At 51.7% G+C, this 66,050-nt stretch overlaps 1 protein-coding gene across 2 annotated transcripts; it reads left to right on the top strand.

Moving 5' to 3' along the window:
• Window positions 1–8,488: 8,488 nt before the first annotated feature.
• On the top strand, window positions 8,489–64,897 carry PCDH19 (protocadherin 19). Of its 2 annotated transcripts, none has more exons than XM_040090513.1 (5): window positions 8,489–10,629; window positions 13,613–13,940; window positions 36,337–36,395; window positions 40,053–40,222; window positions 63,666–64,897. In XM_040090513.1, exons 1-5 carry the CDS (start codon window positions 8,489–8,491, stop codon window positions 64,253–64,255), a joined length of 3,288 nt encoding a protein of 1,095 aa, XP_039946447.1. In that variant the 3' UTR covers window positions 64,256–64,897. The 2 variants fall into 2 exon arrangements, with proteins under 2 accessions (XP_039946447.1, XP_039946446.1); XM_040090512.1 differs by having other exon boundaries at window positions 40,050–40,222.
• Window positions 64,898–66,050: the final 1,153 nt, after the last annotated feature.

Genomic DNA, 66,050 nt, shown 5'->3' with positions numbered 1-66,050 from the left:
GTGTAGCCATTTCAAGAGGACATAATTACAGCAATTGTTAGGCATTTTTCTAGCTTTTTCTGCCTTCTCTCACAGGTAATGTTACGTGACGAATCACTTTCGCTGACATCCTCAGCTCAGCTCAAACACCGCTGCTCTCCTGGCTGTGCTGCCGTGCAAGGATGTCAGGCTCACTGCAGACAATGCAGGTGGGGAGCCATAGCGTGTGAATCTCAGTTTGATGGGTGAAAATGACCCATGTGGCAATGCCTGGGGAGAGCTGGGGTTTTGATGGGTGCGTTCTGCATCTTCCCTGCATCTGCAGTTGCAGAAGTGGCAGGGGATGCTGGAGAGGAGGGAAGCGCACTGGGACTGGTGCCTGGGCTGCCAGTTGCTGGGTGTGGGATGCGGGCACGCAGCATTGAAATGCCAAAGGCAAAAGCAGCGAGGAACCGGAGCCAGGTTCCCTGATGTGGGCACCTTGGTGGGATGGAGCTGGAGCCTGGTCTCAGCCCCGCGGCTGCTTCTCAGCTGGTGCTGGATCTCCATCGGCAGCTCTGGAGCCAGGACAAATTGCACCAGCTGAGGAATGCTGCCGAAATCCCCCAGCTGACGCTCAGTGCTGCAGCAGGAGGCTGTATATCCCAGAAATGTAACCTGCCTGTTGGCGTGCTGGGAAGGAGGCTTGTGGCTCAGGGGTAAAGGCAGATGAATGTTTGGGAGCTGTCAACATTCTGCCAATGCCAGGTGGCTAGTTTGTGCTGGAGAATGGAAGAATTGCAGTGTCTCTGACCCCTTGCATGGAGTCAGCAGCAGACCAAGTAGTGTGCAGGAGTAAAGGGGGAGAAAAGTCGAGAGGGAAATGCAGAACAAGTGATTTAGCTCTGTTCATGAGTGTTTTGAAAGATGGGATGGGTGTTGCTGGAGCGGCTGTGCGGAGTTGGCTGAGCTCGATGTGTTATCTGTTCAGACTCGAGACACTGCACTGCTCTGTTTCACTAAATCACTGTCTTTCCCCAGGTGTCTTTATTCCCCGACCTTCACAATCTGTTTGTCCATGCGGGGACCTGGAGACTGAATTAAGATGTGCTGCTTGTAAGCAGGGTAGAAAGAGCAGCGATTGTCCCATCACCTGGGATAACCTTCACCAGCAGGCGGATCTCCTGCAGAGGGAGGTTTGGCTGCCTCTTAATTCATCCGTAGCATCGGTGCCTTGTAAAGCCCGGGGCCGTCTGTTCCTCCCGTGAGCGGGGACAGCGGGCAGGGTCTGTGCCCAGCAGGGTCCGTGCCCAGCAGGGTCTGTACCGCGGGCAGGTGGCCAAACCCGTGTGCAGACCATGAGCTGCTCCCCGGCTCGCCTCCTGCACACATCCTAGTCTCCTTGTGCTTCATTTTCTACCCTCCCTCCTCTCTCCTCCTCGCTTTTAATCTTTGCTTAACTTGTTGTGCAGGCAATTGCAGGGCATTTAGCCCACGGTGATGTGTGTTTGGGGCCTGAGCTGGAAATACGGCTCATTACCTGGAGTGGGGAATATTAAGCACTTTTCTCTGTTGGCCATTTGATCACAAGGTTATCCTGTTTGATGGTTTTATACCCTGGAATTGATTGCATGGGAAATATTTAGCCAGCATGGCTGGAATGTGTGTCTCCCCACAGGCTGCCAGGTGCAGGTGAGCTACTGCACTGTGGGGAGCCACTCAGGGGGTGATCAGCAGCCCTCTTCAGACCTTCAGGTCATCTTTTCTTGCAAGATATGGGATTAAATCAAGCAAGCTGCTCAGCTTTTTGGTGTGATCCTGCAGCAGCCAGCGGGACACAGCGCAGTGAGGTGGGGAAAAAGGCTGCATCACTTACTGCAGCCCCCTGAATCAGGCAGCATTTTTCGCTTCCTGTCTCAGGTCCAGGGAGACCTTAGAGCCCCTTGCGGTACCTAAAGGGGCTACAGGAGAGCTGGAGAGGGATTTGAACAAGGGCATGGAATGACAGAGCGAGGGGAAATGGCTTCACACTGACAGAGGATAGATTTAGGTTAGATATTAGAAAGAAATTCTTCCCCGTGACAGTGGGGAGGCCCTGGCACAGGTTGCCCAGAGAAGCCATGGATACCCCATATCTGTGAGTGCTCAAGGACAGCCTGGACAGGGTTTGGAGCACCCTGGGATAGTGGGAGGTGTCCCTGGCTGTGGGGAGGTTTGGAACTAGATGATTCTTCAGGTCCCTTCCAACCCACACCATTCTGTGATGCTGGCTGCCCTTGTCTTGCTCTTGCCCCGTGCAGGCTGGTGAGAGGCAGCTGCCTCCCAGCTCCTTGCTGTGCCCTGTGCTGCTTTTGTTCACACAGGATGTGCCTTCCTGGCTCCTCAGGTACCTTCAGAAAGCACCATCCGATTATTTCTCCCCTTTCCCCATGATTTGCTGCCAGGCAGGCTGTGTAAATTGGGAGTGGGTCCAGCGGGCTTCCTCTGGACTGACACCAGTGTTGGAGCAGAGAATTAGCCCTGCACCTGTCACTTTTTTAATATAGGTTTTAAATCTGATTATGACTGCCTGTCTGGCTCTGCATTATGTGCTTCATGATTATTCAGCATTATGTAATCTTTGATAAAAGATGCTGCATCAGTAAAAGTGATTTAAACTATTGAGTGATAGGAGTTTATCGAATTCCTCAGAGTGATGTTGTCCTCTCTTTGGCACTTTAACCTCTTCAGTGGAAGGAGTGTGCCAGACACTGCCCTTGCTAACAGCCAGGAAACCCTGCTGACTTGGGTGGAATTGCAAGAGTACAAATGAAGTTAGATTTCAGCTTAGAAAGACAGTTTTTTATAGTCTGAAGGCTCAATATTTTACAGCAGCAGCCTCTTATCTGCATTATGTGCAAACTGCTAACAGAGTTACACAGACAGATGTCTGCAAGTCCTGCAGATGCTCAATAAAGTTTGGCTCTCAGAGGGCCGATGGGCAGAGCTGCCCAGGATCTCCTTACTCTAAACCCTTTGAGAATGGGCACTGAATTCCTGTGAGATGAAAGGGGAAAAAAGTGTTTAAATCTAAGCTGAATACTTTGTCTTGTTTTCCAAACAACCCTCCTAAATGTAAAAACTTGCATTTTTCCCCGTTTAGGGCTTCCCTTTCTCATCACACAGTAGATGTTTCATGGCTGAATGGTCTAGGAATTTTGCTCTGAGTTTTCCTATTTCTTCATTTCCTTTTTCTATGCTACAGGTTTTTTATTTTTCTACTTCACTGTGATATTAGAAACATTTCTAGGGGAAGAAAAACCACAAACCTAAACTGTAACTCCTGACACCAGATACTTTGAAAAGCTTTCAAGTTGCACAGAACTGGATGAGCAAAGAAAGGAAAAAATAAACCTACATCATTTATTTTATTCACCTAGTAGCTAAAAGAAAAAGGTGCTAGAAAGGGGAAAAACAACACTTCAGAACTGAGAAACTAAAAGAAAGGTTCTGAAAAATTAAAAAGATAAAGTTCCTCTTTGATGTTTAAAACAAATTTCAAAATTTCAAACTATTTCTTGCGTGCTCTCTCCGGTTCTGCAGAGAACTGGGGTGCTGAGGCGTGGCATTGCTCCCCCCTGGCTCCAGCAGAGGATGAGTGGGGGCTTGGGTCCCACCAGCAGGGACCTGAGGGAGCCTTGGCTAGGGAGGGGTTCAGAGCAGGCACTGAACCCCACAGCCCAGCCTTCTCTGCAGCCCCACAGCCCAGGAGAGGCAGGGAGGCGAGCGGGAGCTGCTCAGGTATCTGTGAGCAAGGGCCAGTCCCCTGCTTGTCCTTTTCCCTCATCCCTGCACCAGGAATGTTTAATAAAACCCCTGGGCTTGCCAGCCTACTGGTACCATAGTTCTAAATATACATGTTTCAGATTCTGAGATTTAGTTTTTGACAGGGATGAGAGACAGCTATAAATGCTGGGCTGGGGAGGAGTGATCACATTAGTGCTCAAACAAAGTGGTGCAAGCTGCACCACTTGCTTATAATTCAAGGCTTTCCTTACTCTGCAGCGTGGGCAGATCAGGATCTCTGTTCCGTGCTGCCGAGACCCAGCAAAGAGGTGAGGGGAGTGACAGGTCGTGGTGCCATCCTGCTCCTCAGCCTCCTCCCCACCCCAGCCTGATGCTCCAAGGGGGATGATGCAGCTCCCCAGCAGCAGCATGAGGTGCTGCTACAAAATGGGCTTGCAGGGGGTTTGGCCAAGGGGAACGTGGGGACCACCATGTCACCAGCTCCCTCCCTCCCAGCCAGGCCACCTGGCAGTGATGCTGAGGGCATCACCAGGTGCATTGCAACAGGAGTGCTGGGCTTTGGATAAGCTAATTGTGTTGCAAGGAGCGGAGCGAAGCTTTTAGATTTCAGAGCCAACGTGTGGCATCTTTATTAATGTGCCTACTTGAGTTCCCTGGGACGAGATGTTTTCTCCTTACCCTGGCCATCCATCTGAACTGATAATAGGACTATTAATCCATTTTGTTGACAGCACGCACAGACCTCCAGTGAGGCAGGAGATGGGGAAGAGGTGGGGCTGCAATCGATGCTTGTTTTGTTCCAAAGGGATCCCGTCACAGCCTCTGACAAACTGAGCAGCGGCTGGAGGTGAACAGATGGAGTGTTAGCCAAGGTTACACGTGATGTGCAGCTGGCCAGCTGTGGCCTGGCTTCTCCTTGGTCAGCTGGAGAGCAACCTGCAGAAAAGCACTGAGGGAAGGGATGTTCTACAGAAGCCAGACCTGGAGACCTTGCGCTCCAGGGCACGTCACACTGCTCTACGCTCAGCAACCTCATATCAGTTATCGACCCACTCCTAATCCCCCTTCATACCCATAGAGAGGTGAAGTTTCTCTGATTTCAGAGCCTTTTCAGCCCTGTTTGGCTATGAGGTGACTGGCACAGCATCCATTGTGTCAGTGCTTTCCTGTACAGCACCAGAAATACGTTTATGCAGTAAATTAAAAAATGCAGGTCTTTTTATAGGTGTGATCCATAAAGAAATATTTCAGTGGAAAAAGATCTGGGAAATGAGGTGCATCCCTGCCTAGCTCTTGCTCCTCCACAACAGCCCCTGCCAGTAGCTGATCCCAGGTGCCTTTATATTCGGACTGATCCTGTCTGGTTTTAAATATCTCAAGCCACAGAACTTTTTCCCTCCAGGGAACCATGTCACAGCCTCATAATTTTCCCTGTCAGCAGAGGGGATTTTTTCCCCTGTGACATTCAACCTAAATGCTCCATTTCTTCATTTCCTGTCATTCCTTCTGGTGGTGCCCCTTGTACTCTATTAAATAATTCCCCCCCCCCCCCCCCCTATTTACTCCAACCAGATCTGTAAGGCTCTTAGTTTGTCTCCCCACGGACAGCTCTTAACCAAGCAATATATATATTTAAGCCTTTTAATCTTCTTTCAGAAGTCAGTCTCTCCCGTGCCTTTGATCATTTGTGTGGCTTCCCTCTGAGCTGCCGCCAACCCGTCTGTGCCGAGGGAGCGCCGTGCTGGGGCTCCAGCCGCACCTGAGCCCCGCAGCGCGTCCCTGCCGCCCTCGGATGTGCGGGACCCAAGCGCCGGGAGCTGATCCGTCCCCGCTGCCCGCATGCACAGCATCCTCCCGCGTCCCCCTTGCTGACCCCTGGCCCCAGGGCTTTCTCTGCGGCGTTGCTCTGGGTCTTGGCTTGGCTTGTCGCGGCTCAGCCATCGCTGCCGGTCCTGCTGTCGCTCCTTTGCGTCCCAGCCGCGCTCACTCACATCTGTCCAAGACACAGCTCCTTTCGCCGCTTCCTGCCCATATTTCTAATCTCACTAGGCCCTTTTTGTGTTAATTTTCTACGCTTGCTGGAGCTCACAGCACCTCCCAGTATAGCATCATCTGCCAAATTCATTAATGTGTAGTTTACTCCTCTTTCCAGGTCATTAATGAGGGTATTAAATGAGAGCAGCCCTAACCTAGATCCCTGCAGTACCCCATAAACACCTCCCCCTGCTTCTAATTACCCTTTGTTTATGATCCCTCAGCCAGGTTTTCAATCCACATGGCACAGTTCAAGTCATCAGAATTAATTTTTTTCACGGAAGACTTCGACAGGGCTTTGCCCCCTCGTGCCGTCCCCACCTGCCACCCCTCCATGTCCCACTGCCACTCCCCCGCGGGTCACGGTGACCTGCGCTGCTGCTTTCCGGAGAGGAGAAGGAACACCTGGCAACAGCTTTTTCCTCTGCCGGCTTTTGTCCCGCTGCTCCAGGACACGGCGGCGGAAACGGAGGGGCCCCGAGTGCCTCCGGTGTCCTGCGGGAAGGAGGGGGCTGCCCTCGGCTGTCCCTGGGTATTGCGTCCCTCCCTGGACGGGTAGCATCTTACGGGGGGGTGTCCGCGGCGGGATGCGGTGCTGGGGGCTGGAGGCAATGGGGGGACGCTGTCCGGGACGGCTGCCGCTGGAGAGGGGGGTATCCCCGGACAGAGGCTGTGGTGCGGGATGGCATCACGGGGATGGTGTCTCTGAACGGGATGCTGTCCCAGGCACGGTGATCGTGGATGGAGGCTGTTCCTGGCGGCCGGCGGTATCCCGGTCACTCTCCAGGGGCTCTCCCAGCCGTGTGGGGATCGTGGCCGGGCCCCACCTGTCGAGGAGCCCATCCCGGGGCGGGTGTCCTCGTGTCCCGGCGTCCCCATGTCCCGGTGTCTCCATGTCCGGTCTCCCTGTGCCCTCATGTCCTGGTGCCGCCATGTCCCGGTGTCCCGGTGTGCCCGTGTACCCATGTCCTCGTGCCCCCATGTCCGGGGTCCCGGTGTCCCCGTGTCCCGGTACCCCCATGTCGCGGTGTCCCCATGTCTCAGTGCCCCATGTAGCGGGGTCCCGGGGTTCCCGTGTCCCGGGGTTCCCGTGTCCCGGTATCAACCATGTCCCGGTGTCCCCCTGTCCCGCTGTCCCTATGTTCCCATGGTCCCGGTGTCCCGGGGCCGCTGTGCGCGGGCCGGGCCGGTGCGGCGCCCCGCGCGGCCGCGAGATGGCGCCGTTGTGCCTGGTAAGGCGCTGCGGGGCCCGACGGCGCGGCCGGGCCGGGCGGGGCACGAGCGGGGCAGGAGCGGGGCAGGGACGGGGCAGGAGCGGGGCAGGAGCGGGGCAGGGACGGGCCAGGGACGGGCCGGGCCGAGCTGGGCCCGGCGGGGCAAGGACGGGCGGGGCGGGAAGGAGCGGGCCGGGCCGGACCGGGCCACACCGGGCCGTGGTCGCGGGACACGGCACCGCCGAGGCGTCAGTTCCCGATGCCAACCACCCAATGGGAGCGGTTCCGCGGCAGATGCGCCGAACCTCCGCCCCGCTGCCCCCTCCGCCGCTACCGACCGGCGGGCTGCAGGGGCGGTTTGCCGACGGCCGCGCCGGCCCCGGTCCCTCTTTAACCCCGGGGAGGGGAACGGAGTGTTGGGAGGACCCGCCGGGGCCGCTCCGCCTCCCCCTCCCGTTGACGCCTTCCCCGGGCCCCTGCGCAGAGCTCCCGGGACCCTGCGTGGGGCGCGCGGGAGACCGGAGGTAATGCACGGGCACACGCCCCCGGGAAGGCTGTGTGTCATGGTTACACGGTACCGCTATGGGCTCTCCACGGATCAGCACCGTGCACCGAGCGCGGCGGGGCTCCAGACTCCCGGGGCCGCCCAACGCCCCCGTGCCCCTCGCCGGCTCCCGGGAACACTGCCGGGCAGGGCGGGGTCCCCCTGCCCCAGAGGGTTCAGTCCCTACTGGACGGACTTGGTGCGCTCCGCGAGGATTCGCCACCGCCCCGTGCGCACCCGCTAAGGAAACCGCCAGTGACCGCGGCCGCGGAGCCAAAACACCGCCGCGTCCGCGGCTCACCGGGCAGCGGCAGGGGCTGAGCGGCGCGGGGCAGCAGGGGGAGCAGGGACAGCAGGGACAGCGGGCTGCCGGCTCGGCCCGCGGCAGCGGCTCGGTCCCGTCCCATCCCGCTCCGCTCCCCTCCGCGCCCGCTCCGCTCCCGTCCGCGCCGCCCCGCGGGCCCCGCCCCGGCCCCGCCCCCCGGCCCGCGGCGCTATCCCATTGGCGGCGGCGCGGCGCGGCGGTCACGCCCCACGAGCGCCCATTGGCCGCGGCTCGGCGCCGCCCGCCCACGCGCCGCCCAGCCCCCGCGCCGCCCGCCGGCGCTCCGGACTGCGGGCAGTGGCGTGCGGCCGCCGCAGCGAGCGCCGGCGGCAGCGGGCTCGGCGCGCCTCGGCAGCGCACGGCTCGGCTCCTCGCTCCTCGCTTCGCTGCCGCTCGGCTCAGCGCGCCGCTTTCTGCTCCCGCACCCGCTCGCCATGCCCCGGCCCTTCCGCGGCGCCGCCGGCACGGAGCTCCTGAGCGGACGGCGTTGGCGTGTACGCGGGGGACCGCGGCTCCGGTGCCCGCAGCAGCCCGCCCGCCGCCGGGGCAGCCCGGCGGGCGCTGCCCGCATGAGCGCGGCGGGCCCCTGAGGCGCTCGGCCGGCGGCCGTCGGGGCGCGGCGCGGCCATGGGGGCTCTCCCGGCGCTGCTGGGGGCCGCCTTGCTGTGGGCCGGCGCCGGCGCCCTCGTCAACCTCAAGTATTCGGTGGAAGAGGAGCAGCGGGCCGGCACGGTGATCGCCAACGTCGCCAAGGACGCCCGGGACGCCGGTTTCGTGCTGGACCCCCGGCAGCCCGCCGCCTTCCGGGTGGTCTCCAACTCGGCCCCCCACTTGGTGGACATCAGCCCGGGGTCCGGGCTGCTGGTGACCAAGCAGAAGATCGACAGGGACCTGCTATGCCGGCAGAGCCCCAAGTGTGTCATCTCGCTGGAGGTGATGTCCAGCTCCATGGAGATCTGCGTGATCAAGCTGGAGATCAAGGACCTAAATGACAATGCACCCAGCTTCCCCACCGACCAAATCGAGCTGGAGATCTCAGAGACGGCCAGCCCTGGCACTCGGGTGCCACTGGAGAGTGCCTATGACCCGGACTCGGGCAGCTTTGGTGTGCAGAGCTATGAGATCACCCCCAATGACCTCTTTGGGCTGGAGACCAAGACACGGGGTGACGGGTCCCGTTTTGCCGAGCTGGTGGTGGAGAAGAGCCTGGACCGTGAGACCCAGTCCCACTACAGCTACGTGATCACGGCGCTGGATGGTGGTGACCCGCCCAACTTTGGCACAGTGGAGCTCAGCATCCGCGTCATCGACTCCAACGACAACAACCCGCTCTTTGAGGAGCCAGCCTACACTGTCAGCGTGCCTGAAAATGCCCCGCCGGGGACGCCAGTCATCCGCCTCAATGCCTCTGACCCGGACGAGGGCACCAACGGCCAGGTCCTCTACTCCTTCCACAGCTACGTCTCTGAGCGGGCCCGAGAGCTCTTCCAAATTGACCCCCAGAGTGGCCTCATCACGGTGAGCGGTGCCATCGACTATGAGGAGGGTCACGTCTATGAGCTGGACGTGCAGGCCAAGGACTTGGGGCCTAACTCCATCCCTGCCCATTGCAAAGTGACCATTAGTGTCCAGGACGCCAACGACAACCCGCCCCTCATCAACCTGCTCTCTGTCAACAGCGAGCTGGTGGAGGTGAGCGAGAACGCCCCGCCGGGGTACGTCATCGCCCTGGTGCGGGTCTCAGATCGCGACTCCGGGGCCAACGGGCGGGTGCAGTGCAAGCTCCTGGGCAACGTGCCTTTCCGACTCCAGGAGTATGAGAGCTTCTCCACCATCCTGGTGGACGGGCGGCTGGACCGGGAGCAGAGGGACCAGTACAACCTCACCATCCAGGCTAGGGATAATGGAATCCCTTCCCTGCAGGCCACCAAGTCCTTCACCGTCAAGATCACCGATGAGAATGACAACCACCCCCACTTCTCCAAGCCCTATTACCAAGTCATCGTGCAGGAGAATAACACCCCAGGGGCCTACCTCCTCTCGGTCTCGGCCAGAGACCCTGACCTGGGCCTCAATGGCAGCGTGTCCTACCAGATCGTGCCCTCCCAAGTCAGGGACATGCCTGTTTTCACCTATGTCTCCATCAACCCCAACTCTGGAGATATCTATGCTTTGAGGTCCTTCAATCATGAACAGACCAAGGCCTTTGAGTTCAAGGTCTTGGCAAAAGATGGGGGTAATCCCTCTCTGCAGAGCAATGCCACTGTCAGGGTGATCGTCCTGGATGTCAACGACAACACGCCCGTGATCACGGCCCCGCCGCTGGTCAATGGGACGGCGGAGGTGTACATCCCCAGGAACGCGGGCGTTGGCTACTTGGTCACGGTGGTCAAGGCAGATGACTATGATGAGGGTGAAAATGGCAGACTTTCCTATGAAATGGTGGAAGGAGACAGAGGATTTTTTGAGATCGACCAGGTCAATGGAGAGATAAGGACCACCAGAGCCTTTGGGGAGAATGCCAAAACAGCCTATGAGCTCATTGTGGTGGCTCACGACCATGGGAAAACATCCCTCTCGGCTTCTGCCTTGATTTTGATATACCTGTCTCCGGCCCTGGATGCCCAGGAGTCCATAGGATCTGTTAACCTCTCCTTGATTTTCATTATCGCCCTGGGGTCTATTGCAGCCATTCTTTTTGTCACCATGATCTTTGTGGCAGTCAAGTGCAAAAGGGATAACAAGGAAATCAGGACCTACAACTGCAGGTAAAGATACCTTTGTTTATGTGCACCTGCGGGTCTGCTTTGATTTTTGCCATCGCGGCTACTTTTGCATTCGCTGCCGTATACTTGGGAGTGGTGAGGAGGGGGTGGATTTGCCTTAGGAACAAAAAGTGAGGTTCCTTGTCCCCTGTAAGAAAATTTCCTGCGGAGCTTTAAGGAATTGCTCTCTGCGAGGAGAGCGGAGCAAACGCATCGACCTAATCGCGCGGCTCGAGCAATCTGTTGCAGCATCCCTGATTCTCCCGTGCTCCGTCACCAAAAAAAAAAAAAGCGGGCAGAGCGGTTTTACCGGGGCACGGCTGTCTCCCCCGTCCCCAGCACATCTCCCCGGGCTGGCGATGGGGGCAAAGCCCCGCCGCCGCCGCAGCATCCCCGCAGCAGACGGTGCGGGCGGCGCGGTGGCATCCCTAAAGCCCGGCTGGCCCTTCAAAGGAGCTATTGTGTGCCCTCTGCGGCTCCTGGCCGCGGCCAGCCGCGGGGACAAGCCGCGGGGAAGAGCGGCGAGCCCCGGGAGCGCCGGGCAGGGCTGGCTGGGCTGCGGGACGCGGGGCCGCGGAGGGTTTTGGCATCGCCCTGTCCCTCTGCCCTGGCTGGGGTGGGTGCTGCGGGGTCCGAAATGCCGGGGGGGAGGTCAGCCCCGCGCCTGGGAGCCGCTGAAAAGGCCGGCCGGGGAAATCCAGCCCCCCTGAATATGTAACAGCCCGGCGATTATTGTCTCTCTTTTACTATTCTCTGTGTTACACAAGTTAGGAGACAAATGCTAACCACACATGAATATCAATCAGATGCCATAAAAGAGCAGCTGCAATGCCTCATAAATGGTTTAATCCTGTTACCGGTGAAATAGCCATGACTTCTCCATTCCTTCGGCACCGAGTCGTTTTCGGAGAGGAGGGATGGAAATTAATTTTGCTGTACCTTGGAAACGCGCGCTGGCCCCCGGCAATTCAGCGGCGCGGGGGGATGTGCGGTCTTTAAAGTTTTTATTTGCGCGGAAATAATGCCGGAGAGTCGGGGCATTGTACCCCGTTTTCGCAGCGTTAAAGTGCGTTTATAAGCCCTTTTGCTCGATGGGGGAAAAATCATCTGCAAATAAAGGTCGGTCTGTGCTGTATTATGGGATGCCTAGCTTCAAGTGAAAGCTCGTAGACCAGATTTCTTGCCAGCTCGGCCCATTAAAAGAGGATAGGACCTGAATGGATAAAAATCGTGTTGTGGTGGTGCCCCTAACAGCCTCTCACATACGTATAAGCCCCGGGTTTTGCTGTGACGGCTTAGGGATTAATGAAGTGCGGTTTAATTAAATAATTGGTCAATAGAGAAAGGACAGCAAAATGAATGCCTGCGGGAAATAATTGGGCTCTCGCATTGCCAAACTTAAACATTTAGGTAAACAAAACAATTAAAGCTTCATCAAGCATTGTTAGACGAGTCAGCGGCATATAGATTGTTGGCACAACAGAAATCCCTGCCTTGCTCTGATTTATTTGCACACTCAGGGGGGTGCTCGGGCTGTTATCAGTGTGTGTCTGAGCAGGAGTCAGCTGCAGAGGTGGGGAAGCACCAGGCAGCCTCAGCAGCAGCACCGACCGTGGGGCACCCTCTCCCCACGCCTCTAGGCTTCGCAGTGCCTTGTTTCAGAGATTCTTCACAAGAGCTGCTGGAGAGTCTTCAAAAAACGTGTTAATTTATGAGGCACATATGAGGGCTGTTCGACATAGTGGCATTTTCATGCTCAGGCAATTAGCTTTCTGGAACAAGAATATTTGCCCAAGATTTGCCTTTCCAGACAAACTGTATTATTTATTCATCCCATTATTTCTGTTGCAGCTATTGGATTTTTTTTTTTTTTCTTTTTTTTTTTTTTTAATGCTGCTATCATAACAAGAAGAGGAGCAAAATCCTGACTTTCAAACGTCTATTTCTGACTGTGCATAGCATTTGATGTGCTTCCCGAGGAAATACCAAGCCACCCAGTGCTGTGCATGTACAAATTCATGGCAGGGACTGTTGTGGTGCTCGCTGTGGGAAGATGAGCCACAGTCACTCTGAGCCGAGCAGACTCAACTAATGCAAGGTGCAAATAATTTGTCATTATTTGCTTGAGTGGTAATTTGCAGTAACTTTTTTCCTCTGGTGTTTTGCAGGAGGCAAACAAGGCACTTCATCAGTTGATTCTTTTGGCAGGTGGGAAGCAGAGAGGGAAAGAAAGGCGGAGAAAAACAAGCTTGCAGTGTAATAAAAAGGTCAAAAGGGATCACTTTTTTCTTTGCAAAACACACGGTTGTTGTTCTCTGATTTCTAGACGGTGAAAACATTTCCCAGCAGAAGGGGATGTGCGTGTCAGGGTGAGGGAGAAATGGAATTCAGTTGGAGAAAAGATCAGGTATGATCAGGAGACAGTCAAAATACCAGTGATTTAGATAAAGCATTAATAAACAAACAGCCTTTGGAGTGTGAGAGGATTGAGCTTGCCAGCTAGGACTGCTTCTGGGTCTGCTTTATTTACTGCTATGGAAAATGAACTGGGGAAAAAAATCTGCTATTCGTTTTGAATTTTCATTATGGGGACCAAATTAAATCACTTTAAAAATCCTTATTATGCATGGAAATGAATGCAGGTACCCTTTTCAGTTCATGGATTTTAACATCTCCATTTTTCTCTTCTGCAGGCTGGACTTTACTTCTAGTAGTTAAATATCACCAATTACATACACTAGATCAAAACAGAAGCGTTCTTCCTTCCCTTTTTTTTTTTTCCTTACATATTTGACCTGAAAACGTTATACATATGAAAATAAGCTAAAGGCCGTGTCGTGCCACCAGACCCAAGCCGTGACGTAACGTGCATGACTAAGAGGCCTACATGGAGATGGGGGCCAAGCCCTCTGGGCTTCTGCCTGTGTATTTAGCGGGGCAGGGTTTAGGATGCTCTCAGCTTCTCATTTTCCCCTCTGTCCCCCAGAATCGCGGAGTACTCCTACGGGCACCAGAAGAAATCAAGCAAGAAGAAGAAAATCAGCAAGAACGACATCCGCCTGGTACCGCGGGACGTGGAGGAGACGGATAAAATGAACGTTGTGAGCTGCTCCTCTCTCACCTCCTCCCTCAACTACTTCGACTACCACCAGCAGACCCTGCCGCTGGGCTGCCGCCGCTCCGAGAGCACCTTCCTCAACGTGGAGAGCCAGAACAACAGGAACGCCGGCTCCAACCACATCTACCACCACACCTTCACGGGGCAGAGCCCCCAGCAGCCCGACCTCATCATCAACGGGATGCCGCTGCCGGAGGTGAGTGCGGGAGCGGCTGTGCCCGCGGGCCCCGCGTCCGTGCTGCCGAAGTGGGCTGTGGAGCTGGCGCTGCTGGCCTCCCTGTGCTGGACAGAGTGCACTGGGGTGCTTTGGGCGTGCTGGGCACGCCGGGGGCAGGCAGTGATGGAGCATGGGCAGGGGCAGCAGCCGGCACTCACCTGAGGGCTCCGGGGCAGCCCTGACCTGTGGCCGTGGGGGGATGTTTCACCCCCAGAAGCTGCGGAGAGCCTCAGAAGCGCCCAGGTGGGTTTGGGCCAGGCCAGGCTGTGTCCAGGTGTCCGGGAAGCTGGAGGTGGCTGCTTTGCCAGTGGATTCTGAGTGTGGCCATGCTCGATGGAGAAGACACCTGTCTTCACAGGAGTGTTTTTTTAAAAGGTTGTTGGAAGGGATGTTGGTGGCTGTTCCTCTGGAGGCAGCTGGCTGTCCTGGGGCTGCAGGCAGTGCAGGGTGCCCCGTTGTGACCACCTGCACTCCGGGCCCGGTGCTGTCCCTTCACTGTGCAGGACCCTGGCTGGCACAGGAGAGATGTGTGGTACCTGCTGAAGGCAGGGAAAGGGACCACTCTGATCCACACCGTCCTCATCAGTTTCTTCGAATTCTTTGGCTTTCCTGTACATCACAGGCATCATTTAATGTTGCTTGTTTGTCTCTCTTTGAATTATTGTTTGGTTTTAAGCAAAACAATCAAAGGTTTGTCATGTTTCCTGCTTTGAACAGAATAACAAAGCTGAAAAAGCAGCTGAAATATTTATGGCTCACTCTGTTTTGTCTTCAATGTGTTGGTGTAAATGCAAAGTGCTGCTGCTGAAGGCAGTGGAGCTGCTTCAGATTCATCCTGGTGCTGCAGGGAGCCGAGCCTGGCCCTCTGCAGGGTGCTGGAGAGGGCTGGGGGCCTGGTCCTGCTGTGGTTGTGTTGGCAGAATGCTCACTGGACCCTGGTGCTGGACTTCCACTGAGACAGAACCAGCTCTGGGAGGCCGTGTACCAGTGTTGGCCCGTGCGAGTGACCATTGCTGTTGGTGTGCTGTGGGCAGTGGTTCCTGAGGAATTCCTGTCTTCCTGGAGCAGTGTCTTTTGGAGAGGATTCTGGGGTGCATCTCTGGCTGGTGTCCTACTATGGGCACTGGAGCAGTGGAACATCCTGTCAGCCTGGGACTCACTGCCACCAGTCACAGAATCCCTCACGTGTTGGCGTTATCCAGAAGCGCATGCTGGCAGTAGGAGGTCTCAGGTGCCAGGGAGGATGGAAGGACCATCAGGAACATCATAACTCGGCTGATAAAGTTAACAGGCAGCTGCATGCAGAAGGCAGTGCTGCCTGTGCTTCTCTTTGGTACAACAGCTGGGCTGGGGTCTCATGGAATGTGCTCTCCAGAGGTGTCCCTGCCTTGTTCACCCTCTTGTCAGGGAGACTGGGTGCTTGTTTCTCCCTGTGGCTCCAGCTCGCCCCGTTTTCCCATCACTTGTGCAGGTGAGCTGCACTGTGAAGAGCAGGTAGCTTGCCTGGAGAAGGGAGTTTGTCTCTTGTAGTGAGTGGCTGGAGTGTCAGTGGAGTGTTTTCCCCTGGCAGGGGGGGCCACAGGCAGCTGGCCAGTCCTGTGAAGGGACCGGCAGCTCTCATGTGAGAGAAACGTCCTGGCAGAGATCTGCTTGCTCTCTGGAGGTGCTTTTGGACAAAAGGGCAAGGTCAGGGTATGGGGTGGAGAAATCCCAACTGGAAGCTGTTTGGAAGTTTACTTAAGGGTGGGAATGTTGATGTCTTTTGGCAGGACCCCAGTGTTAAGCCTCCAGCTGTTACAAGCGAAGCTGTCTTGCTGGTGGTGTGGGTTCTGTTGGCTTCTAAAAATCCCAGTGACCCCTGAGGGTGAGTTGGTTCATTGGTGCTGGAGTGACAGCCCTGTCCTGGCACAGAGGGTGACACAGAAGCTCCACAGAAGTTGTTTCCTGGGAGGAGCGTGGCAGCCCTGTAGCCCCGGCAGCCCGTGTGATGCTGTGGCTGTGCAGGGTGCTATTGGCACACCTCTGGGTGGTGAGGATTGAATAAACACAGTTCCTGCCCAGGGCCTACAGAGCCAAACCATTCCCTGCAGTGCTTCCAGTGGTACCTTGTCTGGGCTGGTTTGAATCGCTTCCAGCGATGAAGCCGCCGTTGTTTCCCCGGGGAGGCTTTATGAGGTGTCAGCATCGGGAAGATATCATTGCTGCTCCACCTAGGAGTGACTTTTCCTGATGGGAAGGCAAAGCATGGGCTGATAGCAGATAAAACACGAGGTAAATGTGTCTCTGGCAGTGTCACTTGGCATATGATGGTTGTGGCTGGGGGTAAGTGATTGCCTCTGCAGACACGCCGCCCCAGCAGCGGTGGGTTTGTGATGTAGCTGGTCTTTAACGTGAGCCTCGTTTACTTTAGCAGTCGGGAGCCTTGAAATAAAAGTCCCCAAGGATGGCTTGTTTGTGGAGCTTCAAGAAATGTTTCTTCTAGTTTGATGGCAGGTCTCGGGGCTGGAAATAATTGGGTTTGTTGGTGCTCCTCATCTTTCCCTGGCGATCTGGGAAGGATTAAAGAGCGGTGTCCGTGGGGGCTGCAGCCCCACTCTGAGTGTGCAAAAGAAGCTTGAGACCACCCTTACGAAGCTTTTCCCTTTGGGTGTGGCTGGGCTTGGCTGTCAGCTCTGCCTGTGCCAGGGTGCAGCTGCCAGTGGAGCATCGGGGGCAGTGGGGATGTCCCGGGGAGTTGTGGCCCTGCTGGGAATCAGTGGGGTCCCGTGGGTGCCAGGGTGCTGCTCGGGGAGCCTGTCCACAGCCTCTCAGCATCCTTGTGGCTGCAGGCAGCGGTGGCAGAAAGCGTTAGTGAGCAGCTCTGGTGATTGTGGCTGACAGCGGGAGGCTTGGCCCCCGTTAGTGTTTGGATTTGTTTTGCAGCAGGGAGAGTGGGACATGCTGGAGCTGCAAGGGCATTGCTGCTCAGAGGCTTGGCTGCTGCCGAGAGCTCTTTTTTATCTTCCTTCTGAGCTGGAGGAGAAGTCAGCTTTGAAACCAAAAAGGGCTTGTTGTCAGGTTTTTGCGTGTGTATTGCTGGGAGTTGTACCAGGAGATTAAAAATCAAAATTAATAGGAGCCATTAGGCAGCTTCCTTGATAAAAATGCGTGTTGCATTGGGGTGGTGTGGAAACTGGTCTGAATGCCGAGCCTTTTAGGATCCAAGGGACATGACTTGAATGTAGAGTAGCCACCCTTGGGTAGCACTTGCATGCTTGGATTTTGACTTGATGGTTTAAAAAGTAAGCAGTACGTGTGTGATGGCTGTGTCTGTGCTTCAGAGGCGGTTTTACATCCCAGATTTGCACCGCTTTGGGAGGTGATGTTCGTTTGCTGCTCCGGGATGGGAAACACTCTGTCCCCAGGTCTCTCCTGGGGACACTGTGGTGGCCAGTCCAGTGCAGGACCGGCACGCGAGCAGCCAGGAGGTGTGACCTGGCAGTGGGGGAGCCCTCGTTGAGATGTCCCAGGGCGGAATTAGCGCGGAGCTTCTCGACCCACTCTCTCTGGGGGTCCGGCACGGCTCCGTGGTGGCAGTGTTGGGAAGTGGCAGCCCTGACGTTGCCCTGTAAAGCAGAGTGTGGATCAGGCGTGGTCCTGCCCTGGTGCTGCTTTGGTAGGGCTCGCTGCAGAGGAAGGTGAAGGTGGAGCAGCCTCTGATCCAACGGGACCCGAGTCCTCTGGGGACCCACACACCCCACAGCTCCCAGAGCCGTGGCCATCAGCCGCTTCCTGAGCTGATGGCCACCATCAGTAAGATGGGGAATTACTGGTTTTAGTGATAATCCAGGCCTAATCCCCCAACCTTGATACACTCCCGCGTAATCCTCACTCACTCTGATTTAGTTGGGGCTCCTCGTGGCTGCAGGGATTATTTGAGGGAGCAACAGTTGCAGGATAAGGCCCCGTTGGTTTCAGATGTGCTTTGTACTACCTGGAAAGCGTTCTCCTCACTGTGGGAAATGGTTTTCTAAGCACAATAGAGCAATTTTCGTTTCAGGCAGCACCGGCAGCTTTTGCTCTGGCTATCTGGCGGTGTTAACTAAAGCACATTTCTACAACACACAAAGATTTTTGTTTTGTAAGAAATGAAATCAGCGTGGCTGTTTCTCTTTCTCTGTCATTTCTCTACTTGTCAATTCTTTCTTCCCCTCCAGCTTATCCTCCTCTTCTCCGCTAGCCTTAAAAAGCCCCCAAAGTGTCTGTTATAATCACATTTTGTGTGTTACAACCAGAATGAATGTACTCACTTTAATATGCTGGGTTTGAGGAAATCAGTTTCTGTCTGGTATAACAGACAATTTGTTATAAACCATGCCATTTAGAAGTGAAGGGCCTTGCTTTAGTGCAGCGCTGGGGAAACGTTGTGATATATAATTGGAAGGGATTTGGCTTGCTTCTGAGTAATACTGCGTATAGAGCTGGGGAAAAGGGAAAAAAAAAGGAGATGATTTCCAACCCGGAGAAAGTTTGCTGTGTTGAGGCAGGCTGGGGCTGACGAAATGAGGATTATTTTCAGGAGCGGTAATAATTAAAGCATTGTCAGAGATGATGTTCCACTGGTGGCAAGGCTGACTTCGCAGGCAGCGTTGCCAGTCTTGTTTTCTCCTTGGGAGGTCACTGTAACTCAGCACTTTTTTGTGCCTGCGACGTGATGCGCACCGCGACGGGTAAGCGCAGGTCAGGGCTCTGCTCCTGCCTGCCCGTGCCTGAGCACCCCTGCCTGGGAGCCAGCCCCAGCCTTTATCCTGCACAGCCCCCCAAACGGGAGTGATGCTCCCAGCTCTAGGCATCCACCCGTTATCCCCTCCCTGGGGCTGGCTCCTGGCCCCTGCCTGAGCAGCCAGCATCACTCTGCATGGCCAGGTGCCAGAGCTGCTGGGCTGGGGACCCCCAAACCTCCCTCCAGGTCTGCTGCCCCTGCTCACTCCAAATCCCAGCAGATCTCTCAGCTTAACTACTCGCAAAGTGTTCTGTGTATCGCTGTAGGTTCCCTGACCCCTCTGAGCGTCGGAGGCTGACATTATGGAAATCAGCAGCTCTCTATTCCACTCTGAGGTCAGCCTAACCAAATTATACATCTCCTAACGTAATCGCTCCAAGCTGTTTTGTGGAGAAATTCGCTTGAGTACCTTGCAACAGAGATAAATACGCCAGCTCCCATTCATGTTTAACCACGCCACGCTCCCTGGGTCTTAGGGAGCCCTTAGTTCAACACTCCTTGGCTTTTCTAAGACCCTCAGATAATTTGGGTTGGGAAAGGCACGTAAGGTGGAGTTCAACCAAGAGGTGAGCATTGCCAAGTCCCCCAGTAAACAACACTTGTTTTGTTTTGGTGATCTGGGGCTGCCGCCCCATCCTGGCAGCTCTTTGGGCTTTCCAAGGGTTTTCTAGCCCATGGTAGGGTCCAGGTCAGGAGGGATTTGCTCCAAGGGTCCATGGAGGATTAGAGCTGGTGTGGCAGTAGCTGCTTGTATTTAACGCAAGACCTGAGTGGTCTTATAGGTATGATCATATTGATATATATTACATACTGTATGTTATATCTTGTATTTGTGATACCCTACATAGAATCACAGAATCATTTAGGTTGGGGAAGACCTCTAAGATTGCCAGGTTGAGGCATAAACCTAACGCTGCCATGTTCACACTCGTATCCGTACGCATACAAAAAGTGTGTATGGAATTATTACATATTGCACCTAATTATGTGAGTATATAATATGTCATATAATCAGATACATCTCATTTGGTTTTATGCTACTGCTTTGGGTTTTATGGTTCACTTTTACTGGAAGCGGAGAGGCTCCTCTTGTTTTCATAGAATCATAGAATGGTTTGGGTTGGTAGGTTCCTTAAATATTTCCTCTTGGAAAATTTGAATTTCTGATGCATATTTCTAAAGCATAACTTGTGAAATCTATAAAAAAAGCTTTCACAACTATATTTACGTGGCAGATAAGAATTTTCTCTTAAATTAGGAAAGATTTCTAGTAAGTTTTTTTTTTAAAATTTATTTCATCGGAAGGATAGTCTTGCGTGGTACTTTATGGGCTTTCTTACAGCAGTATCCGAGTGAATTTGTGCTGTATCGAGTGATTTGAGCTCTGTGGTTTCTCCCTCTCGTTTCCTTTACATATAGCACATGCTCGTGCAGAGGCATCACTGAGGCCAGGAGCAGCAGCCTTTGAATAACCTTTTGTGCATCTGCTTGGCTGGGTGGAAGAGCTGTATTTTCCAGCTGCCATTTCCTGAAGTCCCTCCTGAGGGCTTCGAGCCAGAGAAGCTCCTCAGCCAGGTGCCCTTCCACATCCTTGGGCTTCTGCCCTCGCTGACTCTGCCCTGCTCGGGTCTTTCCTAGATTCCCATCAACCAGTGAGGGCAGAGCCATTGAGCCCTGCCTGCTTCCATCCCCAGGCTCTCCAGGAAGTAGCCCTCCACCGCTCCCGGGAGCCCTCTCTCTTGACCTCTTGCCAGCTCTGGCAGCAGCTCCTGCTCTTGTGTGGGAGCTCAGATGGGTGGGGGCCCCAGCCCTGCCCACTCCAGCCCTCTCCTTCCAGGCTGTTTGTGGGGCTGGCATGGCCTTGCTTCAATAAATTATTAGATATTGTTCCCAGTAGAGGCTATAGTTGAGTTCCAGTCATTTTCTGTTAATTAAAATACAGGCTGGTCTTATTTGTAGCATAAATAGTTGTAATCTATGTGCTTATAAGTGCAATTATAATTCAAATTACAGCGTGCTCTGAATTGGCGATGGGTGGGGCGTTGTGCAGGCAGCTCTGCCCTGGCAGGGCTGTGTTGGGGCTTGGGGCACCCCGCAGTTCCAGTGCCCACTGTCCCCAGGAGAGCATCGCCCAGGGCTGTGCAAAGGGACGCTGAGGCTGTTGGCAGCTCTCAATTTCACTGTTCCTGCTGGGCCAGAGCTCGTCCCTGGCACCTGTTTGAGGGTTTGCTGGAGAGGTGTGCTGGCTTGAAGGCAAAACCAGTGAGAGACTCCAAGTCAGAAAAAACAATTTAATAGAAGAGAAAAAAGGTAAAATAGAGTAAAATAAAACACATGCAATGGTACAAAAGATCACTGACAGAGTCAGAATACAACCTGGCACCGTGGTGGTAGCAGTCCAGATGAAGCGGTCTTGTTGAAGCAGTGTTCCCGCAGAAAGGTCTGGTAGCTCTTGTCCTCTGGGAATCCAGTGGGTAAGGCTGCCTGTGCTGTCCCAAATCCCAGATTGTATCCAGGTGGGAATGCCTGGCTCCTCCCCCTGGGCAGAGCACCTCACAATGTGCTGATATAATTTTATCAGCCTTGCAATGGGTCCTTGATTGCCCATTAAACAGAGACAGCTCCTGGAGGGAGTTATCTGTGAGTCATGCAGCAGGGCACTGATGGGCCATTGACAGGAGAGAGTCTGGAGGGAGGGGGCAAGGGAAACACTGCCCAACCTAGCTTCAACAGCTCATGGAGATGGTGATAGAATACAGACTGTGAGCACATCTTACATTGTAACCTAGGACAAGAGGACAGCACGTCACTGCTGTGGGGTCTCCCTCCAGTTCCTTGTCTAAATTTGGAGGGAAGTGGTGGCTCATGTCGGCTGGACAAGTGATTAGTGCTGAGCCTCAAAGTGTCTTCCTGTTTAACATGGAATCACAGTGAGTTCTCCTAGGTGTGGTGAAGGCTGTGGTGCAGCAGGCAGGCGTGTGACAGGTATTGCGCTTCCTGCTCCCTCCGATGGAACTCTGAGCGCCCCTGGGTCACGGCGGCTCCGCTGGCACCCAGGACATGTCGGTGAGAAACCCTGTCGGTCACAGCCTGTTCGGTCCTCATCTGGAGGTCCTCATCGCACACCCTGCTCAGATTTGGGTGTGAATCCTTCATGTTTCTCATGGGGATCTGGAGCTTGTCTGATTATACCATCGTTTGTAATGGCAGGTGTATGCCACAGGGCAGGTTTTAAAATTCCCGTGTTGGTGGATTGCATTAACCCATCCTAAGTCAGGTATGTAAAATTCCATTAAAGCGAAACCCCTCTGGCATTTTCTCACCCGTGCTGGAGCTCTGCAGGCTATGCTAATGCAGTGTGTTTGCTCATCTATTAGAAGGATGATGGCTTTAAAATAATAACATTTATCTTTGGCAGCAGACCTACAATAGTGCACACCGAGTACAATTTTGTGAAAGGCTCTGCAGATGTTGCCTCATTCAATCTGGGTCAAAAAGAGTGCTTAGAATCAAAAAGGTTAGAAAGAGATCAAATAATTCTGTGGTTTTATTGCTGAATAATGTACTTGGAAAATATCATTCACCGTTATTAGACTAAGTGAGTACAGAAAACATAAGACTCAATAGTCATTTCTCAGTATTGGCTGATTTTACTGTTTTTATAATGTAGCTAAATTCCCTGTTATTGATTCTAGCATCGATTATCGATCTGGAAATGTAAATGTAAGCGATGGCGGGAGCACATGGAAGTTGGACAGATAGGGAATTAGGCTTCCTCTTCCCTGCAGTGCCTGGTGCTGCGGCAGACTGGTGCTGGTTTTGGGGAGCTGTCAGGGTTTCGGGAGCTGTTTTCACAAGTGAAGATGAAAAAACAGGAAAACACCCATTATGTGTGTTCTTTTCCATGCCTGAGAGCTTGTGTAAACTTGCTGAGACAAACCCAGATGGGCTGGGACGTCGGCACCAGGATGGGGCTCGGAGCCCGCGCCTGCGCCTCTGTCACCTGCTCCCTCCTGGACTTTTCATATTCAGATTCACATCTGGATGCTCTGGCAGGGACCCAGCTTAGGCGGCGTTCAGCAAGCAAATCCTCAGGGCTGTTAGCTCAGATACAGCACCCGAACCTGTCTGCCCCGTGAAACGCTTCTCAGGGGCTGTGAGCGGCTCCTCTGCCCCCTTGTTCACCTCCAGAGTGGCTGTGTGAAGGGGCAGAACCACGCTCGGGCTGAGAGCTCTCCCTGTAGGACAACGAATTATGGGGATTGGGTCAGCGGGAGAGCAAAGCTGTGTCCCTTCTGGGTTGTGTCCCGTGGTGAGACCCTGGACCAGAGCTGGCAGTGTCGCTGTGGGAGCCACAGGGCTCCTGCCGGGCTGGGGCTTGCTCAGCCACACGATGGTTCCTTTGTTTGGGAAAAAAAAAGTAGATTAATTTTGGAATATGTTCATCTCTTGTTCTCTGCACTTAGTTGTTGTCAGCATTAATATGCCATTAACACATGCTCATTAGGAGGAGAATGATTGTACCCTGCAGAGTATGGGGGAAACCTTCATTAGGCACTAACATATTGAACTGAGCTGCAGACTTCACTTGGGAAAACAGGGGAATGTTCTGCTAGGCATCAGGTTTCCCTAATTCCTCCTTTTGGTCTGTTAAAAGCACCTCATCTTCTGGCACATACTTTTGGCTACAAATGGGGAGGATGTGCAGGTGAGCCTGGGCTCACCAGTCGTCCTGGAGTAACAGATGCGGTTCTGTGGAGTAGAGATGGTCCTGTAGAAAGTCCAGTGGTGGTGAGATGGGTCCGGTCTTCCTCTGGGAATTTAGTGGAAAACCCGGATCCCTTGTGTCCTTCATTCCCAGTTTTTATCCAGCTGGGAATGGCTCTGCCCAGGCTCAGGGTCCAGCTCTGAGATCCTTCTGGGACCCCAAATCCATCCTTCCCCAGATCTCAGACTTCCTCACCAGCGCTTATTTTGCCATGCAGAGAGGACACAAACCCGTGTCCGCCCTCCCAAGGGCTCTGTTGGCCCCTCAGCCTTAACGAGATGGATTCTTCGTGGAGCTGGGAGATGCTCGGGGAGCAGATTTGTTGAGAGAGGAGGTGTCATTTCTACATCCTCACTCCTCACACTGTAACGACGTTTTAAGCGTTCATCTGGCCTTGCTGCCTCCAGTCTGAAGCCATAACCTGCCATGTGTGACAGGGCAATTGCTCGCCCTGGTAATGATTACAGCGAAGCCCGGCGTTGTTCCCTTGTTTGCAGCTCGAGGCATGTGCATGGTGCTCTCCTAAACTCAATCAATAAGAATAATTGCGAGTTCAGGTGGGGGTGAGGGAGGAGTGGGCTGGAGCAGACAAATATTTGCCGGTTAAGACCCTGCTTACGTGCAGATGCCTCTGTGACAGGTAACAAGGGACGGACGACAAGGACCATATGTGGTATTTAATCAGAATTTATTCTAAATGGAGTGATTTCAGAGATTTCCAAAGAGTTGGCAGCTATCCTCTGTATTAGAAGTGAGCATCTTGGCTCTGTCCCTGCCCCACTGCCCTCTTCCCTGGGGTTTTGCAGGATTTGTCAATGTGGGCGCAGTGTGGTCCCATCCTCTCTTGCCTCTGTGTATGTGTAGCCAGAGGGAATCCCACAGTTTTCACCAATAAACCCCAGCAGAGCTAAAATGACATTTGGCTGGCCTGGGTTTGCTGTTGTAAAGGTGTCTTGGTTTTGAAAGACAGGTGTCTGCCAAGGAAAGCTAAAGCCTCCCTTGGAATGGAGAATGTAAACCCTCTTCCGTCCAAAATATAATTTTGCAATTAGGGGCTTTCAGGCAAAGATGTGGGAATAGGAGTAACAGTTCTTTACTAGGAATATTAAAAGAAAAGGGAAATACAAATATTGTAGTACAAAAAAACAAGTTAGGAAGCAAACAAAAATCCTGGAAAAAACCCTGACAGAGTCAGGCATACGACCTGGCAGCCTGTTACTCAGGGTAGGAAGCAGTCCAGGTAAGTCGTCCTGGAGTAACAGATGCGGTTCTGTGGAGTAGAGATGGTCCTGTAGAAAGTCCAGTGGTGGTGAGATGGGTCCGGTCTTCCTCTGGGAATTTAGTGGAAAACCCGGATCCCTTGTGTCCTTCATTCCCAGTTTTTATCCAGCTGGGAACAGCTGGCTCCTCCCCACTGTGTGGAGCATCTCACAATGGGATGATGGAATGTGTCCTGTCACTGGGGGGCCCTGATGGCTCATTATCAGAAGATGTCCCCTGGAGGATGGAGGGGTGGTGACAGAGATAACAAACACTGCCCCACCTGGGTTTAATGGCTGGGCCATTATCAGAAGGCATCCACCCCCTCCCCCCTGGAGGGGCAAGAGGAGGATAACACATCTCCCCAAAACCAGCCTTCAACAGATGAAATAGAATACACATTTTTAGGTTACATAACCCAAGCCAGAAGAGAGCACAGCCCAGTCAGGAGCACAGGCAGGTCCTGGAGGAGGCAGCTCCTTCTGCAGCCAGCAGCAGCCTCGGGAGCAGTGGTGCTGGGCTGAGCAGTGCCCGCCGGACAGTCCTGATTCCAGGGTGTGCTGGGGCTGCGCTGCACTGTGGAGACACCCAAACTGCACCTTGGAGGGCTGCTTCTGCAAAGGTGAGGACAGAGAGTGCTGGGACTGTCCAGCCCAAGCTCACGTTGCCTTTGGTGATCCAAGCCCACTTTTGTCGTTGATCCTAAACCTAATGGGAGCATGCCAAAACCAGACAGGTGACCCCTGATCATCTGTCCTTGGCGGGGAGGGAAATAAGGTGGTGATGTGAGATACCAGCATGTGACAGGTCAGGCTTGGAAGCTTTGTGGTGCCTCCGAGTGCCTCTGTTGGGGGACCATCTCCTGTGGTGGCGAGCTGGCCACTGCAGCGGTTGAGGAGGCAGCTTGGTGGCTGTCCTAGCTCAAGCCAGCTCATGGCTGTTCCTCCTCTGAGCTCCCTGATGTCTCCCTCTCATCCTGCCACGCTGTCTGCAGGCAGAGCAGCCACAGGCTCCCATCTAATCACAGCTCTCCATGTTGGAGATGTGGCTGCATCCCTTTGCTGGGTGCTGCATGACTCATGTAATCACCATGCGAAATGCATCATTCATAAACTGTTTAGCGTGACCTTTTGTACAGTAGCACTAATTATTATTATCACAGAAGCCCAGTAAACTAGACTAGTAATTATCAGGGATTTATTTGGATGGACAGCTAAGCTATTCTTGGCAAGTTAGTCAAAGCAGTTGTCATGACAGCCACACAAATGTGTCTTATGAATTGGGTTAATTAGGGTAATTAATAACTGTTGTTTTGCCCTTTTTAACAAGGTATTGCTGAGACGCTATCAAAAAAAATAGCAATTGTACCTAACAGAAATAGTCTTATTTTAACAGCAACTGTCACATCAAGAAATAAAAGTAGTAAATACCTGTTGGGTTGTTGTTTCACAAAGAAACGTGTCATCCAACCTTGTCTTTGAGGAAAAGCAGGGGGTTAGGGGCTCTGCTGTAATTTTTCTGCTGTGCTTCCCCTCCTGGGCTGTATTACCAAGAGACTGATCATCATCCTCACTGATATTATCAGTATTTACTGTAATGCTGTGCTGCACAGAGCCGTTGTCACGGAGAGATCCCTGCCATGTCCCGCTCCGTGCGGGTGGTGAGGGCAGTCCCAAGGTGCTCCTGTCAGTGGGAGCAGGCTCCACAAGGACTTACAGCCAATTTTAAAGTTGTGACCATAGATTGTAGCCGTTTTGCTGATGCATCGTCACCACCGTCATCAGGACAGCAGGTGCCAAAGCGCCGCGTCCCCGCTCGGTGGAGCATCTGCTTCTTTTGAAAGCGGGGTTTTGCTGAATAAATGGATTTGGTTTTCACAGAATCGTGGAAGATCCTGACTTGAGAGAGACCCGCAAGGATCATGGTATCTGACTCCTGGCTCTCTCCAGAAACAAAGCCATGACTGTTGGGGTTGTTGCTGATATTGAGTAACAGTGGTAGCTAAAGCTCTTAATAAACCAAATAGCATCAAAAAGCCTCAAAAGGGAAAAATCCCGTGGTCCCCATCTCAGGGAGCACCCTGGGCGCCCTTGGTGGCCGTGTAGTGGCTCGCAGCCTGTGCTGGTGGTGCTGCTATCCCACAGCAGTGGGCTGGGTGCGTTCCAGCATGGAGCGCTCTCTCCCCGAGGACTGCAAGATGTGGTGCTGATTATTAAAAATGACCCAAGATTATGGATGCAACTGAGGAATATTACGTAAGTCTTGTAGAAGAATGACCTGAATAGATGAATGAAGGCTCTGGCTGGTTCTCCAGCTGCACTGAGCTCTGTCTATTTATATCACCTCTGGGCTTTCGAAGCCCTCTTTTAACTAAAGCTCATTTGATAACGCATGTCTTTTAAAAAGAAAATAATAATAATAATAAAAAATGGAGAAATAAAAAGAAGGAAAAGGGAAAAAAAAAACCCTAAAGAAAAACACCTCTATGGAGAAGGTAGGGTTTTAATGAAGAAATATTTTATACTATTCTCCTACAACCTTAGGGCTAATAGCCTGGAACTGGTACTTTGGCTCCTTAAAAAGCCCAACAAGACAAGCCAATTACGGCCTCTGAAACATTTTTATTTTTAGTTCCTTGTAATAGCAATTTATCCTCGGCTATGGTACATTAACTGGAAGGAACAAGAAGTAGTAAGGTTTTGGCATCTTTGTAATAACCAAGGGGCTGTGTTTACCAGGCTGTTAATAATGTGGGGTGGCTGTGGGCAGGGGAGAGGGCAGTGTGGGGATGGAAAAGGGCATCCAGCTAGAGCCAGACTGAGATCCCTAATCCGGTGAGAGCTTTATTGTCATTCATTTCCCTGCAGTTTGTTCTGGGAGAACACAGGCTCCTGTTAGCTCGAATTCCTCAGTTTCTGCTGCCCCAGGGCTGGTAGCATGGCACAAAGGGCTGTGCAGAGGCTGGTGGTGTGTCCCCAAGGATGCTGGAGCTGGTGGCACCTTTGGGAGGCCACTTGGGAGGCAGTGGGTTCTGATCTGAGCAAAGCCAGGCTTCCCATCCACTGCCCACACCGGGCGAGACAGCGATGGCAGTGGGAGGAAGGCCACTCCTGCTCAGATTTGCTGCCAGTCTCATGGCTGCAGGGTAATTTTGTGGGCTGTAGAACTGCATTTTCCTGCCCAAGTAGGGGAAAAAAAAAAAAAATAGAGGAAAAGTGGTTTTGATAAAGAGTTTTGTTGTGAGCAAAATCCCCTCGAGGCTCTGAGTGGGAGCTGCCTGAGGCTATCCTGATTGCAAGCCTTCCCATGCAATTCCAGATAAACAACGTGAATGATAACGCCATGAGCAGGCAGGACAGCGTTTGTCTTGGTTTGATTGTCTGCCAGCGTGGGGGGATTTGAGCTGAAGCCAGGCAGGAGCTGCTGGTGCAGAGGTTCCACTCCAGGGCTGGCTCTGTGTGCCTGTGACGCTGTGCCAGGGGCACGCGTGGGACCAGATCTGGCCTCTGATGAAGTCGTGGGGGAAGGCAGCTGGGGGCTGTGTTGATTGGAAGCTCTGTCTTCTTGCCCAAAAATCAGAAGGAATGAGGTTTGCACCAGAAAATGGGGTAGGGCCAAGGTCCCTGTGCCCCCTGGCTGCCCTGGGGTTTGTGTGTGCCCGGGGGTGCAGCTCGGGCATCCCATCCCTCTGATGTGCCGAGCTGGCAGCAGCATCTCACGCCTTCCCTATTTTTAACTCAGCTGCAATGGTTTTTGGGTTTTGGTTTTTCTTTTTCCTTTTTTTTTTTTTTCTCCTTCTTTTTGCAGGGAGAAATCTGTGATTTCTCCTGTTCCCTGCAAAATGCATTGGTCTGACCTGCCACTCCAGAAGGTGAATGACAGGGAGTTTTATTTAGCCCTAGAGATGGGAACATTTGAAAAGACGTTCTTCTGTTATATTTGTTTTCATTCCTAATGGCAGGAGGCAGGGAAAGGACAGTTCTGAAAGGTTTTTTAACAGATCTCTAAGTCATGCCCCATCACCCCAGGCCTGCTGATTAGATCCAGATTGTTTCTTGCAGTAGTTAGAGGAGGGTGTAGTCTGTGCTGGGAGCTGCGTGTGTGGATCCATTACACATCTGAAAGGCCCAGGTACATGTAATGGGAAAACCCTCTTCTATTGGGTTTATTGGCTGTTACATTCCTGCAGGGAGCTTTCCTTGGTGTACACTGAGGCAGGAGCCCTGTGCAGAAGGCTCAGGAACAAGCTCAGCCCCCTGCCCATCGGTGGGCACTTGGGAGGGGGGCATTGCCCCTGCTGCCCCCAGATCCCACCTGTGCCAGGCAGGGGTGAAGCATTGGGTGGCTGCCAGAGCATCACCAGCCTCCTGGCTGCTCTTGGTCCATGTGAGAACGTGCCTGTATGCTCCTCCCGAGAAAGCCTGCCCCAGTTTTGGGTCAGAATTTTCCTTTTCAACAGATTCTGAGGGGTGGTGCTAAGCAGGTGTCTGCTGTGATGGTTCCAACGGAGGGACCCCTGTGCCACGTCCCCCAAAAGGCTTCGGCCTTGTAGATACCATGTGAAGGTGAGGCAGGTGTTTTAGGATTGCATTTTTGCTCTTCATAACCATACTGTAGATTTCTGATCTTTTGACAAATCCAACCGGGTGACACAGTTTGTGGCTTTGTGGGGTGTAATTTTGCCTTTGTTGTGTGTTGCTGCTCCTGGATTCAATCTGAGTTTTCAATCCTATACCTTTTTTTTTTCCAAAATCACATCTCAGCAGCAACTTTTCTCTTGCCTCCCATCCATTTTGAAACAAAAAATGACAAAGCCTGTATTTGTTTGGGGAAGAGACAGGAGTTCAGGGTGGATTAGTGGCGTGCCTGCACTTTAATACAGTCTGGCTTGATACTGCTGCTTAGTCTGATGAGAGAGTGATGCTAAAGGATGAACTCTCACAGTCATTTCTCTGCAATGCTTTTTATTTCATCAAGAGAAAATGGAGGCTGGACTCAGTTCCTTCAGTGTTTAATAATGTCCATCATAACGAAATGCCCTTTATTTAAGCTGCAGTAATAATTAGAGGCTTGGTGGTGTTAAGTAGCCATAGAGTCTGGCTCTGAGCAATGTTCATTGTACCTCATTAAATTTGGAATTACTACTTAAAAGGCCAGAAATAAACACTCTGTTTATATTTCGGGGATAGTAAATCTAAATGGATGCTGTGTTTGCACATCCTCGTCTCTGCTCGTTCCTGCTGAAGCAAGCGAGGCACTGCTCCAGTAGGCTTAGGCAGCAATCAGTGTCTGCAAAACAGCCTAACCCCAAACCCAACCCTGGTTTCATTGATCAGGTGCAGGAAAATGATCTGCTGTATTACATCTAATTATAAAACATCGATACCAGATGCTAAATGCACTTACTTTGTCAGAGACGCTACGTTGGTAGTTCACAGTTTGCAGTCTCCTGCATGAGAAGCTCAGTCAGTGAGCGCGGTGTGGGGAGAGGGCTGCGGGGAGAGATGCCAGAGGTCAGGTCCTTTCAGCTCTTCCAGGTGACTGGCTCTAAAATACTCTTTAAGGGCTGAATTGCTTCATGTTTTCCCTTCTGTCTTGCCTGGGGCTGTTGGCACTCAGAGGTGCATCCTCTGGTGCTCTGCCTGGCTTGTGCTGTGCCCGTGGAGTGGCTGGAGCTACTGACGGACACCAGTGGCCAGATGGGTGCTTTCCAAAGGCGCTGACCCTGCAGGGGTCCCAGAGCCACAGCACAGCTTGGCTGTCAGGGGCCAGGGTGACGTGTTCCTTGCTGTGACCTGGGCGTCGCTCCCCACACTGTGTCTGTCAGCGTTTGCTGGCTCTCCCCATGGTGGAAGCCCCAGCAGCTGTTTGGGTGGGGTTTGCGCTGGTTTAACCCAAAGCCTCGGGCTGCTGCTGCTCTGAGACCTCTGACAGCCACCATCGTGCCAGGGCTGGGAGATGGGGGTCTGTTTGGCATCTCCCCCGCTGGCTGTGCGCAGCGCGGGTGTCGCAGGAGGGGACGAGCAGGGAGGGCAGGAGCACGGCTCCTCCCTGGGTCAGCCACTGCACCTGGGCACGGCTCCTGGCCCCTGACCCACGCTCTGAGGCAGCCTTGTCCTCGTCAGGGCCAGAAGCACGGGGCTAATTACCTGCCATCACACACAGTGGGGAAGATCTCTCCTGACGTCCTTTGAGATGCGCTCCCAGCCCGGAGCTGGGTCTGCTCAGATCCTCGGTGTGCAGAGGGCAGCCAGCCGTGCTGCTGGGTGTGAGGGCATCAGCACCAGCCTGGCTGTTCCTCTCGGCCCATGGGGCTCCATTCCAGTGTTCCATGGGCTTTCCTACTGCACCTGCTCCCGGTGGGAAGGAGTCTCAGACCGCTTCCTTATTTATGGGTTAAAGAAGCAGCTTGCTAAATGACTTTTCCTCTTTGCTGATGCCTACTTCATTCGGCCTGGTCCCTACTTTGAAATTTTCGCCGTTTCCCAAGTGCAAGCTGGAGTGTTCTTATTTAATTTGCATGAATTCTGTATCACCCACAATATAACTCAGACCATAAGAATTAAGTGCTGGTGAGAACTCCTAAAAGGCAGCATCAGTTCTATTGCAGATGCTGGAGCCCGTGGTTGAGTGGCTCATGGAGGGCAGGACTGAGGATACAGAAGGACCAGGAGAAGAGGTCTTACAAGCCCTACCCTTCCCACCGGGGAGGCCCAGTGGATTTTTGGGAACAATTTGCCATTTCTGTGGTCCCCAGTGATGGCTGCAGCACAGGAGGCTGGTGCTCCGGGTGGAGATGTGCAGCTTGGCGCAGAGGATGAGGAGCCATCGCGTGTTTTCCGGAGGATTTTGTGGAACCCAAAAGGAGAGATGCACGTTGCAGCCTTGGAGAAAGGCCCGCTTTGTTTTTAATAATAAAGGGTGACATGCAAGCTTTATTAACAAGGCACGTAGGGGAAAAAAAAGGCTCAAGGGATAACCCTGAAAAAGTGGTGCTAAATGTGTCATTTTTATGAAGCTGATTTTGTGAAGAGTCCCTACATGCTTTGGCAGGAGGTTGCAGCAGGTTTACAGTAATTTGTGGGAAGACAGAGATGTTTTCACCCTGAAGTGAGAAGAAGGGCAAAATGCCCCTGCGCTGAGATGCTTTAGAGCCATCTTCTGAGGCAGAGGCTGGCAGATGGATGGATACCTGTCACTTTGGGTCGGCAGAGATGGGTCCAGCTCCAAACAACCGTGGACTTTGCTGGGGGCTGATGTGTGGACCGAGGAGCCAAAACCCCTTAACCGAGAGCCTGGATCCACGTGCAGTGGAGAAGGATGGATTTTTCACCTCTGTGGAGTTTGGTTTGGAAAATATCCCACCTTTGAAATTGCTGAGAAGTGGGAAGAGTGATAAGGAAGCTGATGCCGGGCATCTGCCCTGCGGCGAGCAGGCTGCAGGGATGTGGCTGTGCTGATTCCAGCCTGCTGGCTTGGCCCGGGACACGTCCCTCCCGCCCTGGGCACTGACCCCAGCCAGCATCCTCTGTTTCTCCAGCAGTCCACGGTGCTGGCCGTGCCTGGAGTTGCTGCAGCCCCCTGACCTTTCTGCTGGCACTTGCATTAGCTCCTCTTTAACTGCCTCTGGATCCGGCAGCGTTTATTTGTGTTTCTAAGGCAGAGAGTGAGCAGTCGTTAGAGCAGTGCCCCGTTTCTAGCAGACCTTTTGCTGTCGGGGAAGTCACCCCATCGATATCCAGGTCAAGAAGAGTTGCACTGATGTTTGTACATCTTTTTTTTTTTTTTTTTTTTTTTTTTTTTTTTTATATTTAATGGAATTGGCAGTTCTCGACCAAAAGCAACCGCTAGGGGAAAAAAAAAAAAAAAAGTTTAATATTTCCCTCCTGATTGCTCGATTTGGAGTGTGCCTGTTGTTATATTTATATTTGTGTTGCTAAGGCAGCGGTTAGAAGCATTGTTCAAATTAGGCACTGGTAAGCTGCATGCCGAGCCAGGCCTCTCTTTGGTGGCGTTGACACCAACAGATCTGCCTCTGGATAGCAAATCCTGAGCCTGGAGGACAGCAGGATGGCTCTCCTTCGAGAGAGGTGCAGGCTGAGGCCACAGACTTCATGCAAGGTGTTACTCATCGTTTCCCAATGTCTGGAATATATTGTTTATTCATGGCACAGAGGCTGTTGGGCTGATGATGACAAGTGTGAGCGTCCTTTCTTCAGTTACAAGGAGCAGGAGATAAGAGTTGGCAGCGTGTGTGGGACGTCCTTGCTGCGCCTGCCTCTGAACACGGAAAGGAGAGGCTGGACTTGGGGCTGGGCTGCCCTTTGATTTCTACAGGAGTGATGCTGATTAGTGAGAAAGTGACAGTTCATTTGCTTTTGCCAAAATAATGAAGAAGATGAGGGCCAGCCTCTCAGCGATGCACTTGATGAAGAACACACTTTCATCGGTGCCAGCCAGCCTTACCTTTTCCCTCTTTTTTGTGCTTTGACTTTGTTCTTTGGGTCTCATTAAGAGAGGGAGTGGATCCTTTCCCAATTAAAATGTTGACATGTCGAAGATGCTCTCCTTTCCCATCATTTCGCCTCTGTTTGTAAGTGGTTGCACCTTGCAGGATGAACTAGAATTAAATCAAGTGAACTTTGATTGAATAATGCAAGTTGTAAAGCAGCCCTTCTCCATGAAAAATCTCATTTCTTTTTTATTTTTCTGTTTTGATCCCCTAGTCTGCATGGAGATAACCTTGACAGATCATACCATGGCTAAGTGAAGAAACTGGGCTGGAGGGAGCGTGCTGGTGTGGGAAGGATGGGCAGCCCACCCTTGTGCCAGCATGGGCAGCACAGGCAGCTCTCACCTCTGAGGCTGCAGACCCAGGGAAGAGGATTTCCTGTCCTTTTGGCCATGTCAGTCCTTGTTCTTTCTGAAATCTGGAAGTAATTATCGTTACTTATGCTGTGTCCAGGGGTGGGGGGAATTCCAAGCCTGGGAACGGACGCTGTGTCCAAGCCCTCAGGAACCCTCTTGTTCCGTGTGGATGAAGTGGTGCAGTGCATCCTGAAGAGGGGGCACACAAATGGAGCAGGGAATACACAGGAAGGACACAACTCCTGTCCATTGGGCATAAATCACAGGGAATTTGCTCATCGGTGAATGAGTTGAGCCAGGATATGGTCTTTGTTTTTGGTTTGAAATCAATAGCAAAGCTCCCAGTGAGGAGGGGGATTTAGTGCCAGGTCTGTATCTGGGCTGTGGCAGTTCGATGGCAGCACGTGTGGTGTCTCCTCAGGCTGTGGGATTTTGGTGGCAGTGGTCATCCTGTGGATGACATTGGGCATTCCTTGGCTCCTGAAGCCTTGGCGATGCAGTGTCCGCGCTCTGAGTGTTTTAAAGCTCTTCAGTGTACCTGTATCTATTGACATTTGCAGCCTGCATCCTCTCACCCAGCTGTTCCTCTCCTGGTTTTCCCAGGGCTGAACTCTGCACACGTGGGGATGGAGGCAGTGGTGGGTGCAGGGAGTCTCCCTGCTGCTGGGGGTGCTGCTGGGGCTGGGGATGTGGGGACAGGGCCAGCTGAGGCTCTGGGTTTGTGGCATCTGTTCCCACGTCTGCCAGTGCTGGGTGGTAGAGGGGGCTCCCCATTCTGTAAGGAATGTGCCAAAAGTGGCTCCTGTCCCTTCTGCCCTCCGTTGCTTGGGTGCTCTCAGCTCATTTGCAGGGCTGGGGGCTGCTGTGAGGCTGCTCGGGGGGAGTGCTGTGGGGTGGCATCCACCCCCGAGGGATGGCAGCACCAGGACTGATGGGCAAGCTCAGGGTCCGCTGTTTTCTGTGGTCTTTAGGTTCCTGGGTATCATATGCTTTAAAAACACACAGGTGTCTGTTTGCTCCTGATTTCTAAGCATCAAAGTCATCCGGCAGGACCGCGGCTGCAGGAACTGCAGGGACCAGTAGTTTGTGCAGTAAATCTCCAGCGTGACTCTCCAGCAGTAATTACTGTGTGAAAGTAATAACCGAGCTGTGCTGAGTGCTAGGCCAACTCCCCCGGCTCGCTGCTCCTCGCATGTTTCTCTCTGGGAGGTTCCTGTTTGGTAAATTAGATATTGTGCTGTATTTCAGAAAAGGTTACACTTAACCAACGCTGCCTCTGCTTTATTATCTTGGCAGAGCCGTGTAACCTCTGCTGGGGTACGATTGGATTTCGCGTTCGGCTCTGCTGCAGTGGCCCCGCTCCCTGCATCCTGCCTTTGTGATTACGTTAGCAGCAGACTCTGCTTTCCTTTATTTATTGAGACATTAAAGATGCATGCATTTATTTTTACCATGTTCATAATTGCCATAAAAACAGGCCATAGCATCCCAGAGCGGCTCTTTGGGAAGGAGAACGACCACGGGGCTAGGGCGAGGAGGAGTGTGGCAGGGAGAAGGCGGGACAGGGCTGTGGGGCAGGTGGGTGTTCCCATTGCTGTCCTGGGAGGATGCTGCTGTTCTCCTGGAGGAAGGGGAGCAGAGCAAAGACTGCTCCTTCTGCTGCTCAGGAGCCAAGGAGCATCCCCAGGGCCAGGGGTGGTGCTGGTGGGAGCCCAGGTGGGATCCCTGCAGGTCTGGGAGGACTTTGGGTGGACTGCAGTGCTTGACTTGTATAAGATCCTGCATCCTCAGGGGTCCCCGAAGTGCAGGAAGGATCCTGGCCGGGCTGTGCAGATCCCACCGTGTTCCAGCCCTGGGGGTCACCATGCATCTCCCATCACATCCTACCGTGCACCTGCCGCTGCATCCCACTGCAGGGCTCCCACCGGGTCCCACCACACTGCTCACACCACGTGGCAGCCCCTGATGGCTCCCACCGTGGTCTCGTGGCTTTGCCTCTGCTCTCTCCCCTACCTGCTGGTTGACTTCTTTGATTCCTCCCCTGCTGCCAACACCAGAACCCCAGGGCTGTGTAATCTGGGGTTAAAAGGGGGCGTTTCCAGTGCGGAACGAGTTAGTGGGTTTTGCTTGCAAATAACAAGTCCTTTGACTTTTCTCCCCTTCTTTTACTCCTCTCCAACTTTGAAGCATGTCACCCGTTTTTTGCTTTTTTTTTAATAACAGATCCCAGTGTCTCTGCAAATGAAATGATGTAAAACAAAGAAAAGTGCCCGCATTAAATTCTCCGGCAGGGGATTACCTTGCTGGCATTTACATATCTGTGCAATAAATATTTTAACATGTTAATTATACACTAATAAGAAAAATACCTTTTGAACTTTCAGTCAAATTGACACACACAGAACTGAGTCCATCAGGGAATTAAATGCAATTAGTTTTGTAACAGAGCATAGTCACATTGTTTCTTCTCTGAAAATTGTTCGGTGGTCGCCAGCCAGCCTCTTTTTTTCTTTTTTTTTTTTTGAGAAAGTTGGTGGAAAGACTGACAGGTACTGGAGATTTCCATGCCTGGCTCTGCCCTGCTGGCAGGGGTCTGTGCCATCATGGCATGCTCCTTCCCTCCCGCAGGATTTCATCCTGGCCCTGCAAACCTGACTCTTCCCGCTCATGGAGAAACCAGACTCGTAACCGTCTCCGTTTTCTTTTCCTCCTTCTAGACTGAAAACTACTCCTTTGACTCCAACTACGTGAACAGCAGAGCTCATTTAATAAAAAGGTACGTAGCCTTGCTTGGAGGGCTTGGCTTTGCCCAGCCAAATCCCAAGGGTTTAATTTCTTTCGTACTGTGTTATATACTGCTTTCTTATTTTAATATGCAAAATTTTTCAGGAGTAATAATTTGATTTTAAAACAGTACTTACTTCCCATTAAGTCCTATGGCTCATGGTTTGCAATAAAGGAAATGGTTTTTTTTCCTTCTCTTTGGTTTCTTCATGCTGGGCAGGTGCAGTAAGTGAGGTAGAGTGCTGTTACCCTGACAACTTTCAAATTTTGAGAGTTTATTCCATTTGAATGCACAGGAATAAAAGGATAGATTCGGGTGGTGAGATCTCCCTGCCATGTGAGGCGGGGAAAATTAAAAAAAAAAACCCCAACAAGTTGTTTGGGGGCAGGTAATTGGGTTGGATGCAGCTCGCTGTTCTAGCTCCCTGTTTTAGTTTGAATACCAGGGCAAGCAGCACTTTGCTGGGCTGATCTTTTCCACGTGTAAAAGGAAACAATCAGTTAAGTGCAACCTGGTGGTTACCCTTGGGGAAATGGAGCCCTCTGGATGAAATACTGCTATCCTCAGAGCCCAGAAGTGCTGCGGGAGTGTCTCTGGGAGTTTCCCTCCGGGGTTACCCAGCTGGACCCCACTGGGCTGGCTAAACCCGGCGGTGAGCATCGCCCCAGGGGCAGGAGGCCAGGCTTGCAGCATCATCAGTCCTCCTCACCAGGAGCTGCAGGGCTGCAGGGCCAGCTCCCTGCACAGGATGAGGGTGCAGGACGGGGCCAGCAGCTCCTGGCCCACCTCCCTCCTGTCCCCAGGGCCTGGCCAAGGTGTGTGGGGAGCAGAGCCGTGCCCGTGCCCAGCACGGCTGTGCTCGGTGACTCTGCAGATGCCATCGCTGAACCACGGGCTTTACAGGGAGCAGAAGCCGGCCCTGAACTGTTGAGATCTGATCTGAGCAGTAAAAATATCCAATTATCTGCCTGGCTGAGATCCCATTTGTTTACATCTTATAAACCTGAGCAGTGAGGGAGCTGCGAGCGCATTGTTTGAGCCGTGCGGGTTCAGCTGGCGAAGGGCAGGTGTGTTTGCCTGCGTGGCTCGTGGTGTTTAACGATGCTAATGTGACTCTGAGAGTTGGCTGGCCTGTGCCACGCTGCTCCTCGACAGAGAGTCTTCAGGCACACTGAAAAAACCCCAAATCTATTAATCTTTCCTCGTTCACACCTAAGATAAAGGCAAACAGCGCTCCCGCCTGCCGCAGCGGGGCTTACTCCGAGGCGGTGTTGTTTGGGAAATGCTGCTGCCGCCGATTCCCCCAGACCTGCCCATCCTTTAGAGAAGTGTCAGCTACGGAAGCGTGTCTGTGGCTGCTGCATTACGGTCTGGCTCACTGCAGGGAAGATAAATGCCTTATAGCGTGGGTTGCTTGCGCGTTACGAGCAGCAGCTCCGTGTAGGACAGCGGCTCCCTTTGCTTTCTACCTTTGTCTTGTACCTTAAGTACAACGGGTGCCAGGAATGCTGTGCAGACATCTGAGAACAAAAAATATTTTCTGTAACATACTGTGGCATCATTTTCATCCTTTGCCTTTATGAGGATGTTGTAGCTCTGCTATCTTTGGTGAGTGAATCTTCTCAAATCCAGCACTTAATTAATCTATTTGTACTTTTCCTGTGTTGTCTGCCTGCCTCTCTCACTCATCTACACGCACACAAACGAATTGTAGATTTGTAGTGCTTTCTTAACTTAAAAAATCTTTGATGTCAACTGGAATCAAAGTCAGTGGCTTCAATAGGGACATCTTTATTTAAAAGGTAATGTTTGAAGGTTTACCAATTTATATGTATTTCAGAGCTCCCCCCTCGTGTGCTTTTGCAGAGCATCAGATGGTAGGTGGTCTGCTTGGTTTCCGTGGAGACACAAAAGGGCTTTTCAAAGTAATGAAAATCTCCATCTCTTCAGGGCTTTGAAGCCCAGGCCGCGTCTTTCACTGACGTTTCACACCAAACCAGTCAGTGAGAAAGTTTGGAGAAGTGGGTGCGGGTGGATCCTCCCAATGAGTGCAGTGTTCCCATGCCAGGAGCACAGGGTGGCTGTCCCCAGGGACACCCCCGTGGCTGTGCCACCTGGGCCAGGTGCATCTCATGGTGTCCCTGCTGCTCGCAGCAGTCCCATGTCCTGGGGCATGGCCCCCCTCCGGGTGCTGGGGTCCCAAATGCAGCCAGAAATGCAGCTCTTCATAGGATCACAGAAGGGTTTGGTTTGGAAGAGATCTTAAAGATCACTCAGTGCCACCCCTGCCATGGCAAGGACACCTCCCACTGTCCCAGGTTGCTCCAAACCCTGTCCAGCCTGGCCTTGGGCACTGCCAGGGATCCAGGGGCAGCCACAGCTGCTCTGGGCACCCTGTGCCAGGATCTCACCACTCTCACAGGGAAGAATTTCTTCCGAATATCTAAATCTCGTCTCTCTTTTTCCAGTTTAAAACCATTCCTCCTTGTCCTATCACTATCTGCCTGTGTAAAAAGCCACTCTCCCCCTTTTTTTATGTCCTATCACTATTTGCCCATGTAAAAAGTTACTCCTTTTTATAAGTTTAGGAACTGGAAGGGTATCTAAGGTCTTCCCAGAACATTGTCCAGGATGAGCAATCCCAGCTCTCTCAGCCTGTCTTCATAGGAGCTGCCCTTCTTCCGTCCCTCTGGCCTGGGGCTGCTTTCTGTGGGCTGTTGGTGCTGCTCAGCCCCTGGGGGAGATCTGGGAGCAGCTCAGTCCCTGGCCCTCCCAGCAGCGGCTGTGCTTGCAGGGGCTGTCAAGGGTATTTGACTGTGTATCAGATTTCCTTAAAGCTGCGTGAACTTGGACCCAGAAACACTGGTTTATTTTTAAAAATAAGAATGCATCATCATGATTAAAAGACATTCCTGTTTCCAGGAAGACTTTTTTTTTAAGCTTTAAGTGATTAGGATTTGGCTTATAACCTAGAAAGTAATGTTTAGATCTTGTGTAACTTCAGTATGAGGTGGTACAACTTGGGAGAGCCAAGCTGTAGAAACGGCTCATTTAATCTGTATTTTTAACATTTTATTTCAAATCCTGCTTTGCTCTGAGCTTCCCTAAGCTGCCTGAGGGTACCCACAGGCTGACACCACACCCAGGTGGGGAGCAGCCTGTGGGGTGGTGCTGTGTTTTTGGGTGCAGAGGTGTCAATCAGGGGGTGTTCCCCCTACACTCCCTGCCCCAGCTGTCCCTGCCTGGGTGTTGCTAGAGGACACTATTAGATACTCATAGACTCTTTTGATTCTAAGAAGGTTGAAGAAAAGACATTTATTATTTACAAAGATTTTGCTTATATAGGTTTTGAAGAATGACCAGGGATTGGAGAACAAGGTTACCACCTCCCCATCCCACTAAGCAGGCTAGAAGTCAATCAGAGAGGAATGTGGAAAACACGATTGTTTACAGTACAAACTGTGAGGACTCAGCTACAGAGCTGTAAACATCACAACAAGCTCACATGATATCGCGGCACCTGGGCAGTGTCACGGGGTGCTGTGGAGGGCAGGGACCTGCCATCCCCGCAGGTCTCGCTGCAGCGCCGCGGGGACTCGGGGGCCCCCCTGTCCCGCCCTGGAAGTGACAGCTGTGTTTCCCCAGCAGCTCCACGTTCAAGGACTTGGAGGGGAACAGCCTGAAGGACAGCGGCCATGAGGAGAGCGACCAGACGGACAGCGAGCATGACGTGCAGCGAGGCCTCTACTGCGACACGGCCGTCAACGATGTGCTGAACACCAGCGTCCCCTCCATGGGGTCCCAGGGCCCCGAGCAAGGTGAGGCACTGCTGCGCCCTGGGGGCGTGCCCTCTGCCCCCCGCACGCCCCACGGGGTGCTGCCCTGGCGGGTGTGCAGCGAGGATGCTTAGTGCTTGCTGGGGATAATGCTGCACATCGTCGGAGCGCTGGGCAGATGTAAACTAACCTTCACGCCACGCCTGTCAGGTGAGTGAGCGGTTGGGATTATCCTCTCCTCACAGGCAGAAAACCCAAGGCCCTGAGCATCTGCCTGACGGTGAGTGAGCACTGGAGTTGGGATTAGGGCAGGAATTAGAGGCGCTGTGCCCAGGGCTGGTTCCTGCCCGCCTCCCCTCCGGAGCAGCCTGGGGTGTGTGCCCTTCCCGGCGTTCTGTCCCAGCTCCATCCAGGCAGCTTTCCCAAAGGTCGGCAGAGCACGTAGGCAGTTAGGCATCCCACAAGGGATTAGCTCAGGCCAGTGGGCAAGGGTTTGCGTCTTTCCTCCTGCACAGGTGGCAGCTTCCAGCTCTCATCGTCCCCGCGTGCGGGGATGAAGTCCTGCTCTGAAATCAGGCTGGTATTAGCTAGAGGAAGGAAGTCAGGGGAGTTCAGCTGAGCCCAAGTGTCGCATGTACTTGGGCATGAATGTCGCTTTTAATGTCTGAGGGATGCAAACATCCTATGCAAACATCCTGTCTTTTTCAATTAGGAAGCCTGAGTGTGGTTTGGTGCTCTGGCGCGGGGGAGCCTCAGGGCACTTGGCTATATCTTGAGATAAGCTGTAGCTGAGGCTCAACTGGAAGCCCCACTGCTAAAAGACTTAAGGATATGAAAACAAAATGCTGTGATTATGAACTGGTCTTCAGCTGTTTAACTCAATTCATGGTAAACATCATTAAATGCCTTTGTTGTGCTGTCATAAAAGAGTCAAACGGGGGAGAGAGAGTTCTTGCCATCTGCGCCACCGAGTGTGGGATTTTTCTGGAGACAATCTGATCGCTGTATTAATTCTCGATAGAGTCTGTTAAATGGCCGTAGTTAACCCTGTAAGACTCCACGAGGAAGGGAACACAGAGGTCACCTACACATTCCACACTGCCAGCCACACTAATTGGAGAGGGATGGCATCCGCAGTGATAATGTATTTCCAGACAACCCTACTGTGGCCAAAGATGAAAAAAATTAAACATTTATATAACTGTACAGTGGCAGTTTAATTCTCTGCGGACCAGCACCGTGTCAGAGAATGCAGGCTGATAGCCATCATTTATTATTCTTCTGTTACAAAGAAATGCTTTTTCATTTCGATCAGGAGAGGGTTTCCTAAGATGCATTTGTAGTAAGGGATGACAGTAGAAGCAAAAATGTTCGTAATTGATTCCCATCCTGGTGAATGGTCTGAGCAACATCTGTTAATTTTTTGTCACATTTCTTCAGCAAAAAACCCAATCTCAATGGACTGCAGATAGGGTTTTACAGGGATTACATTTCTGATAAGTCTGCGTGCTGGCTCTGATAACAATGCAAATAAGTTAAAGAGGCTGAGTTGGAGGCAGAGCTCATCGGAGGAGGAGTTGGATGGAAGTAAATATGATTCAGTCCACTGTAGCACGAGCTCCTCACTGCATGTAAAATACACCCCAAAAAATCCGGTGTGTTTCCAGAAGGTGACTTCCGAAGACAACCTGACTCCTGGTCCTGCAGTGTCCGAGGGGGTTGGTGCTCCTGTGGCTGGTTTATTTTTGGGAGGAGAGCAGCATGCCAGTGCTGCACTGCCATCCAGCTGCACCTGCAGACAGGTGTGCCACAGTCAGCTCTCTTGTCCTGTGGGACCCCCACTGTCCTGTGTGGAAGAGCTCGGGGTAGCCCTGTGGCGTTACCAGGGTGCTGGTGGAGCTGTGAGGGGAGCAGCACAGGCGGGGAAGTGAGTGGTTACTGTCACAGAAGCTGAAAAAAAAAAAAAGATTAAAGAGTGTGTTGCCTGAGCTGATTTGTCAAACAGGGGCTGCAGAAAATCATCAGAAAAATCAAGACGCTGAGATGATGGTGATAACAGCGGTTCCCACATGATTAAAGCGATGGTTGTGGGTTGGTAATTTTTACCTGATTTTGGGCCAGAGTGGCAGGATTGGGAGGAAACACAAGAAATTCATTGGTGAGGATGTGCAGGACTGTTGGCTGACTACTGCTCCAAACACAGAATCCTTTTCTGTAGAGCAGCCTGGCAGCTCATGTACCCATCCTCTGCTTTCTCTTGTTGTCCCTGCCCAAACTGCATCTCATGTAATCCCAGAGATGGGGTGGGGCACTGTTGGAGTTTGCTCATTGATGGTAATGATCTCCTGGCTGGAAGCCTGGCGTGGTTCCCCCGTGGCCAGTCTCTGCTGGGCGTGAACTTCAGCTTGTGGCACCACGAGTCCTTCCTGAGTGGACAGCTCTCAGACTTTGCCCCAATGATTTGTGAGTCTTTATCTTCTCGGTGGGTAACCCTGGATCTGCCCAGGCAGACCCTGGCTGGCAGAAATCCTTGTTGCTGGGTAGTAGAGGATGATCCCTCTGTGGTGGCTCAGGGTGGTCACTGTGGACCTGTCTGCCCAGCCTTTGCCTGCTGAGATTTCCTGCAGAGGAGGTAGGCTTGGATGGCTCCAAGCTCCTTTGTCCTCTCAAACCAGTGGCACCAGTGGTGAGTACTTAGGCGTGGGAGCCCCAGGTGGCTGCTGGTGTTTCGCTTTCCTGGTGCTGCTCAGGGGTGGGAGTGACACCAGCTGCCAGTCCCCCTGGCAGGAGCCCTTCCTCCTGCTTTGGAAATGACTTAGATTTCCAGAAGAATGGCAAACCATGGCATGGAGAGCGTTGAGCTTCAGTGGGTAGCAGCAGGTCATCAGAAATACTGCCTGGAGCTCAGCCACATTGCGTATTTTGGAAGCAGGACTTCTGCCCAGTCCCTCTTTACCTCAGGATCTTAATTATTGATTATAAATTCATCTGATGAAAAGATGGCTTTAATTGCTGTAATATGTGCCCAATTTGGAGTTCATTACAGCCCAGGATTGTTTTCCTTCCCTTGCTAATTGACACCAAGTGGGATGCAGAGGAAGGCGGGCGCTGGTGCCGTTCCACCTTCCGCGATTGCCTGGCTGCCGTTTAATTGTTTGTTTATTTGTGGAGGTGTTGAGCGCTGCTGGAAGTTTATGTGTACTCCCTTCCTGACGACGCCCTCGGCTGAACTTCAGACGGATTTTCTTTGAGAGAGGGGTGTTTTCAGGGTGGCTGTCGGATCTCAGCGATGCCTTGGGGTGGCTGGAGAAGTCTCCTGGAGGATGGGGTTAAATCCTGGGGTCCCCTTCGTGACTTGGCCTATTTCACCGCAAGGCAGTGGTGGATTTTCTCCATATCCTGGTGGACCCGTGGCTCGAAATCCATCCCTGGAGGAGCCCCTGATTTCCAGGAGGAGCTGGAGCGCTGTGGTGCTGCCGGGCAGGGCCCCACCAGCTCGCTGCCCCTGCGGGCGGAGGTGTGGGATGGCCACGCTTGCGGGAGCTCTGCTGCTGGGTTCACAGCTCCTGACACCTGTTCCTCCCAGCAACACGCGGAGATCTCAGCGTGAAATGTTTTCCAGCGCTGCAGACTGTGGTGGTGGTTTTCCCTGGAAATGGCAGTGTGGACCAGATGTTTCGCAGGGTAATTGAAAATTCCATTTTATCAGAAAGCGTTTGCTGTCAAAAAGTTTTATCTTTACTTCAACAAAGAGGTTGATTAGATCCCTCAGGACCCGAATTAGCATCTTTGAGGCTAGATGCTCTGTTTTGTGATTCAGGTAGTTATTCCTCCCTTGGTTTTGCTCATACTGGTACTTTTTTCTTTGAATCCCTTTGCCCTCTTCCAGTCGTAGTGTTTGTGCAGGTTTGGCTTGTTTTCTTTGTGTGGGTGTGCAGAAGCACCTAGATGTGCTTAAATGTATTCTACTGCCTTTTTCACCTTGCCTTGAGCGAGAGCCATTCTCGTACTATGTAAGTTTTAGGAGCTCTTGCCAGCACAGAAATCAGAAAGGAAATATTTTGAATATAAGTTTTTTAATGTTAGAAGCAACAGATTTCACACTTATCTTCGTTCCCGGTGCTGGCCAGTATTTTAGCCATCAATTATGGAAAGAAAATCATTGGTCCGATGAAGCAGTGATTCACTGTTTAAGATAAAAATAAAAATAGAAAATACAAAAATAATAAGCACACACTAATCATTAAAAAGGCAATGTTAGAAATAGTCACCACAGCCATAAAATAGTGAAAAAGCTTTAAAGTCAAAATGAGAGGGTTTTAAGCAGTGTCAGTAATGGATCTCTACAGAGAATTGCTTCTAAAAGCATCACTTCCACTTTTCTGGTGCCAGATCAGCAGTAAAGGTTCGCGTGAAATGTCATCTGGAAAGACCTGATCCTGCATGCATTTCCACATCTGTGTAACTTTTCTCACAGGGGAGATTTAATTGTATCTGAGTCCCATAAACTCCAGCAAGATGAAGGGTTCTTTGAATAGAAATGGGTTATATTTAAATAGTTACGTTAAGTCTTCTTTATACTATCACAGTATAGAGATAAGATTTGGATGTAAAGGAGAAATGGGCCCATGGTATTCACTGAAACTCTTCTTGCTGGTTGCATCCCGAATTACTCAGATGTATTGTCATTTAGGGGATTGGGTTTTATCATGGAATATTCCAATTGGTTCTTATGCTCATCTCTGTAGTACCTGGGTGTATTTCAGATGTGAATTCAGAACATGACTAATGGTATTAACTGGAGGCAAACACAGGTATTAGAAACTGTTGATTTTTTTAAGCTGATTTCCAGCAGTCGTTCTACCTACAGCCCCCTTTCACTCTGCAGAAAAGCCTTTCTGTAGACCTGCATGTACATAAAGACCTAAGTGACATATTGTGGGGCTTTGGAGGCTGCATTTCTCTGGAAGTTTCTACAAATTAATAAAGGCACCTACTTTCTTGTATTCATATATGCAGCACAAGACATGAAGTGTAACATTCGTATGTGAGTGACAGCAAACCCCTTAAGATGGATAAATGCTGTAAGCTTTCTTTTCAGGGCAGTGTCAATTATTACAGCTCCTGTGATTTCTGTATTATTGCACGGCTCTGGTAAAGCAGCCTCAGTGAGCTCAGTGGTGCTCCTGCAGTGGCCAGCCTGGAGGGAGCAGTCAGCTCCTCGCAGTACTTGGAAAGCCCCGACAAGGATTTTCCTGATGAGTGGGTAAGCTGGTCTTTGGGAAGAGGAGTTGATTGTCCTATGATTCCCACACTTTTAAATGATTGCGTGTTGAGCACTAAGTCAGCTCTGTGTGGAGGTTACTGATGCTTTTGTCCACTCTCTTTCTCTCCTCCCCAAGCTGCTGCTGATGTTGGGACTGTGGAGGGGAGCAATATCTTTTGTTAGACCATTGAATGTAACTCAGCTCCTCCTTCGGAGCGTGATGTGGACAGGCAGAACTAGACAGAGGGACGGTGGCCCCACCTTGGGGCTCAGCTCCCTTCACCTCCGTGCTGTGTGGCAGCAGAGCAGGGCAGCGGTCACTTCAGGAGGTTTAATCCATGCACGGACTTGCTGGTTGCATGCTGTCTTGCTGACAGACAGATCCCTCGTGCTGCTCTCCCTTGGCTTCTCAGTAACGCTGAGCACAGCTTGGAGAAGTCCTTGCTGGAAAGTGCTGGAGGGCAGGGGTGATGCTGAAGTCATCTCTGTAGCAGTAAGTGAAGCCAGTCCCTCTCTGCAACAGCAGAACTAAATAACAAACAGATGTGCAAACCTCCTTTGTTTGCACAAGCAGCATTGTTCTATATCCCACATTCCTGGCACTCTTCCTTCAGTTTTCAGGTTCCTTCAAAGATAGCTCTTGCAGAGTCTTCATCACTGAGGTTACTCCATTCAGGGTCATGGGAGTTATAACCTTTAAATCCTCAAGATTTTTCCCCCTAAGCACAGAGAACTCTCACCAGATGTGAACATTTTGGCAACTTGGAGAGGAAAATTAAAACTTGAATCCATGCCCTGTTGTGTTGGTTCGTAATGGATGAATGATCAGCCCAGAAATTTGGAGAGTTTCTACTGTTTTATTGTACTTTTTAATGAGATTTTGTCAAACTCAGTCATTGCTTACCCATATTTTTGCTGGGTGACTGGAGAGCAATTTACAGGCGATGTGAAGAAGAGGTATTTCAGATTGGAGAATTTCAGCTTCTATTTCTGCTTGGGTTTGTTAACTGTTCCTGATCTCCAGCCTAAGGGGAACCTTTGCAGAGAAGATCTTTGTCTCAGGGTTCAGCTGAAGATGGGGTGTCTTTAACCCTGGCTCTTCCAAAGCCTCCTTTTCCAGAACCACTACGCCGTACTTGGACTTTAAGATATTTTAAGATAAATAAACAGTTCAGGCAAGCTTTGTGGCTCCCTTCTGCCTTATAAACAAGTCAAAAAAAGGCTCACATGGCCTCCTTTCCCGCTTTGCCAGTAACTTCTAAGGAACTTTTAACCCTTTCCTTCTCACAGCAGTTAAGACTGGCAAAGTGGTCAAGGTAATGGCCATCAGATTTCACAGTAGGGAAGGTATATGAATAAAACCAAACCTTCTGCTAACGCAGCAAGCCAGCACTTCCCAATCTCCTCCTGTAATCAATCTACATCGTTAATGACTCTGAAAACAGACTGAACTGCTGGGGCTGGCACCGGGAAACTTGCATTACAAACTAACCATCTCTTATTAACCTTTTGGTGTTTCCTTCACAACACTAATTAGAGCCAAATAAAAACTACTGTTTGTGAAACTCTTACGTTAAAATATAATTTTCAGAGAAAATATGGTAAACTGCAGAGCTCCTGTTTGCTTGGCCTTTCTTTTTAATTATGATAGAGGATGGCTGTTACTTGTTTAACAGAGGCTTACATGATTAATGCTGCAATGTTACTGTAATTAAAACAGCAAAAAAAAGATGTGATTGGGGCCCGTATAATTTACAGACATCTCGGCATTCTGGTGGCAGAGCTGCTCTACGTGTTGCAAAGAGGAATCATAAAAATTTATTCTAATTAAAATTGCCAGATTGACTAAACAACAGGTGACTTATGTAACTTGAGCGACTTGCGCTCGGGGTGAGAAATCATCTAAAATCAGTGAATTATACAAAGCTGCCTATTATTCTGCTAAATGGGAAAGTGTGTGCTTACCATGGCAACCCGCATCAATTTCGCAGCCACTGGAAAATACAGGGCCCTTTATTAAAGGGATAATCACCAGGAGCAGCGCAGTGACCCCGGCGCTGCGGGGCAGGGACACGGCCCGGCAGGTTCGGGGCAGCTTTTTGGGCACGGGTGGGTGCCAGCGGGAGAAACCCTGCCACGGTACCTGGGGCCTTCGGGTGTGAACCAGCGTCTCCAGAGGGGCTGCCACAAGATGGGTGCCTGTTGTTTTTCCCTCCAAAAGGCGGTGTGATTGCCTTCACGCGTGTGGTAACGATAAATCATTTGGACCTCTGTTAATTAGGCTGTGCGCTGCAGGGAGCTGCGGGGCAGGGACCGTGTCTCCCCTGGGTGCAGGGGAGGGAGCCCACCCATCTCCAAAACACGGTGATATGGGCGAGTGTCTGAACTGCTCCAGCTCCTGCAGGTACCTGCTGAAGGGAGACACAGCCCTGGGTTTGTATGTAGGTTGTTTTACTAAATGATCTGTGTAATAATATATAAGTCAAAACTCTGTAATAACTGGCACCAAACAGCAAAAGAGAACTCGCAGCTTTTATCTGTCTTGAGGGAAGCGCTGCCACTCAAAAGTCGTGAGTGCTATGTTTTATTTCTCATACAGCATATATGAATGTAAGACTAGATAGTTTTAAATGGGTCACAGAATTATTAAGAGGTTTGGCAGCCATTCCTCCCGGTGCGTGCAGGTGCATGGGGAGCGGGTGAGCTGGGGAGCGGGAGCGTGGGCTGTGCCAGGCTCTGGCTGGGTGTGTGTTGCCTTGGTGCAGTCATTTCCCCTTCCATCCTGCACTTAACCCCTGCGTCTGTTTGGAAAATAAGTTCTTTATGGCAAGTGTTATTACAGACCTGTGTTAGTCATGATGTGTATAATCACGGTCCGCATAACATGGCCTCTATTTTTGCTGAGTGTCTGTAATGGTAGTGATCAGTTTCCCCACTCTCAGCATTAGCTCTCTTAGTGTTTTTTATTTTTCAGCAGAAACCCTTTTTTGTGCCATTTTCCTTACTGCATTTCACCCTTTTTCAAGTGTGAAGAATGACCTGCTTTGTAACCAGCTTCACTGGCTACCAGCACGTTGTGTTTTGTTGCCAACATCCACAGCTGGCTGGGGGTGCTGGCACATGGCAGCAGGTGACAGACAGGTGGTCACCGCTGTGTCACCTCACCTTTGGGCAGTGGCAGTCACACCTGGGGCAGGGCAGGGGAGCTGGGTCGAGATGGGTCAGGCTCGAGGTCTGGGTGTCATAAATGGGGGAACATCTGGGTGTGTGGAATGACTGCTTGTAGTGAAACCAGAGCTTTATCCCAAAGAAATCCTGGGTTAGCGTCAGTCCCTGCAGGAAAAGCAGTATAAATTGAAGTGCAGGGAAAAAAAAAAAAAAAAAAAAGGAAAAAAAAGATGAAAAACCCCCTCTCTGAACTGAAGCAATAGGAAATGAAAACTGCTGAGATATACTGTCATGTGGGTAGTGGTGCTACCAACCTTGTGCTGCAGTAATTACCTCTATGCATGCAATTTGTGCTCGGCTACGACTGATTTCCCACATCATCCGGTGCCCAGGCTATATTCAATCAGTCCCAGCTGGAGAAAAGTATCTTGGATCATTTGGTGAGATTTCACCACAGATGCTACCTTGCATCCTGGGGAAGCACCACAGAGCCGCCCTGGCACAGGGCTGGAGGTGTGGGGACAGTCACAGGAGGATCCCTCTGGCCAGGACACAGGGTGCCACGTCCTGTGGGGTGCTGAGGACCTGCAGCTTCTGACACTTCCTGGGGAGAAGACTTGGCTCTGCTGGGTGCATGCTGGAGAGAGAGCAGGTTTTGTGGTTGTTCCTGCGCTGTTTCATGTGAAAAATGAAAGAGTGAAGAGTGTCGGTTGGGAATTTTTGTGAGAAGCCAAGGGAGGTGGGTGTCCTCATCTCTTGCAAACCAAAATAGGTCGAGCACTTGATTTCCTCTGACTGCTTTGGAAGTGTTGGCTTCAGTAAGAGACGAGGCAGAGGAGGAGCTGGTGCGAGTTCAGTGCGCGGCGCTGCCTCGCCTGCTCGGGCACGTTCCCAGGCAGCTCCTTCAGTAGGCAAAGAGTTCCCAAGCCAGGCGAGGAGCCTCCGGATTTGCCCCAGGAGAGGAACTTTCTCGACTCAGCTACCTGTGATCCTGGATTAGGTACAGCTTGGTGAGAAGTTAGAAAGGGGCAGCTCTTGTGTGGGAAGAGGAATTTGGCTAGAGACCTGAAGTTGAAACTGTGCCTAGTAGCAATTCAGGAGCTGTCAGAGAAGGTGTTTTTTTGGGAACAGTAGCTGGTATAAATACAGGAGGGTATAAATACCTTTGAGGAGGGTCAGGCACACTCAGGGTGTGTCCTGGAAGGTTACTGTGTGTATACTGGACTTTGATTTGTTTTTAACTCTCTGTGTTTACCACTCCATCATCATCATCATCATCATCACAGAATGGTTTGGGTTGGAAGGGACCCTACGCATCATCTGCTTCCCACTCTCCTGCAATGGTCAGGGATACCTCCCACTGTCCCATGTTTCTCAGAGCCCCATCCAGCCTGGCCTTGGACACTTCCAGGGGTGAGGCACCCTCAGCTTCTCGGGGCAACCTGTGCCAGGGTCTCACAACCCTCACGGTAAAGAATTAATTCCTAATGTCTTATCCAACCTGGGAGTCTAAAGCTATTCCCCCTTGCCTTATCCCTCCACGCCCTTGTCAAAAGTCCCTTCCCGTTCTCCTGTAGCCCCTTTATTTGTTACTTGTGCCACTGCTGCTGCTGCTCGCCAGCACATTTCAGTGGGAGCTGTGTGCTCAGGCTGTCCTGCGGTGTGTCGTGTGGCAGATCCCAGGGAGCCACCCCAGGAGCCCAGGAATGCCGAGAGCCTCGCAGCGCTCACCGGGTGACTTCCGTGTCCTGCATCTGTTCTGACAGGCGCTGCTTTTGCAGCTGCTCTCTGATGAGTTTGGGTCCCTCAGATGCATTGATTTACAGACCCTTCCTGTGCAGTACAGCTCTTCTCGATGACAGGCCATGAAGCACATGATAACTCAGCAGCCTAAATTATTCAGGCAAATTGAATGTGTTTGGCTTGTTCCAAACTTTTGTTTCCTTTCAGTGCTGTCAGGAGCACAGGTAGCCCTGATGCTTGTACTGCAACTCATTCAAGTGCCAAGGAGACATAAACAGCTCAAGTATAACCCGTGTTTTACCTTGTTTGTCGCTTGCTTCCCCCTTGCCGTGCTTTTTCTGGGCACTTCTGTGCCTCATAAAAATGTTTATCTTGCACCTGCGGATTGCTCCACTCTGGTACGCTGCTGGGTTCTGGGAATTCTCCACATTATGTGGTGGAAAAGCTCCTGTAAAATCCCAAAACAATTCTGTGTCTCTTCCACCCTTTAATGGAAGTATATGCACTCATGCAAATATTTTGACCCATTAGTCATCACTGTAGGATCCAGAAACCTCATCTTAATGAAGACAAGTAATTAAAATTAACAATTCTACCTGCAATTCCCTCATGGCCTGACCTCTGCTTTGTCAGTCTTCCTCCATTGTCGCTAGGTGGATGTGTTAAATTAATTCACTGTAAAAATCCACACAAGCCCTTCTTTGGGCAGCCTTGCCTTGCAGGGACCACCGAGCTATGGCAAGCAGGTGGAGAGGAGATTCCCTGTCAGTGCAGACATGTCCCCTGGCTTTCTGGACACTGTTCAGGAGCTTCTGGGTATAGGAGAACAAATTGGCTTTCACCAAACACGTGTCTGGAGATTTAGGACCTCACTCAAAGCCTTTTGAATCCACCAGGTTTCTTTCAGCTGGGACCACTGGGCTTGAAATAGGACCTGAGAGAGATGGCATCCTGGGGGCACGTGCTCTGAACCTTGCTGGAGACGTTGATCATCTAAGCCTGTGTTCAGAAGTGAACCGAGGGAAAGAGCTCTCTGCTGCTGAGCATCTCCCTAATTCAGTGAGCAAGACAGAGCCTCGGGAGATGGAGGTTTGCCTTGGAAAATTCCAGCTGCAAATGAGATGCATGATTTTAGGAATTAGAATAATTACCCCCTGGAACAGGTTCCCAAGGGATGTGATATATTCTGTATCACTTAGAGTCTTTAAATCACATTTGCATGTTTTTCGGGGAAGCGTGCCTAGTCACTCAGAGTGAAGGGCTGTGCTTGAGAAGTGCAGCGTGACAGGGCCGAGCATCCCGTGCTGTGCAGGGGAGCAGAGCAGGGAGTCACCGTGGTTCCTGCATGGATTGAGCTCTGCAGATCCCTGGGACACTGGGTTTTGGCACACCCTCCAGAAGAGTTCATGACTGTCCCCTTGGCTGGTGCTGGCGGCTGTGCAGGAATGTGCCGAGCTGAGCAAGTAACGCTGGGGATGATTCAGGAGTGAACTCCTCCAGCCAAAATCTGCCTTCTCTTCCCAAACACAGGCAGTCCCCTCCTCTGAATCAGATGTCCCCAGGCACTGTGCAATCCTGGCTGTATCAGTGTTTCCAGGACCTTCCCTCCCACCACTCCCTGAGTGATGAGAATATTTTTGAAGATCTCATTTCCTGGCCTTTCCCTTTCATCTCTCAAAACAGCAAGTAAATGAACAGCCCTTTAGTTTTTAGTTACTGCACTGTGCCCAGTGAGCTATCAGAGGCTGTTGACAGTGACTTTTCTCTGTTCCATGCTCCTGCCTGCAGGATTTGGGGAGGTAATTCATTTGGTCCTGGTGCTTTGTCAACTTTCGGCAGTTGTAATTGCCTAATGATCAGTGCTGATGCTGTTGTTAAGCCTGTTAAAACTTTGTCCTGCTGAACAGCCAGACTGTGCCTGTCTCATCATGTTGTGCCTGCTGTGCAGACTGGGGCTGCCTTTGATTCTCCCACCCTGGCCCCATCTTTGGCTGCTGCTTCCCACCCACCCCAGGCGCTCCCGAGGGGATGGATGGATGCAGCAGGGTGCTACCCACACTAAGGAACTGCACCTGGAGTTACAAATAGCTGAAGGATAATCCCACAGAGAGCCAGATGCTTTCCAGGATGAATCCCCTCTCGCCTGTGCCGGCCCCGAGGAGCCTGGAGCTGGTTGGTGAAGGTGGCCTGGTGTCTGTGCCCTGGTGGGGTGGGTGCGAGCAGCTGTCACTGGTAGGACACTGCTGTTTAGCAGCCTGCTGCCATTTCTGCTTTTCCATCTCTCTTGTGCCTTTTCCACCCTCGTTATAATTTTTTAGGGCTCTAATTGGCTGCGTTTCACGCCATCACCTCTTTTGCTGCTCATCCGAGGTGCCCAACTGGCTGGTGCTGTCTCTCGAAGCCCCTGTCGCTCATCCTCGCCTCTTCCGAGGCTGTTTTCTAATGGCACACACTGAACATTAGTGCATTACCATCTCTTTTCCAAGAACAGTCTCCATCCACTCTTCTCTCGTCCCCCAGTGCCTCATCCAATTTAATTAATTATACTTAGTATATTACGCATCCTGTCAAAGTTTTTCCTTTCCGAGGTTTAATGGTTTTTTAATTCTAATGCATGCTGCATGTGTAAGTGTTTCAGCAGCGAGGCGAGCGTGCAGTGGCAGGGAGGCAGCACTACATCCCTGTGCCGCAGACAGCCAGGGTGGGTCCCTGTGGAGAGGCTCCAGCAGAACTGCTGCAGGACCGCGCTGCCTGCCGTGCCTCTGCACCCTCCTCCTTGTGCTCGGGGGGGAGAACCAGGCTGCCTGCACTGCGGAGGGGCACGCTGGGCTGAACCCGCTCGCCCGTGGTGCGTCCCTGTGCAGGGGAGCCCCAGCGCCGGCTGCGTGCTCTCTGCGGCTGCAGCCCCGTGCTCAGCTCCGGGGTGATGAGCTTGACTCTTCTCCTTGTGCTAACTCTGTCTGAAAGCACCAATTACATCAGTCATTTCAGCCCTGCTTTCTCCCTTTGAAGGAGGGCAGTGTTGAGGATGTGGTGGGGACTAGACTAATCAGGTAACGCCGGCTGGGGCTGGTACCCATCGCTCTTTATTTCCCAGTGACGCTTAAAAGGTTTGGTCAGGAAAGCGGTTCAGCAGGAATGACTTTGTGGGGTCTTATACTGACTAACTTTGGGTATTTCCAGATAAAACCTGCTCAGACTAAGAGGGCTGTGGGTTGGTGGTTGTTTTTTTCCTGCCTGTCAGTGTTGCAAAGTGCTTAGGTTTTGAAAATCCAGCTGGGCTCTGTCTGTCTGTCACACCATCACTAGGAGTAACGATGCCGTGGTGCAATTTTGCTGACAGCCCTGTGAACTGGGGCCAGCAGCCAACACAATCCAGCCTGACCTCGGGGCAGTGCTGCAGGAATGTGCCTCGGGAAACCAGAAATCCTCGGAGGCTGTGCTGGCAGGAGCTGGGGTAGAGCTGCAACAGCCCATCCTGGGGAGCAGGGGCCTCCGTGCCTCTCCGGGCATTGGAGCCGCAGCGAGGGGCGTGTGGGAGGATCCCAGTGTGGTTTGCAGACCCCCAGGTGGGACTCAGAGTCACTGCCCAAGTGCCTGTGGCTTGGCAGCAGCTTGGCCAGGAGGGCTGGAGCTGTGGAGCTGACTGCTTTCCTTGCACTGCTTGTGCAGGTCATGAAAATACAGCTATTTTCCATTCCTCTTGCTCTGCCTCTGGCTGCTCAGCTGACAACCCCAGACATAATCCAGGGCTCGTTCTCCATCTCAGCCCCATGGTTGTGGGGCCAACAGAATAGGATGGGGTGGGGCAGGATGGGACCCCAACTGGATTGCTGGAATGGAGCTTGTCCATGACTCACAGGTAAAATCATTTCCCCAAGCTTATAATGAAGTTTCAGATTTAACTGTTGACCTCAGAGTAGTTTTACGTGCATGTGTATCTGCCCGCTGGATTAATGAAGGTAAACTTAATTGCCAGAACAAAGTTTTGTCTAATTAAATGCATCAGATTCTCAGACTCTGGCAATTCTGTCATCTCTTCTGTTGGCCCTGGGGCCACAGCTGGCATTTCCCTGGTATTTCCCTGGCATTGCCATGATTCCTCGCTGGTTTGGAGCTGGAGCCTGCTTTGAGCCGTCTCTGTAGCTCCATGGCCATGCTGAGAAAACAGGAGTGTCCCTGTGAGTCATGGTGCTGGGTCAGGCTCTCCTGAGTGCTGGACAATGCAGAGCAGCTTTTGCAGACCTGTCCCTGTGGCTATCCCAGATCCCTGTGGGATTTTCTGACGCGCCTGGCCCCCTGGGCAAACACCTGGTCACGGTACATCCCTGCACTTCAGAGTAAAGATCCACCAGCGTGCAAAAGACCCCATGCTCATCTGAAAAAGACTTACACTGGAGCACCAGGGAGGGGATAATGCTGAGCTCCAGGGTGGAGGCATGAGAGGTCAATGTCATGATGAGAGATGGCCAGCAACCAACGTTTCGGTTTTTAAAGAAAAGGCGTAAAATTCCCTAGCTCTTTCTTGATGATGGGGAACGCCCCATTGTGCTGGGAAGCCTTCCAGCTCCCTCCACTCTTCAGAGCTGCACACTTTTTAGAAAGTACAAAGAGCTTCTCATAATGTTTTGCCTTGTGGGTACGTCTATGATTAATTCCGTGTGAGCATTACTGGTGCAATAACAATACTGAAGGTCCTAAAACTGAAAAAGGAAACACATTTGGCTCGTACTTCATACACAATCACTTACACTTAAGCTATTGATAGCTGATTGGGATCTGTAGACTGCTGGGCTGGTGCCACTGGGTTTCTGAGCGCGTTCAATGGCTGGAACAGACAGCGAGGCTGTAGGTTTTGGCAAGCTGTAGGTCTCATTAGTCAGGCTGACTGTATCTGACACGAGAGATTCCCATCCACCAAGATGAAGCTCACTTCCCTAGGCTTTGGCTGACGTCCCAACAATATTTACATGAAGGACAACAGAGGATCAGTGTTAGATTAAGGCTGTGAGTTTCCAGTAGGCAGACAGTTAAATATTCCATTGAAATACTCTTTTGATTATTTAGATAATAATGAAGTTTATGCATGTCCTTGAGAAATCTGGGGAAAGGCAGTTGTTTTATGCTAAGCATGCAAAGATGTGTTTAATCTTGATAATAGGAGTAAATTATGTATCAGCGTTTATAACCTCGGCTCCTTTATTTCTCACTTGTTGTGTGGAGCCACCAGAAACCTCGCAGGGAAGGGGGAGCCGTGCTGGGCGGGAGGAGGGGGCAGGCAGCCTCCCCAGGCGCCCTGGCCTTCACATCCCTGTGGGAACAGGATCGGGATGGCGTGTTCTGTTCTGTCCTGGCCAAGGGAGGTGCTGGTTGAAGTAAGACATTAACCGTGAGCCCCCTGAGGAGAGGGCAGGGATGTGCTCTGATGGGCACGGGGCCAGGAGTTGGCCCAGTACAGGCAGCCAGGAATCTCTTTTTATCTCCTCCAGCTGTAATTTCTGTTTTGTTGGGTTTTTATCAGAACCGTTGAGTTGCCGTTTTCTGACCGATGCCTGATTTTTGAATAGGTGAGGGTAATAATTTGATTTATTGCTGACATTGGAATGTGGCTGCGTGGCTGGTCCTGCCTTACCCTGACAGAATATGTGAATTTTCTTTGTCTGTGACAATAGCAGAGAACAGTAACCTTTGGATTAATTTGTTGTAGCAACTAAAGTCCCATTAAATGGAAGGCAGCTGGTGTCAGAGGCATAAACTGAGACAAAGTTTTGCTCTCAATTGTGGGAAATGTGTTTAAACAGACTAGAAATGTTTCCATCTCTGCAGGGTATAATATACTCAAATGGTTGCATTAACATGAAAAAGGTATAAGGAAGAGTGTCTTTAGGACAATCCCTCTGTATCCAGAGCTAATGAAATTGAATTCCAGTAATGAAGTCAGGGGTTGTGTTCTGCGCCCGTGCAGGCGGCGCAGGAGCTGCCATCAGCATTAATGGGAGCCGTGCCCACGAGTTGTGGAGCAGTAATGGCTCGAGATGGAAGAGGTCCATCAGAGCCCAGAGTGCTCTCCTCTCTCTCCCAGGGCTGGATCCCACATCCCAGACCAGTTAGGATGCTAATGAGCCCTGTATGGAGGCACGAGTAGTGGAGTTTCGGAGGTGAAATCCCCGCCGCTCAGGGGCCAGCACGAGCTCCACGGACCACTTAAGAAAAGGATTAATTGGAGTTTAAATGGTGTGTTCCGCCGGCCTTCTGAAAGGGAATTAATTTTTCCATGTGAATGAGGTGGGGATTGGCCTGCGGTCCTGGATAAAGGGGAGCAGCCAGCATTAAATTACATCCTAGCCCATAATACCTCCTGGGTCTGACTTGGCTCTAGCGCATGGCATACCCACACTCCAGCTCCTTCTGCTGATCACCCTCCTTCCACTGGCCTCCTGCTCATCCCAAAGGCATCCCCAGAGAAAATCCTTTGCATCAAGTCTGTCCTTCCCCTGTGGCTTGCAGCCAGCCAGGCACCCGGGCCTGTCTGTCCCTCGGTCCTCGTTCATAAAACAGGGACAGTTCTGCAGAAGAGAGGGAGTCACTAATGGCAGTACAGGGCAGGGGAAGAGGTGAGTGGGCCAGCTCTTGGCTGGTAGATCAGTGGGAGTCCTCAGCATTTCCTGGGAGCTGAGTGTGTCTGCAGTGGTTGGGAACAAGTCTGCGTGCACACCTCTGCTGACCGTTCCAGGAGCACTGCCCATGAGCTGCACGCAGCCGTGGGTCCTTATCAGCAGTTGCCCAGTGAATTAATCTAAATCACAGCCCTTGTTTCATTAAAATAATTCCAGTACTTTGTCCAAGCACTGTTGACCTTCTGTGTTGGGACAGACAATCCAGGATTAAAAATGCAGCGTTTTTAGATTGCATAAATCCTGAATAATGGTGAAAGAGAGGAAAAGAAAGGCTTCTTGTTGCTGTAAAGAGCATTTGTCACTGTCCCTGGTTATTAGTATCCTCTGAGCATTGTGCAGGGGAAGCCACGCCAGGATTACATTGCTGCATTGACTGGAGGTTTCTTATTAGGAAAGGCGAGGAAGGCACTGTAAAGCCCATAGGTCAAAAATATAATACACTTTTCCCTACCTCCTGTTTCCTGATATTATGGTATTAGAGGAGATAAGGGAGAGGTGCAGAGTCTTAATTTACAAGCAAATGATGAGCCATGGCTGGGGACTGTTTGTATTTTGCTGGAGCTTATTATTTTATCTGGAGTGTAATGCGGTGGATCACTGCCCCGGAGCCGGGAACAGCCACTCCTGTTGGGCTGGAGGGATGTGGGCTCCACTGGTGTGCTGAGGGTGCTGGGCGCTGCACAGGGGCTGGGGGACAAGCCTTGCACCTTGTGCATGCACTCCTAAGAAAATGAAGGTGCTGGGAGTTGACAAGAAACCCCGAAGTAGCTGGAAGAGGACTGTTAAATAATGCCGTTGCGCATTGTCCATGAAAGATGGCTAACCATGAGTAAACATCCACAACAGTGTTTGATCCCTTCGTGTTTACTATTTATTCATATTTATTATTCATAAATTCTGTCACAAATGTTGGGCCCGCACCCCAGTGAGACATTTGCATTTTATTTTAAGTTTGATTCCCCCCCTCCCAGCCCCTCTGTTTCATGAACTGAGATTTAATGATTTGCTTTTCCACATTGCTCCCGTGCTGGCTCTCCCTGGTTTTCCTCTCCTTGTTTCAGGAAGAGATTTCTAACATGGAAAAGTGATATTTGAATAGATTCCCCTAAGGCAATCAATTTACTTCTAATTTGTCTGGAACTAAGCTTTTCTTTGTTGCAATGAGAAAGGATTGAAACTGCTGTAAAATTTATTAGCTTCCAGGAAGATTTTGAAATGAATTTTTTAATGATCGTGCTGTTTGCTGTACCCAGGAGCAGTGTCATCGTGATTACAGCATAATCACACGGTTGCTGAAGAAACGCCGAAATGTGGAGGTAGAGCCAGGCTCCTGCACGAGGGGACCTGTGGCACCTCCCAGGTGTGGGCACGCCCAGGTACAGGCACCGTGATCGGCGCTGCCGCAGGGCTGGGGGCTTTGGGCTGGGGCTCACCCCCCCGTGCGTGCCCCCAGCAGGATGGGATTCTTCCAGTCGCTCTTCTTCTCCCCTTGTTTTTCGTTTTCAAGCAACTCTTCTGCTCCTCTTCCTTGCTGCCCGTGTAATAGCACAAATGAGCTCTCCTTACTCACCTCGGCAGAGCTGCTCTGACATGGATTGGATTGAACTGAGCGGCTGTTTGGAAATGGAAACTCCAGGGACTATTGTCATCGCCCAAATTGCGCCTTAGATTGTATAACAGCACATGTCATCTGGCCATTTATCAGGAATATTACATTCCCAGGCACTTGCACCTTGCTACGATTTGACTTTGTCTCTTTGGCCGGCGCTGCAATTCCACTGGAGATAATTCAATTGCTCTGGGAGCTGATCGGGCACCTCGCGCACCCGCTGTGTGTTGCTCTGCCGCAGGTATCTGGGTGCTGGACAGGAGACTGGAGGATCTGTACACCGTGGGCATCCCTTAATTCCCCCTATAATGAGGGAAGAGCCCGTGCTGCGTGGAGCTGGAGCTCTTGCTGCAGTGCCCACCGTGTGTCCTCGGCCAGCTCCTCTTGGGCTCTGGCTTTGGAGCATCCATCCTGTGTCCCTGCTCTTCTGACCAAGAGCCTGTGGGAATGGGAAGTGCTGAGGGTCTTGGCTGGGTGGGAGATTTTTATCTCTCCCACCAGGTCTTCCTGCAGCTGCTGCCTGGCTGAGACCCACAGCAGCTGCCTTTGTGCTGGTCTTCTGAGTTGCAAGTGGAGCTCTCGTTTGAAATCTGGAGCTTAACATGGATTTTGCTTTACTTGTTGAGGAACTTATTTATTCCAGAGGTGGCTGTGGATTTTTATGTTATTTCATATTTGCTATGCAAGAGCTTATGTTTAGTAATGACATATTTTTTCCTGCCAAGTCTGACTTCAGAATAACTGCTCACCTCTTGATAAAAAGGCTTCTTCCAGGATGTTTTGTACCTGGGAAACGTTTTAAAAGTGACCCTGCCCTAAGGTGCTTTGAAAAAAGGTTCTGGATTTGTGCTGGGTGAGGGCAGTCTGGCTGAAACACGGATATTGCTGCAGTGGGACGTGCACATCTCTGGTACAGCAGTGCCCATGTCGGGCACTTGCCCTTGGGCGAGCTGCTCAGCATGTCTTTGGGCCACATGGGTGCCCCCACAGGTGTCCCCACAGCCTGACTGGCAACTGAACTGTCCTCTCAGTGTGTGCAGCATCGTCAGCTCCTTAGAAAGTGCCTGGTCATGCCCTGAGCCATGGTGGTCTCCATCCCAGGGCTGTGCTGTTCTCACTCCCCAGGCCATGGTGGTCTCCATCCCCTGGCTGTGCTGTTCTCAGTCCCCAGGCCATGGTGGTCTCCATCCCCTGGCTGTGCTGTTCTCACTCCCCAGGCCATGGTGGTCTCCATCCCCTGGCTGTGCTGTTCTCACTCCCCAGGCCATGGTGGTCTCCATCCCCTGGCTGTGCTGTTCTCAGTCCCCAGGCCATGGTGGTCTCCATCCCCTGGCTGTGCTGTTCTCAGTCCCCAGGCCATGGTGGTCTCCATCCCCTGGCTGTGCTGTTCTCAGTCCCCAGGCCATGGTGGTCTCCATCCCCTGGCTGTGCTGTTCTCAGTCCCCAGGCCATGGTGGTCTCCATCCCCTGGCTGTGCTGTTCTCACTCCCCAGGCCATGGTGGTCTCCATCCCCTGGCTATGCTGTTCTCACTCCCCAGGCCATGGTGGTCTCCATCCCCTGGCTGTGCTGTTCTCAGTCCCCAGGCCATGGTGGTCTCCATCCCCTGGCTGTGCTGTTCTCACTCCCCAGGCCATGGTGGTCTCCATCCCCTGGCTGTGCTGTTCTCACTCCCCAGGCCATGCTGTTCCCCAGCCCGTGCCAGCCTGGTGCCTTGGGGCCCCTGGGGCAGTGTGTCGGGATGAGGCGCTCACCTCACGCAGAGCAGTGCCACAGCTCAGGGGTCACACCCTGCTTTGCCCCTCCGTGGATCCCCCTCTCTCTGCCTCTCTCCAGGCCGGGTCAGGCAGCAGTTCCAGCCTGCTCAGCCCCTGCCAGGAGCTCAGGGGTGGGGAGCTGCCCCTTTATGCTGCCAGGCACTCACATGTGTGTGTGGTGGTTGTTACTTGGGCTTTGCTGGTGCGTCAAGAACATTTTGTCAGTGCGGACAGTAACAGTTGTACCGACTAGGGCAGGTCTAGGGCTGTAAAAGAATTTCCTGTTCTATTTCTGATTGTTGAAGTGGTGAAAAGCAAGGCATGGGTGCCGTGCTGTGAGTGTGAGTGTGAATGACCCTCCTGGGTGAGTCAGGCTGGGATGCCAAGGGCAGCGCCTCCTCCGCTTGGGGCAGGAGGAGGATGCAGGGACCAGCCCTGGGGTCAGCCACTGGAGGAGCTCAGACCCTGCTGTTCATGCCTTTGGATCTGGGATAGCAGAGGAATGGCGTTTCTGTGTATCAACAGGCCTTGCTTGAGGCGGTAAAATAGTATTTTGTATCAGCTGCAGGGCCAGGACAGTGATGGATGGATGGGTAGCTGAAGATCACCATTCTGCCATGGAAAAGAGGCCACTGCTGGGGGCTCTATGCTGGTCCTCGTGTCTGCTGCCAGGTCAGCGCTGCTCTGGGCAGCCTAGACACACGTTGTCCCTGAGAGCAGGATGGTTTCTGGCTGCAGGGCATGGTCTCAAAGCTGAGATGTGTGCTGAGCGCAGAAGCAGAGTGACAGGATGTGCCGTGGAACTACCTGTTGTCTCAGGTTTGTGGATGATGGTGACTTGTGCCCCTCTGCCTGTCAGCCTGGCCTCGTTGAGACTTGTTAACATTCCCTTCCTAATACAAAGGATTGGAACAGTATAATTAAATTTAAATGCTTTCCAGCACTTTTCCTCCCTGCATTTCAGCTGCTGCAGGTTCTAGACAAGCATTGTGGTGTTCAAAGGTGATCTTCTCCCTGGCACAGAGGCACCGGGCCAGTGCTCTTTAATGAACTGCTCTTAAAGCACAGGTGCCTTTCTAGGCTTTTACTTGCTGTGATCAGGGAAGTCCTGCAATTGTTTTTAGGTGTAAAATATGCCAGTTTGGAATAAATGGGTCAAGGCAAGACAAGCCTGCCTGTGCTCCCTCTGGAGTGAGGTTTGCCTTGGCTGTGGCAGTCCTATGGATTTGGGGCTGAGCTCTGCTGCTGGGCAGGGAAGCACAGGCTCCCCTGTGCTTTCCTGTGCTGGACCAGCCAGCCCAGCACGCTCCCAGATGCAGCCTTTCATGTTTGTGGAGAGACTGAAGTGATGTGTGCTCCAGCAGCACGCCCAAGGTCACACAGCACAATAAATCAGTGTCTCGTCGGGGATGAGAATCCAAGATATTTCTGTAGCCCCTCCAGCCATCACCAAGTCCTCTGCTATCACAGCCAGACTACACAACTTTGTATGCCTGTAGCACCCTTTTGAAGTTAAGCAGTGGATAAATAGGGAGACAGCAGCATTTTCTGGGCAGTTTTTCTTTTATTCTTTCTATTTTGCTCAAGTACTTGAAATTAACAGAATCAAAGTATAAGATCATGGGGTTTTAGAGCTCGGTGCTGGATGCTCTGTGTGTAGGGCTCAGGGCATCCTTCTCTCAAGCTGCTGTAAAGGCAGCTGCCAAAACCCAGACCTCCTCCCCTCCACCCAGCCCTGTGCTCCACATCACTGAGTTGCTGCTCTGATGTAGAGAAAAAGCTGATGTTTTACCCATATATTTTTCAATTAATTGGCTTCTTCTCTTTTATATGAAAAAAAAAAAAAAAAAAGCCTTTCTTGATTTTTCTTTTTTTTTTTTTTTTTTTTTGAGGTCTGCCTTTTACTCGTTTATTCTCTGTAAAGTGTTAAGCTGCTCATATTTTGGCGCATTGTGTTATGTGCCGAGAATTTTTATCAGCCGCCCCGGTGCTCGCATGTGGTGGAAATACCAATGTGTCTGAGGAGCGGAGGTTATGCACACAGATGTACAGAGCATCAGAATGAACGGTTTGCAGACGGACGGGAAGGAAACCCGGGCTGAGTCTGCACCTTGGCCGCCTTCGATCCACCCGGCCGGCCCCCGCCGGGCTTGGGCTGGTGTGGCTAATGGCATTAGGGCTTTAATGCTGCTCCGAGTGTGGGTAGGTTATGGGAGGAAGGAGCCACGTCTTTGCGTGGGGGAAGGCTGTGCTTTATGAGGGCCAGCTGCAATTACGAGCTCTTATCAAATGAAGGAAAAGCCGAGACTGAAAAGCGGCCAGGATCCTGCGGTGTTCGGCAGGAGCCACGGTCGGATGCTCAGCAAAGGCTGGGCACGGTGAAACTGCTGAATTTGATTCCCAGCTCTGCACTCGGCTGAGCCTGGCTGCCTCCCCGAGCCCCAGTTTGTCCATCTGTGATGTGGGGGTGAAGCTGGGCCATCCTCTGGGATTGACTGACAGTGCAGGAATGCAGGCACGCCCCGGGCACGAGGGTTTGCGCTCGCCGGGGGCCCTTGGACCTTGTCGTGGAGGGCCCTTGGAAAGGGTTAAACCACCAGTCCATATTTCAGCACTGCAAAGTGGTGCTGGGACGACAGCCCCGAGTCGAGAGAAGGGATCTTTATTGCTCCTGTATGAATAAAGCCCCAGCACTGGGAATGACACATTTAATCTTCAGTGGAGTGGACAATCTTGGAGATTTATAAAGCCTCTGTTGTGTGAGAGGTCAGTGGGGATTAAGCAACAAGTTAAAACACACATACACAGCAGAACCACAAAGAACCTTCCCTCCTCCCCCTTTTCTTTCCTCCCTCTGTTCCTTCCCCTCTCTGCAAAAAGTCAAACTCAAATGTCACGTCAAACCAAGCTTAAAACATGGTGGCTCTTAGCACTGGTCACTAAACCCAGGAACCGCTGGCTCTGAGGGCTGTGACACGCGGACAGCCGTGTTGTGATGGATTTGCTGCCGTCGCTCCTTCCTCCAGGCTTCTCTTCTGGTGGTGACAGGTGACGCACAACCTATTGGGAATTAAACTGCGAGCCTGTAGAGCCTTAAACCCGGTGGCTGTTTGAGGCACGGTCGCCGCTGTTTGGGGTAGGACCGGCTCCTCTTCGGGAGGGGGGCGAAGCTCCGTGCCCGGCTGGGCGCGGTGTCCCCCAGCCCCGGCAGGCTGGCGGCTCCGGGCGCTCCCCCGTTCACCGTGCCTCGTGTTTTCTCCCCGCAGAGCAGAGCGAGGGGTTCCACTGCCGGGAGGAGTGCCGCATCCTGGGCCACTCGGACAGGTGCTGGATGCCCCGTGGCGCCGTGCCCAGCCGCGCCAAGTCCCCCGAGCACGGCAGGAACGTCATCGCCCTGTCCATCGAGGCCACGGCGGTGGACGCGGAGCCTTACGCGGACTGCGGCGCAAAAAGGACCTTCGCCACCTTCGGCAAGGAGGGCGGCGAGCCCCCGGCCGAGGAGCGGCTCGCCAACCCCAAAGGCAAAAGAACGGTGGACTCGGCCGCCTGCAGCCCCAAGGTGAGCGGCGCCGTCCGTGAGGCCGGCAACGGCTGCGAGGCCGTCAGCCCCGTCACCTCGCCCCTGCACCTGAAGAGCCCCTTGTCCGGCAAGCCGGCGGCGCCCTACGGTGCCGGGCACTGCGCCGGCAGCCGGGACCGGGAGCCCTTTGGGAACAGTGGCCCTTCCCGGCCCACGGAGGCAGAGCCCCGGGGGGCGGACAGCGAGGGCGGCGGGCAAGAGGGCAACCCGCTCCTGCAGGAACGCCGGGAAAAAGACTCGCCCGGCGCCCGGCGACTAAAGGACATCGTCCTCTGAGCAATGCTCGGTGAGAGTAAGATGGGGATATGGGATCGCACGACTCCCAGCGCTGATTGTTTTTATCGCTTACCAATGTTTCACAGATTGCTGTATTTAAAAGCTTTCCCTAAATGTATTGTTTATAAATGAAGCTATCGTTAATGTGACAATCCCACGTGTCTCGACAGGCGGTGGCAGGGGTGTGCAGCCGGAGCGGAGGAGCCGGTGTTTTTCTTTTGCCGGGAGGCGGCGGGTGGCGGGGGGCAGAGGTCAGACTCCCCCCTCTAGTCCTCAGGAGCGCTCGGTGTCCCCTCCTCGGAGTTTATATATTTTTATATATCTCAAAACCAAGATAAATTTCCATTCCTGGAGAGAATTGAGTGGCAAATTCCTTATTCGGACATCTTTAGTAACCACCCCCGGCGGTTTTGTAGTCTGGACAAAGTCGCGGCTGCTTCTTGTGTGGGACTGTTCGGAGTGGCAGTCGGGTGAGTTTCTGTTCAAATTCACCCAAGCACGAGGTCGTTTGTATTTTAAGGTGTTGGTGTTTTGCTATGGACACCCCTGCATTTATGAATCCTTTTGCTGTCACATACTTATCTGTACTATTATTGTATTTGATATTGCAAATTACTGTATGTCTAGTGATGGCAAAAGGCTTTCAGGCTTAAAAAAAAAAAAAAGAATAAAATAATAATAAAAAAAAAAAAAAAAAAAAAAAAAGGATCACAATCATCTTACTTAAACTTTGGGGAACCTGAACCTGCAGTTTGCAGCCCCGGTGGAGCAAGCGCTTCCTCCAGCCCCCACCATTGCCTGCAGCCTCCCCCGGCTCCTGCAGGAAAATGACAGGGCATTATGGGAAGCCGTTTTTGGGGAAATCCTGCCTGGATTGCAATTGTCGGATGCACTGTGCTGAACTTTTTTCCCCTTACCCGTTTCTTTTGCATAGTTTCAAGGCAATGCATGGAAAGGTTTGTTTTTTTCCCAGAAGCTGGGTTACTTTGGTTTTTTTCCAGTTCCCAGATTTAGATATCCCTCGCCTCCAGTCATTTCCAAGTCAGAGAGATGGGATTATTTTGAGAGATCCGAATTACCTTCTCAATTAGACACACACACCTCCAAGTCAGCATTTCCTAGCCATGGTTACGCCAAGAGCGTGTATGTAGGTATGACATCATGGCATGGATTTTAGGCTGTTCCAATTTCTTTCTATCCCTGCATTATAAATAAGTATGGAATGAGCAATAGTGATGTTAATTTAGGGGCAGACAGGTGATATGTAACAACGCTACTAATTCAATTTATGTGCCTTCTTAATGGAGAAAAAATTAAAGCAATTCTTTATTTTTTCTCATAATTAAGGACTTTTTTGTGTGGGTACAAATCTACTCATATAAAATTGATTTGAAAATTGAGCTACTTTAATAGCCATTTTGTAGAAGGGAGAGAGGGAAGGGATTCCACAGCTCTCTGCTCTCTTGCAGTGATGATTCCTCAGTGAGGTTATGAGTAAGGTAGGAGGATTTCAGTTAGTGTATTATTATTATTGCTATTATTATTAACCCTTCACTGAACAGGTTTTTCCTACCCTCAGTAATGCTTCCTAGAATTTTAAATTGAATATGGAAGGAAAGATGTATAGCTCTTGCCAATGTTTGCTGTACCAGCAAGTTGAAATTAGGGGTTTCGAGAGAAAGAGTCTTTCTAGGTCTACGTATCACGATAAAGTATTTGTTACTTGATTCATTTAAATGAAAAACAACAAGAAAACAAGTTCCAGTTGTTGTTATCCTCAAAATAAACTCCAGCC

The sequence above is a fragment of the Hirundo rustica genome, chromosome Z, assembly GCF_015227805.2.
Source record: "Hirundo rustica isolate bHirRus1 chromosome Z, bHirRus1.pri.v3, whole genome shotgun sequence".
In the NCBI taxonomy this organism is placed as follows: domain Eukaryota; kingdom Metazoa; phylum Chordata; class Aves; order Passeriformes; family Hirundinidae; genus Hirundo; species Hirundo rustica.
This window is presented reverse-complemented; position numbering and strand designations above follow the sequence as displayed.

Bases quoted from the DNA above. Each gene is read 5' to 3' on its own strand.
- PCDH19 (XM_040090512.1), top strand. From the start codon at position 8,489: ATGGGGGCTCTCCCGGCGCTGCTGGGGGCCGCCTTGCTGTGGGCCGGC. The intron at 10,630-13,612 runs GTAAAGATACCT...TCTGTCCCCCAG, and splicing joins ATCAGGACCTACAACTGCAG to AATCGCGGAGTACTCCTACG. The intron at 40,223-63,665 runs GTGAGGCACTGC...TTCTCCCCGCAG, and splicing joins GTCCCAGGGCCCCGAGCAAG to AGCAGAGCGAGGGGTTCCAC.